Raw genomic sequence first — 72,089 nt, 5'->3', positions numbered from 1 at the left:
GCTTGGGGTTTTTTTTTAAGTCTGGATATTTCTTTAAATCATACTTTCACTATGCTCCTTCAGAGAAATCTATTCCCTTAATACAATAAAATATCTTAATTGCTTGGTTAGAATTTACTGGTTTGTGAAAAATAGAACAAGATTAATTTTGAGTACTTCATCTTTGACATGTGTTTTTCTCTGTTTGCTCTTTTTCCCCACTAACTAATTGGCCTGCAGCATCTTTTATCACAGCCTGTTCCTCTTTCCCTTGCACCTCCATGTCCCTTCTTGCGGATAGCCAGGCCTAAGCTCTGCCTTCTCGGGACTCTTCATAGAAAAAGGGAGAAAAAGAAACCTTCAGAAATGGAGAATCAGGTTGGATGTACATGCTGATAACACCTGTCTGCTCTTAGGAAAACCTTCATGAGACTGTAGGACTTCTTTGTCAGCAGCACTTGGGTGCAGGTGGACAAGTCTGAAGGGAGTTAGATATAAGAAAGAAATTCTTTACTATAAGGGTGGTGAGACACTGGCACAGGTTGCCCAGAGAAGTTGTGGATTCCCATCCCTGGAAGTCTTCAAGGCCAGGTCAGATGGGGCTCTGAGCAACCTGGTCTGGTGGAAGGTGTCGCTGCCCATGACAGGGAGGGTGGAACTAGATGAGCTTTAATGTCCCTTCCAACCCTTCCCATTCTATGATTCTGTGAGTTTGTGCCCTCTTATGCATTTGCTAATTTTAGTGCTGTTAGGTCTGTCTTGGGTAGATTTTGGCAGTGTTCAACCAAACCCGTCTCTGTGTGTTACCTGGGTTCCCCAGGTTGAGGGGAACGGCATCCTTGGAGCTCCCACCAAGGAACCAGAGGAGTCTCATGCTGCCTCATCTGTGTCCAAGCCTACCCTGCAGCTCTGCAGAGCTGGAACTTCCCAGAAATACCCATGCTTTTTGCCATTGAGGACACATCCTTACATGAACAGTGCATGAAACTGGCTCATTTAGATACATATGGCCAGGCATTGGAACAGGCTGCCCAGAGAAGTGGTTGAGTCACCATCCCTGGAGGTGTTCAAACAACATGTAGATGTGGCCCTTCGGGACATGGTTTAGTAGCATGGTAGTGTTGGTGTGACAGTTGGACTTGAAAATCTTAGAGGTCTTTTCCAACATATGATTCTGTGATTCTATGATTCTACATGTAGAAACTCAGAGGAGAACTACTTCTGATGAATCCTTTCTATTGCTACCTGGCATTCCGGAGTTGTTCTGTGGGATGGCTATCAGCTGCCACTGTTCAGAGAAGAACATCAAATTTCTTTTCCTGATGCTTTTCTAGCTCTTGCAGCTGTCAAGAAGAGCTAGGAAACATGATCTATGATAATCAAGTAATTCAGTTCTAGTTTTCCTTGTCTAAATCAGTTATGAGCTACTAAGATCACCAGCAAGCTAATGTGCAATAACAAACTAACATGCAAGAGACTATCAAACATCTGCTGCTGTGGTTTTCCTTCCTGTGAAGAATTTGGTTATTATCAAAAGCAAGATCATAAACACTTGGTTATGGGTTATGGAACAGTCACTCTATGACTCTAAAGGGTCAAAAAAACAGGAAGAATGTTTTAAAAGCCTCAAAATCATTGTTTTAGCCAATGAATATTCTCAGGATGAACTGATTTTTGGAAGGACTGTCTGCGTTAGCTTATAGTCCTCGGGGATGGTAAAGCTAAGTACGGATAGGCACCCACATGCACTGTAATTCACAGTGAAAGCAGGTAAACAGAGTTTGCCCGTATAAGAGCAGCCCATGTCTTACAGATACCTTCTGAGTGTACCTACCCGTTTTTAAAACTGACCTAGCAAGAGCAGGGCCGTGCTCGAATCGAACCCCCTCCGACTCGCCTTGCTCGATGCCATCTACTGGCTGCTGGGCCAGGAGCTCTTGGAGAAGAGCACAGGATTTGTAGAACAACCCATTTTGGGGAAGTGACCACTGCAAGTAATAATTACTCTTGCAGTCAGAAAGTTAAAAATCAGATGAGCCCACTCCTAATCATCTGCTGGCATTAATCAAGCCACCGAATCCATGGCGGAGCCCAGAGCAAACATGGCTCAGCAGAGTTTGGCCAGCTGTAGGCTAGAAAAGCCCAGCAGGAAACAATTTGTGAAAGTGAATTCTGTGCAGAAAAACACAGAAAAGGAGCATCCTTAAAAAAACAGATGCTGATGTGAAGCTCTGGGTATCCAGCATGGATATGGAGCTGACAGCCAGGCAGTAGTGTCAAACATGGTTACAGATTTCAAGTGAGTCTTCCCCGCTTTCTTCCAAATCCTTCTGCAGTAGGTCTAAGTGATTTAACAACTGGAGCCAAACATATCTCCTCTACCAACAGTGTCCCAGCAGATGACACTGATTTGCAGAAAATCTGAATTAAGACTAAGTTTGTAGGTGCAACGGTAGGTGCTGTAATCCCTGAATGAAAAATATGCTTTGAAACAGACAACAAAGCAACTCATATAATCTAGTCTTTCTTATTTTATTCGTGAATTGGTTGAGATAGACTTTGATTTTTACTGAGTCTAGGGAGTGGTTGAGAGAATGGCTCTCAGGCTGCCTGGAATATCCCTGTTAATCTTTGCACAAAACTTGGGACTATTTCTGGGTGTAAGTTTTCCATTAAAATTCACTTATGGCCTCTAAAACAAGATTTTTTTGGTTTAGTGAACATTAGTATTCCAAGTGCCTTTTTTAATGTTCTTGTCTGAGTATTTGAGAAAATATTAATATTTACTGAACAAAATCTCTAGATTGAGTATAAGATGCCATAAAATTGCTAATTTATAAATAAAACCTGAAGAAAGTATTTTTCCATCACATAATCATAACCCTATTTTCTGACCACAAGAATTTGTATGAGAATTTCCAAATGAAAGTTTGATTCCTTTGATTTCTGTGATACTAAGAAATCTAACTACATTTGCTACTTTAGAGACAATTTTGCTACAGATAATCCAAGAAAGCAAAGACAGACTAGCACTTTCAAAATCTAAAATAGTAGTATTTATTCTTATGTTCAAAGGAAAAGAGCTTGTTTCTATACAGTGTTTTCAAAGAGCTTGCTTTCCATACAGCTCAGCTACTGCAGCTATCTAGTGTCTGCTCTAATCCTCTCTTCCCTTGCTGTTGCTTAAACAAAGATCATTGTTATTATTTTTCCAACTAAGAGCTCTTTTAATACTCACTTACACAGATCATAGATCACAAAATCTATGGCCCCATAGATCACAGAATATGAGCTCATGTTCTGATGAATTGTCAATTGTTTCCAAAGGGTTTGTAGGCAACATAGGTTTGGAAAGGAATGTAGAGCGACTATTTTTGCTTCCATTATTCATCCATTCCTTTTTCCCCCAAATAGCCTCTTTTCAGTTCCAAGGCATGTGCGGACTAGAAATAGCATCAGCCCTGGAGGATTTTCCTTTACAATTCACTCGGACATTCATTCCACAACTTAGGGTATCTGTTCTCAACTTTTCAGAGTAGCATCTCCTTCCCTTGCTCCATCCCGCATGCCTCACAGACAGAGCGGTGACCAGGCTGCCTCAGGAGAGGGATATTCTCAATTAGGCCAGACAAAGTCAGAACAACCCCACTGCTTGTCTGCCAGACAGCAGATGCAGCAGGACCTGATTTGTATTAATTGGAATAGATGGTGCAAAATTCCCTGGTTTATGCTTAACAGTCACTAGAGGGCAAAGCAGGTCTCCGTAAGGCAATGCTGCAGCCCAAAGGGAGGTTACCTGGCTCTTGCCTTTGGCACATGAGGTTCTGGTGTGGGGTCCTGTCTGCAGGGACAGAGCTAGACAGTCCCGGCCTGACTGCTGAACTTAGCTTGGCTCAGGGAACGACTGGGTTGCCCTAGGTTTACCTGGTGTGGGACGTAAAGTTCACCCAGAGACAGCAGTTCATGTGTATTTCTGGTTTGGGAACAGAGTTTTGTAATCCTTGTTCTTGTTTTGCTCATGTGAGAGCATCCTATAAGGTCAGGGCACAGTTCCTGCTAGCCCAGCGACCATTCAGCCATGCACCTCACAAATGGGAGATCCCAGGGGGAAAAATACATTGAGCTGTTTTCCAGCTGTGGCCTGCAGCTCAGATAATTCAAGAGGCAGAGCTGGGACTTTGATGTAGTTTTTTCTTGAGTTTCTCTGATTCCTATTTGCATCCCGGTAGGCCCTAGGCATCTACAGTGCTCTTGCACCAAAGGCCCAGAATTTCCCTGGGCACTGTGTAAAAAAACACCTGCTTTTGTCTCTCTTGAACATGCTGCCTGGTTGCTTTGTGCCATGTCCCCCTGTGTTGATATTAGAGGCAGCAAGCTGAAGCCCCCTTCTCAACCTCAGCAAGCCCTTTGTGAATTAAAGTAGTTCTGCAATGTTGTCACCTATTTGTTTCTCTTCTGGGAGGAAAATCCCTAATGTATGCAGTGGTTTGGACTTTCATGAAGTCATTCATCCTGCATGGCAGATCAGGAACCACCCCTTGAAGTCAGTGTGAAGCTAGCCAGGGAAAAGTCGACTGAGAAAGCAGAGGAGGATGCTGGGAGAGTGAAACGTGGAGATGACAACTCCAGGGCAACAGAATATTTTTCTCGGCATGGCTGTGTCCTCAAATTCTTGAGAACCCACCTCAGCGAAGGTTAATAAAAGGTACTAATTAAACCTTAAGTATCACACATGTAGGAATGTATTCTGTTGATACTGCCCTAAAAGTAAGATATTCTCATGTCAATGTGCACTAAAACGCCTTTGGAGGGTGCTTAGTCAGCAAGAAGCCCTGACTCTCTAAACCTGAGAGCTGTGGTAAACTTGCTGCTTCTCAGCATCTTGGTGAATATTAAGACTCCCAAAACTAAGAGCAGAAATGTTTCAGTGCTTCCAAAATAAATGGTGAACTTCAAGATCAGCTGACCAAAAGACACGTCAATTTAAAGTGTTTAAAGTTGGGTGCAACACTTAAAAAGAGTCCACTGTCCTTCACAGACCTGAAAACCCATTTTTCAACCAACTGTGCTAGAAATTTTTGAGTACCGAGATTTAGATCCATGTCTGCAGTCAGTCTCCATCACTAAGCCTGCTCACGTGGGGAGTGGGGGTCACTGTGGGTCCTCTAACACAGCAGAAACTGTTTGGCTCTTGGCAGGTGTACCTGGTGCCACGGAGGTGGACTGAGCTCCAGATGGAAAAGTCCTGCACTGGGCTGACAAGGGATTTCAACTGAGTGGCAGGGTTTCCCCTTCCAGAGTGCCAGTATCTTTTTTCCAGCATGGGAAAAAGTCCGTAGGGCTTTACCCTGAGATGGCGAGTCCGCTCATAAATAGCACCTCAGGCGAGTCCGTATACCCAACCCTGAGCCAAAATCAACAAAGCCTATGCTCAGGCCTTGCTGCTGAGAAATGATACTTGCTTTTTGAGTTGTGTGAATGTCCCACTTACAGCCGTTTAGCTGAGATCTTTTATTACCCTGAAATCCCTGAATGACCAGAGTGCGCGTAGTGGCCAGGGAGGTCTATGGCAACCCAGAGGAGCTTGGAAAGGCCAGGACCTTCCAGACAATGGGATCATGGATTTGCACGAGCGGGCACCCAGCTCAAATTTGCACTCTCAGCAGAGACTGACAGATTATCTGTCAGCAGCCTACATGATGCAGAGCAGGGCCAGAGCATACAGCAGTTGCAGAGCCACTAGCTGGAGGTGCTCTGCTTTTAGGAAAGACTAACGTTTGACTTTACTGCAGGAAGGGCAAGGATCTAAGGCTACATTTTTTTACTTTCACCGATTTGAAATGAAGCATCTGAATGACTAGTCTGGACTTTTTGATTGCTAAGCAGCCACAGCTCACACTGAGCGCAGGGATAATTGTAAGTTCTCATCACTTCTGGAAAATGGGCCATTAAATAGGTCATTAAGTATAGCATTAGCTGCTTCATTTCAGCCACCTAGTCTGAAGAAATTTGGCTGTTGAAAGGCAAACAGAGGCACAGATTAGTGCTGGGCGCAGACTGGCTGGCTGTGCTGTTGTTTCCTGCTGCACTGCAATGGCACAGGCAACCTGGGAGCCTTCAAACACAGGCCATGAAGTCCACGCTGGCATTTAATAATCCACCATCTCAGAGGGACTCAAACCTTTCTTGACACCATGTTTCCAGAACACGGAGAAGTTCCACAGCCCTGCAGGAGCTCTGAAAGTGGCAATCGGAGTTTCACATTTTTAGATCATTGACTCATGCCTGGTTCATTCTGGAAGGTCATTCAAACAGTGGCTCTTGGTATCCTGCTGTGAAGAGAGCTGACTGTTCCTTTGGGAGCCTGTCTGTCCACAGGAGAAGGGCCCTGGTTCCCCACGTAAGTGGTCTCCTGTGAACATGAGAATGGCCGTACCGCCTCAGTCCAAATGGCCATCGGTCCCGATCTCCTGTCTCAGGAAAGCATGTAAATCTTGGCAAGGACATATGACTCTCCCAAATCCAACTATTTGCTACTCAGGAACTGCCAGAGCCAGAAGGAGTTTGTCTGTCTTTAGTAACTCAATACATTTCTCTTTCAGTAAGTTTCTCTGTCTTACTTGGTCTTATGTCTACTTGTAGTATCCACAGCATGCTTAGATGGCAATAGGCTGAATGAAACTGAGTATTGAACTAGAGAGAATGGATATGAGGAACAGTTGGAAGTAGCTTGAGAAAGCAAGGCAGCTCTCTTCTGGCTCAATTTCTCCTTGATGTGGCTGTAACGAGGCCTTTTCCCAACATGCGGAGTCTTTGCCACAGCTTTGGATTTGCTGAACCTGTTTGTGAAGAATCAGGAACGTATGGAAAAAATATATTAGAGAGGTATTTAGCATCAATGTGAGCAAAATAAGCCAACTGTGGGACCATGGGATGACCCAACCCAAACCCACATATGTTCTGTAGGTCCCGGAAACAAAACCGAGGGCTCAAATAGCATCATTGTGCTACAGTGAGCTCTTTTTTGAAACATTTAATGATAAATGTTTGAACAGCTGCCCTCATAGGATTTGGGGAAGGAGAGCAGTAAGGCATTGTCTCGTATTAAAGCCACAACTGGACCTTGGCCAGAGTTGAAGAATTTGTAGGTGACCTGAGTACATTTTTCAGGCGTTTCACTGAATCCCCTGCATGGTGTAACTTTCTCTGTGGGAGATTTAGCCAAACAGTCTGAAGAAAAGAAAGAAATGTGGACAAACCAGCTTCTGTGATTTATTGCCTTAAAGCCATTCAGTAGAGATTGTCCCAGCTGGTCATAAACTACATATTTCCTACTTCGGTGGAGGGGAAGAAGGGTGCTGGATGCACATTTTGCCCAGATAGAGATCTCTATTCTTTAATTTATCTCACACACTTAGGACAAATGATTAGTAGTGTTGATCTTATCCCATGCTTAATTTCTTTCTTATTTGTCTTTTCTTAGTCCTCCCCCCCCCCGTTTTCTTCCACTCCCTCCAAGGTCAGGGGAGATTTACAGAAAGAGAAATAGGCCTATCCCTTATTCAACAAGATGGGAGGATTCTTACATTAGCTTTATATGTAGCTGGAGGGTTGTTAAAACTCATACATCAACAGCCTTGGAGATCAAGGCAGAGCAAACCTTATTCTTCTCATATCCTTAGTAACCTTAATACCTCATCTGGTGCGATCCTAGGGAATACAAATAGTTGAGCAATATTGACTTGCACTGCAAATTGTGATTTTTTTTCCTAAATTACAGATTCATTAATTGAAACCATTGTGAAGACCTAAGTGTGTGTCTGCATTAGTGTTTCAGTTCAGATCCGCAGCTCACTTTGGAAGCAGACTGGTTTGCATTGTGGTGCCATCTTAAGGATGCTTGAACTAGTGTCCCTGTGGAGGAAACTTACCGGAATTTGTGCTCCCCTGATCCATTCCAGTCACTACTGGGAAATCAAATCCCTAGGACCAGACTGGGGATGGTATGAATTAAAAAGAGAAAAAAACCCAAAACAGCAAACCAAAATTATCCAACCATGAAATACATTTACTGTAGATGTCCAGTCCTCAGCAAAAATTTTCCTGGTCCATGGCTCTGCTTCTCTTAGTCCATCCCACTTGTTAATGCAGACATAGTCTTAGAAGATCTGCAGATGATCCTCACTGAATTTGAAGGCTTCAAGGCTAAGGAATTCCAGCATAAACCATAAAATAACAGTAAGATATTAAATGAGTCAGAAGCCAGGTGTGTTGTGTGTCTCCTGTCTGCCTGCAAGACATGAAAAGCAACTTTTTCTGTTGTGACAGATAGGAATTGTTTAAAATATGAGTGGTCTTTTTTTATTTCCATGCGAAATTCTTATTTGTACAATACGCTGGATTGTTGGGTCTTGGAAACCCTGCTTGGCAAGGGAGCAAACCCGGGTTTCGTCTGATGGACCTGTATGTGCCACAGAACTTCAAGAGAAGCTTTGTATTGTACCAAATTTCATGCCAAAACATTTTCCACAGATCCAGAAAAACATTTATCATGAAGGCACTTATCCTTTGGAGTGTGATGCTGCCCACCTGCAGCACCAGCATCCCAACACTGTCAATGGTCTGTCCTTCAGCCTCGGGGCCGACAACCCACCAAGCATCACATAAGTTCAAATCCCCATGTCTCCTCACCTCCCACACCCTTCACCACCACTGCCCCTTCAGATGACGGTAATTATATCCTTCATTCATCAGAGCTGCCTAAGGTAAGGTAAGTGTTACGGGGCAGAGGGGTGCAGCGTGAGGGAGGCTGCGCTATTGAGAGTGGGATTAAGTGTTCCTCACCGTCACACCTGGATGTCTGTGCACCAGCCTTGCAGTCTCACCTGGGTGTACACACTTTGCTTTTTTCTGGTGACAAAGAAATCAAGTCAAATCAACTGAGACTCATTCTTCCAAGAAGGAGAGAAGAGAAAGAGAGTGAGACTAGCTGACACACATCTGATCTTCACAAAGCTGCTGTGCAAGCTGGTGGACTGGTAGCGACTGTCAAGCAGTGTGTCCTGCTCTGAGCTGAGTCAGAGAATGTGGAGGTAAAAAAGCAGACACTACCTCTGCCACCTCACTACCCGCAGCAATTAAATACCCTCCAGAAGTGACCTAAGGAATCATTTTTGTTCAAGTGTTGGAAAGATCACTGAGTTTACAGTGGCAGATTGTGAAGGATTTCTTGGTTTATTCCTTGGGATTCTCCATAAAGCTACAAAATGCAAACTTCTTTTTCTTTCTCTCTCTCTCGACACATGCACACAGGTGCTAACACCCCACCTGAAGTCAGCCATCTTTTCAGTAATGAGAGAATCACTTTATCCTCAATTTTTTACCCATAAGCAGCTCAGTCACCATGAATAATTAGGAGGTTCATGATGGTGCTGAAAATCAGGACAAAATTTGATGTCTAGCTCCCATATATGTTTTTTTTGTTAAAATATTTTATAATTTAAAAAAAGAAGTAAATTCTGGAAAAGGTCAATAGTTCTGATCTTCTGCCAAAAAGCACTTTGGCTGAAAGTTTGCTTTCAATTAAGATATGTTACTCTTCAATAACCTGAGGTTTTAATCTTTCTTTTTGCAGGACTTTTAAGGAAATTATGGGCAATTAAAATGTAAAGCATTGTTAACAACTCTGACAAAATAATATCCTACTGGATGTACTTTGTTCTACTGCATTTTTAAATCTGTGAGGCCTGACACGTTGAAGTGCTGTGCCATCAGCACACAAGAAACGTGGTCTGCCCACTCTGGTGTAATCTGCAGTTGTCCATGTGTGTAACTGCTGATGCTTTTTGGCAGATGTCTGACTTTGGGGATCTATCCTCTTCCACACAGTCTTGGTAGAAGTCTTGCCCTCTTCTTGCCCAGCCTTTACCCAGGCCTTTGTGGACACAGATTTCATGGAAGGAAAACTGATGCAGAGAAAATTAATCAGCCAGCCTTCCTTACAGACATGAGATCTGCATGTGGAAATTCCTTACAAACACAGACCTTGGAACTCGATGTACAGCCTTGGGATTTAAGGGCATATTTGGACTTAACAAAAATAAGCGACTCAGTGAATATGAATAGTCACGGCCTCTGTTTTGCAGCTTACGTACCACTTATGCAAACACAGTGGTTTATAAATGACTGAAAGGAGAAATACGTCTTGCAACACCCGCCACCTTCTGCTGCCTGGGTAGTTTCCAAATGGGGTTTCCCACCTGACCGCCTTGCTGATCTGTCTTTATCCTGTGGAGAGGTTACAGCACCATGCTGGCCATGATTTCCTTTGTCTAACAGGGGCTGGTGATACTTTACTTTGTAAATGAAGCATTTCATGAACTATTATGAGAATAAAGAACTACTACAGCTGAGGAGGGAGGGGTGAAATGAAAACATAGGGAGGGAGAGCAAAGAATGACTTTGCAGACAGATCCTCCACACTATTGAATCTTTGCTGGCACAGAAAAAAAACAAACATCAGAAAAGTCATGCTTCAATTCTCTACCATTGCATTATCTTTTTCCTTTTCATTTGCTGGTTCAAAATGGCTACAAGTATGCTGCCCTCCTTCAAACAGTGTCCTTGAAAATTAAGTGTGAGTTTCAAAGACTGTGTACAATATAACTCTTTGTGTTTGGCTTGGAGAAATGTTTGTTGGGTGGAAAGGAAAAAGGAATTTAAGTAGCTGGTAGTAAGCAAAAGTTTCACCACTGCCTGGTCAAAACACATCAAAAGTAAGGACAGGTCTTTACCATCCTGGACAGGAGTTGGATCTTGTGTCCTTAGAAGAGAGCTGGAGGTCTTGACAGAGCATTGCAAAACCAAACAGCCCCATGACCTGTCAGACACACATCGAGATATGAGCAAGTTCACACTTGTGAGTGTGACAATGCCACGGCGAGGACAGTGAGGACTGGTTGCCTCAGCATCTGTCCCTGGTGCCGGGCAGGGTCCTGAGCTCCCTGTGGCACAGCTGTACCTCTGGCACGGCCGTTACTGGCTGGTTTGAAGTGTGCTGTATCTACACATGGAGAAGCAGCGAAAATATCTTATCTGATAACATCCCCTGCTTTGGCCCTCTCAAAACCTCTGTGAGTCAGAAAAATGCTAGGATCCCATGTGTACCGATGGGGACCCAAGGTCCAGAGAGAGAGTTGGAGACTGCTCAAATATTCCTGCCAGTTTGTGTTACAAGTTGCTCCACACCACCTACAGAAGTTACCACTACTGAAAAAATGAAAGGGGTTTTTTCATTCCAAAACTGGCAAACTGATATTAAGAAATGTTTTTTTTCTTGGTTCCCTACTTGAGCCCTGTGCTTCCAAAATAGGACTTCTGGTGAGCTGGCAGGAGAAATAATGATGAACTTACCCCCCCAGGTGACACGCTCCACCTGCTCTACACTCCCCAGGTGAATCAGGGAGGACAGCCGATTTGGATCGCCTTTTGTGCGCTGAGTAGTGTACAGATGAGACGATTAGCTCAAATAAGTGGGTAGGACTGAACTTTCTTAGTATATATTTGTTCTGTCCTCATTTCATTTGGTCTCAGCTGCCAAAGCATGTTACCATGATGATGAATATACAAAAGTCTTGGAAAATTAGAATTAAATATATGTAGTGTTTGTAAGCTGAGACATCATATAAAAGGGAACTCTAAGTCTAGTAAATAGCTATCAACCTACTTCTGTTTGGTTTTCAGTCCAGTTGTCTAAGTGCGCTATGTCTCGTGTTTTAAAATAACACTTCAGCTGAGCTGATGCCAGGCTGCATCTCTCTTCTCTCAAGATACCCAAGCAGCAAGTACTCAGCTACGGAGAACAGGATGGGCACTTAAGGCTGGTGTTGTCCAAAGCTTTGATGCGCCCCTCGCCCAGCACTCTGCCACTTCCAGGCTGGGCCAGGGGTGAAGCACACCTGGATTTAACATCTTGCTTGGGCATTAAACAGATCAACAGTAAAGCTTTGCCATGTTTGGTTTTTGTTTTGTTTTTGTTTTCTTTAATTTCCAGACTGCCATAATTCTCTGCGAGTTAGCAGTTGCCTGGGCATATTTTGGAGTTATCTTTATAAATTGAGTTTTGCTTAAGCCAGGAATTAAATGGTTCCATCTACATTCAGAGAAGATGAAAGACTCCCTAAGTTTATGTGAAGCCTCAGTTTCATGCAACCCCTAGAAAAAGATCACTTCTATACATGCAGAAGAAGTACCTCAGTTACTGCTTGAAATAATTTCTAGGGAATGCTAATTTGGTAGAACGGTTGCTAAATTCTCGTGATTTGTGTGACTTTCTGCATAGAACAGTCTGAGAGTTCTTCAGTTTTTGACTAATTGTGGCCTGAAGCTGTCCCACAGCAGAACTGAACCTTTCAGGAGAAGTCATAATTTCAGCATATTTTGAATTCCAGACTGAAAACAAATGGGACTTCCCTTGAAACAACTAAAAACCACAATTATTATTTCATTTTGAAAGATCACTTGGAAATAAAAAATGTAAGTGTTCAATTTCAAAAGTGTTTTAATAGTTTAGAAAATCATCTTATTATTTTTGGCTTTACTACAGTGCTTTTTCATTTAGATGAAAACAATATTTTGGTTGACAAGCAGTTCAGTTAAAACCTCCCTTCCAGCTGTGTTTGTGCTCCTCTCCTGTACAAGACATTCTCAGCAGAAGTTACAGGAACAAGATCAAAACCACCATCTTGATTTGGTCAGGCAGACCTTGCATCCTGGGTCCATACTCTGAAAGATGTGCAGCTTCTGGCATCAAATTGCTCTTTTCTTTGGCACCTATTACCAAGACCTGCCAGCTGACACAAGGATAGCAGGTTTTTTGCCCAGAGACCTCTCAGTTAAGGTATGCATTGCTTCTTCTGTGGGGAATAAATAGAGGAAGAGATGGCTAATGAAATTAAAAATGCCAAGTTCAAAGCCAATTAAAACTATGTTTTCCATTCCAGGTACAATCAGCTGGGAATTCAGTGTTATTTGACATCATTGTGGTCAAGAATATCGCAAGACGCATAAAAAGTCTTGGACTTGAGATGAATGTATACCTATCTCTGCATGTACATACACACATATCTCCAGAGTTATCATAACTCATTCAACTATGTTTGCATGTAATATTAAACCTTCTGCCACTGTGTTTATGCCACAAAAATATTTAGCCCTAATCTGTCCTTAGGATCCAAGTTCCCATTGAAATGCAGGATCCTAAATATGTTGTCCTTCTGTTGTCCTGCTATGGTATGTGCATTATTCCAGCTCAGTTAATCTGACCTGAGTGCTGCAGCTCCAAACAGTGGTCTGCCGAGCCAGTCTCGGTGCTCTTGGAGATGAAAGTGTCTAAGCAAAAAGCTGGCCCACTTGGTGGCTCATATTTGGGTGGAGGAGGGCCAGGCTGCCCACGATGGCCTCATGCCCATAAGTCAGCAGATTCCAGTGGAGTCAGGTACCTGAGACCTGCCAAGGATTGTATGAACATGTCCAAGCTGCAAGTTTCGAAGCCACTGCAAAGCAGTGAGTTAGTGCAAGGAGCAGAAAAGGATCTGATAAATTCTTTGCTAAAGGCTTGTTCCAGTTCTAATTAATCACATTCAATAACAATTCAATTAGTGCCATGAGTTAAAAATTACCAAGTTAGCTGCATATATTGAGATGGACACATTTAGGGCGGAGACAAAAATATGCTGGCAGAAATGAGAGGCATTGAATAAGGCAGTGATCTGCTGGGACATTTCTGGAAATTGTTCATGGCTATTTTCCACGTCCTCGTTCTCCAAATGCTTCTAGTATCGCTTTTTTTCTCTGACCTAGGCCCTCCATGGCATTCCTCCCACACATTTTCTCTTGTTAATGAGCAAGAGCAGAGACTGCTGGTATGAGCATAGTGATGTGGTTCGTCAAGCAGTCTGGAGCCTTTCTGAGAAACTCAGTCCCACTCTGTTAAGAGCACTCTGTACACAGAACAATAAGACACACACTAGAGAATGCCTGGGAAGACGGATATAGACAAAACAACAAGCAAAAGGAATATAATTATATAGGATCAGTCTCTCTGAGAGCCAATGGTTCCAGCAGTTCAGCTGTCAGCCCTCAGGCTGCTCGATACCACACTGATGTTTCCCAATAGCAAATACACTGTACAGCATCTTCCCTCTGATTTCTCCTATAAGCCTTTTCTTTATGTAGTTCACCTCTTTCAGCTTTCACAGCTCTGGGAGTGTGTTCGCTGTTTTTATTGCATCAAATACAACACGGTCCTGACTTGGCTTTTTGCCTTGTAAAATAGGAGGTCAAGTGGAAGTCACCATCCCAGGCTTTAGAGCATTAAAAAAATTATTGATAAAATTATACTGAAGGAGCAGAGAAACTCTTTGCCAAGGGGAAACACGAAACACCAGACTAAAAATTCTCAGTGATTCTTTTAATAAGAAAATTAAAAATAAATAATGAAAATCATCTTCTGCAATCCAGGTCCTTATTCTGCCCTGTATCTTTGAGGTGAAATGCTTTTGGTTGCTTTTCCAGGCATTTCTTCCTCCTTTTTCCATCTTTTAAGTTCTTTTGGGATATGTCAGAGAGATGTTTCACCAGAGGAAAAGGGAGCACAGTCAGAATATCATGGAAAACTGAATTGTTCTGTACACACACACACGCACAGAGATATCTGTGCCAGCGCACCAGCAATGTGTCTTTGCTGTCTCTATATGTATCAAGCTGGCAGAGGTACAGATCTGGTCCTACTTGAAAGCTGACCTGTGGAGTAGATTCCCCAAAAGCTGAGGGTGTTCCTGAACATTTCTTGTTGGCTCAAAGAGTCAGTTTTTCTTTGCTCTGGCAGTGCCATCGTGAAGATTCTTCCCTCAGGTTCCAACATTTCTTTTAATTTCCAGAATCAAGAGCACTGTTTTGTTTAAAAACAGACTTGTCTTACCTTCACCTGAACTCAAATTTCACTCCTCAAACAATATCTAACTGGAGTGTAGACAGAGTGACGTTTGTACCCAGTGCATCTCCATGTGGCCCCTCATCAACAAGTCAGAGTATTGACCTCTAATCTCATTTTGCATCGAAAAGTATGAACAAATTCCAGTTGAAATCAACCAGAATGATATATACCATTTTGGGTAAATGATTTGGAAATAAAATTAATCAGAGCTGTTTTCTCTTATGCCACCGAGAGATAGCTGGAGCAGTGCTAGTGATGGGGCTAATGGGCAACATGGGTGTAACCACGGAAAAGCAGTGGCAAAATAAACCCAGCAGCCAGATGAGGGGTGGGAATGATTTGTTCAGCACAGTGTCCCTGTGGTTCCCAGCACAATAGGTGCTGATGAGCTGTTGCATGATGGTTCAAAGTCCATTCAAATCATGGGAAAGGAGTTTCTGTCAACTTCTTCAAGATTTCTACCTGTTTTACAGAGGCAACTTCTTACTTGTTCAAGCCACAGCTGCATAAGCCTCTCTCTAGGATGGATTAATATGCTAAGGGATGGGCAATGAGCAAGCAGGAGGCTGCAGAAACTCTAAAAGATCCCAGAGTAATTTCATCACTTTCTTCTAGTGGCTAATGACACTGCTGACAAATGTGCAGTCACAGCATTTAAGATGGCGCTTCTAAACATGGGTTTTGGCCCTGACAGCACTAATAGCTCTTAATTGGCCTGATCAGCCTCACCTGGGACTTCCACCCACAGCCCTTGCTCATTGCCCCTGGGATCCTATTTAAGCTCAGTCTGGGTTGCTCAGCCTTGGTTTGAGCTATGCTCTGGGAGGGGGTTGGTCTGCAGGTTGGCTATGTGCTTGTCTGATAATGAACCATGTTGATCCAGATCTCAATGCGTAGACCAACTTCCAGGCCCAACCCTGGTTATGCGTTGCTGCTGTGGTCCTGCCTGGCCATCGCTAGATGTGACCTGTGGATTGGCTTCCTGGTTTGACTTCAGACCTGCCTCATCACCATGGATTTCTCTAGTGATCTGGATTCTCAGCTGAACCTGGCTTCTTTCAGTGGCCTGCCTTGCTTGGGTGTTGTGGATGGTGTCCTGGCTGGTGAGGTCTCTGCTGCCAGCCAGTCCTTGCAAATATGCTTCATATGTTGGATGCAGAAGATTTCTATGAAGTAGCTTACATATGCAGTTCTTTCATCTATTGTTTTAGCCGTGGGATTGTCCAGGCAGTCTTCACAGTGAGTAAGTGTATTAAAGACATGACTTTAATTTCAAGGTTTTGACACTATTGAGACAAAAGTGGGTTAAGGCATATACTACACTTGCACCTCATGCAGACCTTGCTTTAAGAAGTTATAGTTGCAGCAGCCCACTCTCAGCGTGTGCTCCTTAGCTGGGCATAGTGCAGGAATCCAGCCCTTGACAGGACTCTGCATTCACCAAAGCCAGCCTTGGCAGAGGGATGATCACGTCTGTGACCCTTGAGTATGTTAGTGGTACATGAATAGGCTTAACCAAGACCCCAGAGTACGCCAAGATTTTAAACTCTTTTTGGCAAGGACTGTGTGTTTAGTGTGTATGAAGTACCTGCCTTTGTGTGGTCTTGGTCACGTTTCCAGGTGTTGCTCTAATGCAAATACTCATTAGAGTAATATCCAAACTCCAGATGCCTTTGTCTTGCTTTTCATGAGCTCACATACCAGAGAGGGCTGGAATTCAGGAGTTACCAGTAATAGACCCTATTCTACAGGCGATGCTGTTGTCACTGGCAGTAGGTTAAGGTGGGTGAGGTATGTTGGCAGATAGCAGACACGGTTGCTCTTGGGAATAAATAGCTAGAATTGCTTCTGTGAATGCCTTGAGAGTTGTTTAACCCACAGTATGTGTCCTGCTTGTTGAAAAATACTTAGAACTATTCATTACCTCAGGAGGCACTTGCTGTTTTCACTGTTATATTAATATATTTCAAGCTTAACCCTTGTGCAGCTAGGTTGAGCTAAGTAATGTTGGTGACAGGTTAAACTGCTCAGTGGATTTTGGGAATCTGTTTTGATGATTAATGCTACGAGGGTGAAGGGAGCTGGTGAATTTGAAGCAAACCACACACCCCCCCCCCCCAACATTTCAGGACTATCAAATTCAGTGAATTAATACTGGGCAAGGCTGGCAGTAGGGACTGTGGTAGCTACCATCCTTGATGAAAAGTTTGTAGAGCACCCGGGATAGCAGGAGCATGATCTTGCCTGATCTGACTTAGGCCTGACCACAGACATTGCTAGCACAGCATCTCAGGAGCTGCCTGTAACCAGTGCCAAAATGTCAGCACTTGTGTGGTGCAAACTGGCACTTAGCAGCAAGCTCTGAGATCAGAAGATATGTGCTCCCCAGACGACTGTATTTCTTTGCAGCTTCTACTTTTTATCTCAGACTTGGAAACTTATCTGGTTTTGGAGAGAAAACAGTATCTTTTGCTTTCTACTGTTCTAGTACAATTTCTCCGCAGCTCTTCAACATGGTAGACAGGCTGCTGAGGCTGTTCAGCATCAGTAATGTATCACTGGTTCAGCTGGAAATGGACAGCTCTGGCATTTGGGCTTTGAAGGGGAAATCTTCCTTGACTATTCCTCCTCCTGAGGGAAGGCCTCAGAGCAGTTTGATTTGCAAGCAGATAAAGTAATAGGTTTTTTTGTAGTGGCAGAAGTACCTGTGCTGTTTAAATAGTGCTCAATAAGTTATCGTGCAGAAGGGATTTCTAGCTTTGTGTATGTACATACTGTCAAATATCCTTTTCACTTAATAAAGATGATCTACAAAACTAGAATACATACATAGATCTGACCCTGCAATTGTGCTTACTCCTGGTTATAGTGTTTTCGTATTGATGTAAATAACACTGTTAAAATGAAAAAGCATTTGCAAGATCAAATACTATATGTGTATATGTATACAAAAGTACATGTATGTATAAGTTTTTGCTATCAGTCTCAATCAGAAATCAGGGACCAAGGACTTCCTCTGATTAGAGCAACTCCCATGGTGAAGAGAAGTGAAGCTGTCATGGTGTTGATCACAGCCTCCCAGTATTAGGAATTTCTCTTGAGTAATGAATGCTACAAGGAATTTTGATGCTAAAACCTACCTATTGGCACTTCCAAACTAGCCCAAGCAAGAATCCCTCCAGAAACCCCAGTGAAGTGGTCTTCATGTCTTGTTTGAAGATATTTTTAGCACTTGCATTAATTCCAATAGGAAAAAGGCAGTGGTTGGGTAGGAACAGAACCCAGTGACTGCAGGACATGCTGGCAAATTTTCTAGTTATTCTTGGAAGAGCTGTGATGTTTGAAAAACTATTTTTTTGTTTTAAAATTTATTTTTTATATGATTTAGATGGGTTATTTCAAGGGAGAATTCCTTCAAATCAACCTATTGTGTTTTGATACAAAACCAGAGCCTTTGCTGTGAAAACAATAGAGACTGCAGTGCCAGCATCTCCCTTGTCTCAGCTGCAATAGTCCATGCACGTTTTATGCTGCTTGACTGGAATCTGAAGCCTCATGTCTGAGTGTTCAAAATAAGCTGGGTAAAGCACTCCAAGACAAGAGAATAAGGCAAGGACTGCAGCCCTGAAGGGAGAGCGATGAATGCTGGGTTTCAGTGTGGCCTGTTTGCTTTGGTAACAGTTCACATGTGGGGATCATAGCTCTGTTCAATGTGCTCCTTCAGGCAGTGCTTGCACAGACATCCCAGGGGATCTCGGTCTTTGATTCAGCATCAAACAGACTAATGGCTAAATCTGTAGTGTCTGACCAAGTTGCTTCGTAAGGGAAGCCACTTTCTTTTATGAACTGCTGCCTTACCTCTCTCTTTCCCGATTTCTCTGTTTTCTCTTCCTCTGACTTCTAGGCTTTCTTCCACCCCCCACCTAATCCTTATTTTTTAACTTGAAATTTTTTACTGTGAAAGTGTGTGAAAGTTGAAATTGTGCACCATATGGGTACTTAATGCAGGCCACTTGCACACCTTCAGTGGCCTCTGCACAGTCCATGAATTGTATGCGTGGCAACCTCAGTGTAAAATGCTCTGCAATCACAAAATGCAAATGAGGGTTAGACTGTTCCTAAGACATGGTGAAAACCCAGAATTGTTGTGCGATTCCTTTCATTCCTGTAGATGTTGTTTATTTGCATAAATTCAGAGGAGCCTTCTAGACTTCCTCAAAGCTGCAGCTGCTCCACTGGATTAATCCCAACCACCTTGAATGGCTCTGTTCCATGCTGCAATTTTGCCAGCACCTGGTGCTGTCTCTAGGGCACAGGTCTTTGATTCCATATGCTGTTCTTGACCTAGCACATGCAGTAGCACCCAATGGTGCAAAATGTTACTAGTGGAACATATCCAAAAATTTTAGACCTATTAAGTGCTTGGAATTTGGTCTTACAGCAGCTTGTACACAGCTTATGCAGTGGTGCCTAAACCTGCAAATACAACAATGGAAGTAGCAGACAGTCGTAGTTATAGTGCCATTAAGTGGTGTTTCATAAGCAGTCTCCTGGAAAGATGTCCTCCTGTGTATGCTGTTATGCAAGCCATTTCGCCTTTATTAATTGTTGCTAATTATATTTTCATTGTGAATGATCCATTAACTAGTTTACCATGGCAGAGCTGAGCAAGAAAATATTTCACTTGTTTGGGGAACAAGTAGAAAAAAGCCAGAATAACTCTTGGCTGGGTCTCACTCTCACTGCTACTTTGTCTCTTAAGACGTGGTTCTTAGCACTGTTTATTGGCTTTCAGGCTTAGTGGGCTGTAGTGCTTGTAAAAGCAACATGCAGGTGGTATGAACTGTTCCTTTTCTCTAGTATAACTGATTCAAGGTCCACGTTTTCTTATTTGGCAAAATCTAGTTGGTTGTTTTTTGATGTAAAAGCATGTTAAGATGTGGTAGCATTGGCTCTGAGACTTGAACAGTGGCATCAATCATAATATATCAGGTCCATTTGGAAGGTGGATTTGTTTCCAGTCAAACCTGGATGCAGCCTTTTCCTGAGATTCTCATGAAGGAACTGTTGCATATTTCCACCCTCCAAATAAGTGAGTTCAAAGTATGAATCTCATCATAAGCATTTGTTTTATGGAACTTGGATACTAATGCTTATCCAGAAAAGCAGGGTCACTAGTGGGTAAAAAAGAAGTGTATCTGAAGAGTGATGTATGTATAAATATATACAGAGGCAGGTCTAATCTGATTGTGGGTGCAACCTGGCTTCAGCAGTCTAATGGTATTCTAAAATGATTATTCACTAAAATAAATTCTGTAAACAAATATACATGTATATTTGGATAATCAACCTCATCGTCCACTAAACAGCTTAAAAAATTAAGGGAAAATCCAAAGTGAGTAGGGATTTATCAAGTTGCTTGCCTATAAAGCAGGAATATAGAACTGGTTACTATTCAATTCCAAGGCTCAGTCTTTGAAAATATGTCATGGTAAGAGACCTTGTAATCCTGGTTTTAACCAAGTTACAAGCTGAAGCAATTACAAACAAGAGATGAAGAGGAACAGTCTGCAGTTCTGATTACCAAAAGAATTGGGAAAAGAGCAGCCAGCCTGAGGCTATCAAAGATTATCAGCACTGTCACAGTAACATGTGATGAATAACCAGGTGTTGGAGAAGACCCGAGCTTTCACTTGTTTCAGCAGCAATGTACTCTGTTTGCTGGGGAAAAAAAAAGTCCAGAAGCAGGGGATTAAAGAAGGATGGCTTGGTCTGCATGAGCAGCCCCCTTACTGCCTGCATGTGGTGGTCCTTCAGAGGAAGGACTGTCTCGAACCATCATATTCAGAGAGCACAGGGGAAATGGGGCAGTGTGAAGAAAACTTGTCTGGGAAAGCATGAGCAGCATGCCTGTGTGCTGCTCTGGGGAGGACTTACAGACCATCCCAGTGCACCTGGAGCAGCTCTCTGGCACTGTCCCACTCCTTGACTCAGGTGTATTTCTGCAAAAGGAGCAGGGAACTTGGCAACTGCAAATACCTACTGCTACGATGTTTGTGGTTTTCCTCCTTTATCTGACTATATTTTTTTCTCTCTGGTTAAACTTACTTATGTTCACTGCTCTTTTCTCATTCTTCTGTTTTAAATTCAGTCAAACCCTTCAGCTTGTTTAACTAAAGGCTAAAGGGAGCAGAGCTTGGGGATTGGCCAAAAATTGTCCAAATTATTATAGATTCAAGAGGTGCGATGTGTAAATATTCAACCGCTTCCCTGTTGTGGTGTGACTCACAGCCGCAGGGCAGGTGCTCCCCAACAAAGGTGTAGGCAAGCAGAGAGCCATCCAGACTTCTCTGTCCTCTGGTCTGCAGGGAGAGCTGGGCAAAAGTTCTGTAAACTGACTCCTTTTCTGGAAATCATTTTTTTGTGTAAGTTTAAATGAGCTTCAGGTGAAGTTGCTTGGGGTGCTGTATCCAAGGAGGGAAAATACTGGGAAAGCTGAATTTGAGAAATGATCTTCTACAGTGATGTGAAGAAAAGGGTGTCCTCGGCTTAGACAAAGGAGCCTTACTTTATGTAGATGTCTCCAAAAGCAGAAAAGACCAAGGAGATAGATGGAGAGTCACTTCCCACCCATGTGTCAGGGTCAGATTGAAACTGAACACAACTTGTCCCATCTGTTTGGTGCATAAACTTGAATTTCCAGGTTGATCATGGCTGCAACTCTGAATTTTGGGGCCACAGGCACACAATCAGATCACAGCGAACTGCAGTGCATATATGCCAGCCCTATCTTGCATCCAGGTGTATATGGTTTGTTAATGTAGGTATTGTTCATCAAATGTAGATTTTCAGCATGTAATTAGCCTGGCCCCAAAGATTAAAGTTTGCTTGAGAATATTGGTCTGGAAGAGATCAGACTAACTATAGAGTAGTTTTTAAAGGCTGTTTTTCTTCATCAAGCATGAGAGATTGAAAACTGTTTTAATGTAACTAAAGTATGGAAAAGAACTTGCAGCAAATGCCACTTAAGAAAAAGTTTTGTGAGGTTTGCTGTCTAACACCTTCAAACTACAAGCACAATTTTCCCACAACCACTTTTGAGCAGGTGTCACAGGTGGGTGGTGAACCCAGGGCAGCTGCTTTCATACCCTTGCTGCACACTAGCATATCACTGCAGCCAGACTGGAGCTGTTCTTGCGACCTGTCTTGCATCTCTGCCCTGTATTGCAGCTTGTTTTAGCAAGAACATACACTACACCATTCTGACCAGAAGATGGCAATGAGAAATGAGGTTTTAAACTTTATACTTCATTTCTTTATTAAGCATTGTGCATCATGCTTCAAGCTTCTCACAATTTATATGCCAAAGGCTTCTAAACAGATTTTTTTTTTTAATAATTAAAAAAAAAAGCTCAGCTTCACATCTACAGAGATGAGCTATCAATCACCGGCCTGTGTCTCAGGACATCCAGCAGCAGGGAATGCAGGAAGTGGTTTAAGATCAATTTTCCTGTAATGGGTTTTTCATAGCTGGTTTCTGTGGACTGTACAGTGGTTGAAGCCCCCAGAAATGCTCAGCAGTTGAGCTTGAAGGATGTCAGCAAGCACTGACAGGTGAAGCTTCACATGAGCACTGGGGTTGCGGTGTAACTACCCTCTCAGGGCTTTAGCTGGCTGGTTTCCCAAGAGTTTACTGAGACTTTTTAAGAGTGCAAGGGGGAGTTGTTAGAAATTTTTGATTTCTCAAATTTCTCACATTCAGTAGGAATGTAGCAGTTTAAACACAAGGTTCATTGTCAGAGGTTCCTCAGCACAACTGTAAACAAAGATGTGTGATTGCCCTTCAGGAGCTGTGTGTATGGGAGATGTATTTCTTGCCTGCCCCAGGGACATGAGTGTTGCTCCCTGTGTGGTCTGAACCTGGTGTGGTAGGTCTGACTCCATCACCAGATGTAACCCCAAGATCACTTTGTGCTGCATTGCTTTATTTTCACCCTCACTTCTCGAAAGCTCTTGATTCTTGGCACAGGATGGGAAACTTCTGGGCATCTTAAATGGTTTCCTTCTAAGCTCTTGCTATTTTTTTGTCACATTGACTCCTGATATGCATTAGGAGTAGCACAGTGGAGTTGGCAGAGGAATAATTACACACAGTGATAGACAAGGAAATATCTCTCCTCCTTTGGTATTTCTATGCTTGACTGCAAACACAATGTGCATCCTATTCATAGCTATGCTGTATGGGTTTTACTAGTGAGGAGTAACATAAAACTGAGCAGTTCCTCTGACCTGAGTGAATTACTAGTTCTTTCAAACAGCCCTTCAAACAGGAAACAAAAATGATAAAAGGAAGTGTTTGGAATCTTTGCAATGTCACCTTTGCCAACACCCAGAAAGCGAGATCTGTTTCCAGCAGAACAGACAGCAGGAGATAGCCTCAACACTGAAGAGATCAGACAGTGGAAGAGATGTAATGCCTCCAAGGGGAGCGGGTCAGAAGTTACTGTCAGAGCCAGGCTGAGAGCTTGCCTTATTGCCTAACTGATGCTGATTTCTTCAGGTGATGTCTCTTGAGATAAGGAGCTCATACTCCACCATTTCATAGTCCTGCTGAGGCTGTTCTTTGGCTCTTCCTTACCTATGCAAGCTGACTGTAGCTCCTGGACCTGTTATTCTGCATCTCCTTTTGTGAGAAGTGTTTGAGGCTCTCCCTGAGGGTAAGGGTGCAAGTCCATGGTGTATGTTGTGCATAGTGATGGCAGTTTGTATGCCAATGATTTAATCTAGCTTCCTTGCACTCATTCCAGCTGTTATAATGAGGAACCTGCAGTATCCTCTGCTGTTCTTTAACAACTCAACCAGACCTAGTGTCAATGAGGAAGCAGCTAATCAAAGGCTGCTGGCATAAATGATCAGATCCAAGATAACACAATTAATGCTTGTGCCTCTGCAAGTGCCCCTTGCCCACTCTCTTTCCTTGGTTTTGCATTAACCTGGCACAGACATCTGCCTTTTCTGTGGACTGATCACAACTCTGTCATTTTGTGGGACTGCGTACATGCAAGTAGCTGGGTGCATAATTTTCTCTATCTGCTCTTGTCATTTGCCAGAGCTGTGAATCAGATTTCTTAAGGGACAGTCTGAAGAGGCTATAACTTTGGTTAAATAGACCAAGCTGGTTTGTCTCTTCCATGGCACACATTCTGATATTCTAATTCATGCTCAGGTGGGTTTGAATGCAGTGGCATATAGCAGGATGCAGCATGAACAGGTTCATTCTCCTCTGTCACTCTAGGTCAAATCCTGATGTCTTAAATTATTCTGTCACTCTGCTTGATGTGTGCTAGGATTACAGGAGCAGGACTGTGGAGCCAATGCACAATCACTGATTCTGGTGAGGGCTCAGCCAGAAGGGTGATGCATGTGGGGCAGAGGCTGAACATTTGCTGCAATAGGTGGGCCCTCTGTGTCAGAGGCAAGGACGACCACCATCGCTGCCTGCCCTCAGGCCCCACAGGGCTCGCCAGTGGGAGTGGGGCTAACAGTGGGATGAGAATGTAAAAGCAGAGGCATGTGTGTTCAAGATCCTTGTCCTGCACAGAAAAGGATTGTCCCTGATCTTTGGACTTGTTGGCACATTTTAGCTGTAGGCTGTGTGCCAGTGAGCTGTTACTTTCCTAGTGTATTTGAGGGTATAGTGAGGAGGCAAACCTCATCAGGAATTTTTTCACTACAGAAAAATGATCAAAACCAGAGACAAGGGCAGAATGCAGTACCCAAAGGTTCTTTGATAGGAAAATACCATAGAAAAGTAAAATAATACAGGTTCTGTCTTCTTATTTTTTACTATTTCTGTCTTTTAATCTAGTTTCTGCTTGTATTCTTCATTCTAGCCTTTCACATGCAAAATGTGTTCTGGCAGTAGGTATAGAGGCTTCAATTTGACATTAGTCTCAGTCTAGCCAGGCACTTGCTGGGACTGCTGGGCTGCTTAAAGTCAGATCTGCAAAAGTGAGTGTCTGAATTCAGCTGTACAAGACATGCACAGAGAAGCATCATGGGTGGATGGTCTCCAGGTTTTTTTTGACAGAAGAGAGGTACCAAGCAATCAAAACCTTTTTACACCATGGCAAGTAATAAATCAAGGCTCTGATATTGTCAGCAGTAGGTTGTACAACTTTCATAAAGGAAGAATAGAAATTATGCCAACCATGCTGGTTATTCATCATCTTCTCCATCAGTTTAGCCAGTCTCAGGTATTCAAGTTGTTCTTTCCCTCCTTTTAGTTCTTAGCAAGCATTACTTTATTTTCTAGGGAGCACAGAAATAAGAATAGGGAATGAACATAATGATGACAAATGGTTGCTTTGGCCTTCTCTGGGAAGACTGTGATAACCTAGGTCTGGTCTTTTTGTGTTCCTCCTGCCTCGCAGTTCACTGAGGTGGCCCTGGATTGGCAGACCTCCAAATTGGCGTGTCTGACATTGTTCAGCAGGAACACTCTGTGCAGACCCAGGCACGCTCCTCTCCTTGGCATCAGAGGAAAGAAAACAAAACATCTTGGTCCCAAGCTTGTTTGCTTTATCAGCACACGTTATGGTTGCCTCCTCCATCTTCAAAAAGCTGTTGCAACCCCAAGACCGAATTGCTGGTACTATTTGGCGAATCCCTCTTCATCTGCCAGTGAGACAGGTGTCTTGCTTGGAGCTGATGAGTAATGCTTCCCTGCTACAAGCTGGTTATCAGCATAGAGGAATAGCTGACTCAGTAAATCACTAATTATTGTCACTCTCTACCTCCTTGTTCAGCTTAAGCATAGTTTTGGTGCAGAACAGATTCTTCTGGGGCCTCTGTCTGTAGGCAGCTTGATCTCCCACATGAGAGAGTTTGTAATTGGTGGCTCCATTTTACCTGTTCCATATTGGCCTTCAAAGCTGAGGAAAGCTTTCTAAAAAGATTTCAGCAGAACTGCCTTCCATCAGAAAATGCAGTTCTCAAAAATGAAAATACTTCAAGAAATACTACTGATTTGGAGATTTCCACCTCAAGGAGTAAATGCATCCTAAATATGTTCTACTTCAAAGTCTTTGACATAAAACTTCTTAATTTTCCATGTCCAGTTTTTTAAAATGAAAACAAAGGCTATAATGTTAGTGCTCAACAAAATGGAATTACCACTTTTCAGCTTAGCTTTAGGGAGAATCAGTCAAACTGCACTTGTAAAGATTTTTATTGTCAGACTTCTCAGGCTGATACAGGGGATGAATTACAGTAGAATTGCACAGCAGTCTTGCAGTTGGTTTAATCAGATTTCAAGTTAGGATGTGAAGCTGCTTTTAGCCTGAATACAACTCTTCACTTCTGAGTAAAGAGCTGGAGCTGGTCTCCCAGCTCTTGCTCTGGTTGTGAAACTGAGGGAGTGTGAGGGTGACTAATGGGGATATTGTCAGAATAGTTATTTGACAATATTAACAGCTTGATTCTACTGAGTGTAATGAATGAAAGGTGGTGTCAGAAATGCTGGTTGTGACCTGTCTCCCTTTCACTTCATCCTTTGCTAAGGAAAACTTACCACCCATGCTGCAGCAGCAAGCTGAGCACTGTCTCCTCAAGTCCATAGCTTGGGGAAGGATGGGTGCCTGTGACCATGCAGATGAGCCCCAGTGCCAAGCTGTTTCTCTCCCTAGGTTTTCGCTTGGAATTCTTCCTCTGAAATGCAATGGTGTAAGCTTACTTTGCAGCAGGCAACCATGGGCACAATATCCTGAAGGGGCTTCTGCTCCAGAGCAAAAACCCAACAGGTGATCTGGGCCAGGTGACATCCCACCTTGCTGTGAAAGTTGGTGCAATACAGAGTTGTTACACAAACTTCTTACACATGTATGACTGCTGCCCAGAAGAGAGCAAACTTCTGCCCTGGGACTCTGACCCATGATGCAACCTTGAGGGGCTTGCATCCATGCTTAGCTAGTGACCTATTAGAAACAGTGTAAGAGGAGAAGCTTCTATGTGCACAGGCTTTTTCCAGTGTTGGACCTGTTGGTTGGGTGACCAACTGGGAAGTATTAAGTGGAATCCAAGCAGCTGGTGCCTCTGATCTGTGTTAATGGGGGACAGCAAGAGACAAACAATTATTCCACTCATATTAAACATTAAACATGAAAGAATTGCATTAAAATGCCCTAGGAGAAAGGAATTAATTGAGTGTTTTTGATCTGTGGGTATTTCTTCTAGAAGATATGACCCTGACATGTATCTGAATTGGTGCACCCAGTTATATTTTAAGCAACAACAGGGGCTGAATTATCCTTTTCAAAGGGAATGAACCTTCAGCTGGGCTTCGTACAGAAATGGCCACAAATGGCTGCCCTTTGAGATGCCTAGGGGAAGGGTTAGAGTGGATAGCTGCAGTTTCTGAATTCTGCTCCCAGATGCATTTGGACAAAAAGAAGAAAATGTGAGATAAGGAAAAATACAAAACCCTATATTATACGGAGGGAAAGAAAGTGATGGATCATGCTCTAGGTAATGGTGGCTAGTCCAAGGCAGGTAAGAGCTGACTGATTTTACCTGTGGGTAGATAGTACATGGAGAGATGGCTGATCAAGTGTGGATACGGAACCACTGAAATACTGAAAATCTGAGGCAGAGAGACCTACAGAGTTTTTCTGGTCCAACTTCCAGCTTAAAGCAGGGGTAAATTCAAAGTTTAATTGGGTTGCTCAGGACCCTGTCAAGCCACCTTCTGACTATCTGCGAACATAGACAACACCTGCCTGAGTCCTTTCTGCAGTGTTTGATATTATTGAGGAATGTTGTGCTTATCTAGAACTAGATGTAGCCTTAGTTGTCTCTGCTGAACTTAAATATAATGGAAAGACAAAGGTCAACATAAATATCTGAGTTCCTAAAAGGGGCTGGAAACCACTCAGGAGAGGAAAGAAGACTGAGTGAATGCTGGTGCTCAGAAGACAGGCTTTAGCTTCAGGGGCAAATAAGAACTGAAGGGAAAGATGTTCCTGCCTTGTAGCTAGAACGAAAAGAACTTAAACCAAGAAATCCAAAGTAAAATAATCATCAAATGCTCCTCACCATTCATTGCCCTTTTTCCTCCATGAGCTTTACTTACCTCCTTGCTTCCCTGTCTCTTGGTTTTCTGTTGCTTTAGAGTCAGAGGAGAGATCTTGGGTAAGCACTGCAATTCCCTTCTCCCCTTCAGGGCCTGCCAGGGAAGGCAACGGGCTTCCAGCTGCCTTGGGCAAACATGGTTTGCTGATCCGACGGGCTAGTGGCCAGTACATTTGCTTTGTTCATTGTAGCCTCCGTTGAGATGCAAAGAGAGTGCCAGTCACGGATTTCATTAATTCCACCATCAGTAGGTCTGAATTCATTGCCACTAATACAATGCCTTTTTCTAGGTACTGTGCCAGGGGTATTTTTTTTTGACACCATGTGTGACCTCCTGTTATTTCTCAACAAATGTTGGCAGGCACAACACAGCTGGCAGAACAAAACAGCACAGTGTCACAAACTGCTGAGTGCATCCATGCTGAAATTAACAGCCAATTCCAGAGTGGGCTGAAAATTAAATCAATAAGAAATACATACAAATGTTGCTCCCTTTTACTCCAGCTTTGACTGCTGCTTCTCTTAGCACAACTATCTCTCCTGACTTGGGCTCAGGCAACAGCCAGAACAAGGTTATATTTTTTATTTCTGTTCTGTTGTTCTAAAACTTCCCCAAACTGCTGTAAAACAGGTGTTTCTGAACTGTTCCCAAGCAACTCACCAATTAATTCCTTCGAGTTGCTGTTCATCCTCTGCTTTTGCTTTTTACAGGAGGGTTTGACCTGTTCCAATAATATATTACAAATAATGATTGATAATTGTTGTTTCTGTCACTGGATAACCCACTTCTCACCCTCCTTTCCCTTTAGGGTTCTGTGCATCTCCTCCTTGTTGTTCTGTGTGTGCACGTTCCTGTGGAAGAAGAGAGCAGGATGAAGTGCTGCAGTTAGTCGTAGGCAGCCTGAGCTTTTCTAGTGACAGAAGTAGTTGTGAAGGTTTTGACTGCTGGGCAGAGGACTGTGTAGTGTTGCAGAGCATGACTGGGTATACTGGGCTTCCTTCTTTGTTAATAAAATTACCTGCATTTTGTGCTAAGGAGCAGCTGTGCCATCCTGGGAACTCCCACTGCCAATTCCAGCTCATCTGTTCATCTCTACCCTCTGCTCAAACCACATGAGGCTCTGGCTCCTGACACTCACACTTGACCCAAAATGTCTCCAGCTCAGGGTAGCTGATGAGTTCAGTTCTGTCCCTCAGGGTGGCTAACACGCAGCATATTTGGGCTCCTGTCTTCTGACAGGGTTTTATTTAGCAGCTGTCAGATATGGTGCAATCAATTTGACCTGTCTTAGGATGACTATGGTAGAAGGCAAGTGCCCATGAAGCAGATTCATGCAGGGACACCCTCTGTGCTCTCAGAGCTGTGCATATTTTTTTGTGTGCGGTACGGTGTGCTGGACTTGGGAGTCTGCAGACATGTTTGCCTGCCAACATGCCTTTCAAGAAGGCAAGGCAAAAAGAAATGGCTTCAATACAACCATCCTGCAAGCCTGGTTCTTCAGAGAATTGTCATTTTTTTGGCACAAAGGAGAGCATTTTAAGCTGATGAGAAAATGCAATAGGCTGATTTACTTGGATGCTTCAGTGTTTCTTTGACTTTAGCCAGGGGAGGCCATAAGGGGGGTAGACAAAACCAAAACCTAATGCTGCACAAGGCTTGTTTGTATGCACTGGGGCTTGCAGGCACTTGCTAAACTTGTACCTGCATGTGAGCCAAGGGGAAAAGGAGGGCAGGCAAAGGGAATTTTATTTTTAATCAGCCCTTGCAGAGGCAGATTAACTTCCACTGTTAGCAGCCCCATGCGAGGCCGTGCAGCTTGGAAAACACTTTGAGAAAAGTGCGGGGAGGGGTTATGCCTGCCTGCTCTGTAGTCATGCTCTCTTGCAGGAGATTTTTGCCTGTTCCAGGCTTTCTGGCTGCACCCTCCTCCTCCTCCCCACTGGTATCGGCCTGTAGAGCTGGGGCCCACCAGGTGGCACTGGAGACATGAAGTATCCTGTAAGCAGGAAGGATAAACCCCAAACCATAAAAGGATGGAAATAAACCCATTTCTCATTTATTGTGAGCAAGTCTGTCTTTCCTCTCTGCTAAAGTACCCATTCCAGAGCCTCGGGGTAATGATACGTTGCTGGTAGGGTTGGACATCCTTTTCTGGTAGGAGTATCCTGCTCTTACTGTATTTTTCTGAAGATGGCTGGTCTGTTGCCTCCTTGATGTCCCTTTCAAGATTGCAGCAGGACTCTATAAGCTACTGGTGTGACACTAATTGCTCCTGGCTGAAGTGTTCTGATGGCAGACTATGGCACAGGCAGAAATGAGAATGTGAGAATAAACAAGTCCCAACAGAGGATACTAGCCAGCACTAGTATTAGCTGTCTCTTAGAAACAGGGAAGTGTGACCCATCATGTTGGCACCAAGAGCTGTACATCAAAAAGCCAAAGAGTGTATTGCAGGGGCAGTTCACTAGAGAACGGGGACAGTGACTCAGTCCCTGGTGGCTGTTGCTGAAGCTGAGCATGAGCCCATGCATTTGCGGTTGTTATTCTTGTAGAAAAAGAGGTGTCCTTGGAGACTTTGACTTTCAATCTGCAGTGCATTTAGAGAACGAGATGCAACTAAACCCATGTCCCTGTTGTGACAGGGAGTACAGTATTACTTCTCTGGAGTAGCAGCATGCAGAATGGCAGCTCCTGGACCTTTGTTACAGCACAGAAATCTGGATCACAAGGGCTGATTGGTCTTGTGTTCCACTGTGCTGCTGCCTCTCTGACCTATCAACTGCCTGTTCCAGAAGATGAATGAGACAAGAATTTACTGGCCACTCCTTTTGTCTGCTGCTTGTGTCATTAGTATCCAGGGGCTCAAACTCAATAGCACCTTCTGTCCTAGCTTTTTCATGTGCTCTGGCTGCATCTTCTAGAGAAGTAGTCCAAAAGTTGGGTAGTGGTAGCTTCTCCCTTCCTGGCTGATATGGTAAAAATATCTGGAAGTGGTCCTGGCTTCTGGAGCTGCAGTATACTGCTGGTTTCCCCTCTGAATTAAATTAGGACTTGATTTACAGGGAATTTTAGATAATGTCTGCCCGTGTTCACAGCTCAGTCAGTTCTTTGGGTGTAGCCAAGTAGTCTGAATAGCCTGTGATTTACTGCCACCAGTGGAATGAAACTGAATCACTTTCTTTGATTTATATCCTCTATTGTAGTTAAATATTTACACAGTATCAAGATCTTAGTAATTGAATGGCTAACAGATAGGTAGCAAATGTTTATATACCTCTGAAATGGCCACAGGGCCATTAAGTTAATAATATTTCATTCTGATAAAAGGTCTTTTAGTAAGAAGAAATTTAAAGCTCTTTCACCTCCATTTTGTTCTCAGGGGTAGTACTAAGTCATGCTGATTTTAGTGGGTTAGTTCACTTTCTACGGATTTCCAAAATGACCTATTTCAGAAAAATGCTTTTGTTGAAATGAAGCAATTGTGGAGGAACACAGTATCTCTCACACAGTAGTATTGTTGATTGCTTCAGGTAAGAAGACAAGAAAAAACACCAGACTAATATCAGCCTTTGAAGAACAATGAAGCTGGCAGGTTTAAACAATACCTGTCAGTACTAAATCAAGACTTCTCCATTCATTTGAGAAAGGTATCATTAAATATTTCATGACCCCTAGGTAATCAAAATTAGCCCTGTTTCCTAAAGCAAGACGGGATCCTGTCATTCCTACTTATTCTGTTTAATTCTATGTACAAGTGAGGTGGCTGGAAATCAAAGTAGGTACAACAGATATAACTAAGTGTGAATACTGCTGAGCTGAATTCTTATTTATTTTACAGTAATTCTCAGAGCTTGTAACTGAGCTGTCCTGGGTTACACTATTGTCAAGTTAGGATTTTGTCTAAGAGCTGGCCAGGAGTGTTTATTTCCTAGAAAGAGGAGATGCTTGTGGCTTGGAACTGTGTGGTTTTATAAACAAAACAGATGTCAACTTTCTGTAAAACCCAGATCTGCGTAGAAGTCATCTACTTACATAGTATTTTATTTTTTTTTCCTTTTTTTACCATTGTTTGAAATTGTCAGATGATTGTGTTGCTGGTTTTCAAATGGGACTAGATGTGTAAAGAATAGAAGACCAACAGCAAGGAAGTTCTTATTTCCTGTTTCTTTATTACTGAACACCATTTTAGCAGCTGTCTGTCATGTAATTCCAGAGTGAATGTTGAGAAAAGACCAGAGAAATGCTATATATTTCAGGTCCTACTTATATTAGTGTAACTTAGAAAAAACTTTTAGAAAAGAGGGAGGCTATTTGGGATCCTAGTCAGTGGAAATGAGAACAAAATTCATTACAGAGCAGCTGAGATTTTGAACAGTTTCCAGTATAACAGAGCCCATATACCTGTCTGAATAGCGTGCATAATCCTACAATGTAAAGAGTAATAATTTTGATTCTCTAGTAAGAAATGTTTCTGTAGTATCAAGCTTTCATACCTGGAGCTTGATACTCAATAAAACATGCAATGCTTCAGAGATTACACGGGATGCTACTTCTCAAAGATCGCAGGGATTTCTTGGTTTCACTCTCCTAGCTGGGAGGCAGTTGATAATCTCTCCCTTCTGTATCTGGAATAAACTGCCGTTGATAACATGGGTAAGGGGATCTTTCCAGCTGACACTTTTTCTGTGCGCGGTGATGTGTAGTAGGATGCTTGGCCATGCATGCAGACTCCGCAATGAGCCTGCCTGTTATCCAGCTAGGTCGCAACCTGGGCAGAGAAGCCCAGCAACGTTTGTACCCGTAAACAGTGCCAGCAGCTTACCAAGACGCAGTCCTGCGCACACGGCATTTTCCCCTGGTTCCTTAACCCCGGCCATGTCATCAGGCAGAGATTACCTCGAGATTAAAGAAAGGTTGCCCTTCTAACCAAGGGCTATCGTGTGTGACGGGGTCATTTCAGCACTGGTGCTGCTGGTAGCTGGACGGGGCTGTTCCTCCCACCTCAGTTCGCGGGGATCGCACAGCGTCTCGGTCCGAAATTGCGGGATCTATCTCGGATGGGGGACGCCCGCTTGCTGCTCTCGCACCCCCGCACAGCGGCGGCGGGAGCGGGGCGGCCGTTTCAGCACCCTGGCCAGCGCCGAGGCTGCGCGGGGCCGGGCTGGGAGCGGGCGGGCGGCGGGGACGCGGCGCGGGGTGAAACGCCCCCGGCTGAACCCGCACCTGTGACAGCTCGGGGCCTGTGACACCTGCGACACGACCGGGAATCCTCAGCCCCCAGCTGCACATCTAGGCGTGCAAGGGGCAGTGCAGAGGCCTCAGCTGCCTGGCTGCTGTTACCTGCACAGCTGGGGCTTCGGTGGCACCGCTGGGGCACTGGCTGTGCGAGCGTGCTCTCAGATGTGCTGCTAGGCCTGCGCAGCTGGAGGCTGGGGGTCCTGGCCTGCATTCGGACTCATCTTCTGGTGTATTTTGTACCCCTGGAAGTGTCGCAAAGCTCCCACACTTCCAACTCCTGACCCTGCGTTCTGTGATCATTCACAGGGAATAATGTAGTGATGGAAGATGTCATACCTGCAAACATTTAGTAAATGAATATATAGAGAGTGTTGACTAACAACAGCTCGAGACAGTTATTGGGAGTTTCAGCTAAGTGTAACAGTATTACAGCTACAGTTTGAGTGGGATTTCTGAATAAATTAGGGAAAATAGGGAGCTCAGATCCCCCAGACCTTCACGCCCCTACTGATTTTTTTTGTAGTCTGTTGATTGTGCTGCACCATTATTATACTAATTTCCTTAGGCTTCACTGTGTGTAAATATTTAGCCTTGAAATAATTCAATTATGCACAACTAATGAAGCAGAGGAATGACTGGAGAGATGGCATTTTAGGTGAATCACAGCTCATTCCACAAATTATTTATAGACTGCTCTGTCTTTACAATGGGATGTCAGCTACCTGGCAACAAGCCAGAGTGCTTGTGAATCATCTGACAGTTATTGCGGTTTCTAGAGGAGCGCAAAAGAGATTAAGGAAGGCTCACTTTATATCTTTTCATAAGCAATAAACAAACTAGCATTACAATGAAAAATAGATCACTCTGGTCCCAGCTGGTGTGTGGTTACTAATAAACCTGCCCAAGATCAGAAAGGAAAGTTAATAAGTAACACAGCTTTACTCTTGGTGTCAAGTATAGCTGCCTAAATAGAGGTTTGAATTCTTTGCTCTTGCTTTTCTCTCTCATCTTCAGTCTCTACACATGGCACTTCAGTGCCATTTTACAATTCGTTACTTCAGAGTCAAAATCAGGAGTACTCAGAGTATCATGATGAACCGGGTTGCCCTGGATCAGGATGCTCATATGCCTAAGAAAGAAGGCTCTATGAAGTGAGAGCGCCTGATGCTGCAAAAAGTAACAGAAGCACAGTACTTCCTCCTCTCCTAGTCACTTTGTAGCATGGAATCTATTTCTGAATCAAAACAATAACGGATTGCAGCAACATGCTGCGTAAGCCCAGACTGAAATGAGCATGCCTGTGGCTGTTAATATTTACCTCTGTTATGATAAAAAATTGCACCTCCTTGTGTAGACACTTGTGCTTGTAGGAAACCAAGATCCCTTTCAGTCCTCTGGAGAGGTGTGGAGGTGCTGGGTGTGGTGCTGTGCAGTGTGAGCAACAGCTGAAGTGGGCCGAAAGAATTGCATCAATTAGTGTTAAGTTTTATTAGATATAACTTAAAGACACTGGTAGAATTGACATTTACACATCATCATGGCCTTTTTCAATCACAGAAATCATGAACATCAACATATTAAGTGTTAAATTAACTTCCATTCCTAAGAGCATACATTTCTAAAAACATGGATTGTTTTAACATGTGTAGCTGCATGTTACATTCACATAATAAATTTCAAATAAAAAAATAAAACAAATATGTTAATACAAGGTGGATATTTACAGACAATGGAGTTCTCCACTGCCCAAAGAACCTCCAAGGGCCCCTGGGCCATTCAAGTCATTACTTCCCTGTCCCAGAGGTATGTGTGCCTGGTACTGATCCTTGGCAAGAGGGAACTTCTCACACAGTTTCCAGCAGCAAGAATCATGTTTTGCTGTTCAATTGCTATGAACTGGTCTACTGCTGGATTCTGTAGAAACCAAAGCACAGAAACAAAGTGTAATACCAGAGGCAATACCCAGAGCTCCTGCTCCTCTATCCCAGGTGCCTGATTTGTTTTTGAAGTTACAAGTACAGTACCAAGCTGACACTGTTCATCTCTGCTATCTCCTGGCTACCTGGTTGTGATGGCTGTGTGAAGAACGGGATTTTGTTTCCACTTTTTGCTTTCATTCCTATTGATCTCTAGCTACCTCTGTGGTATAGGAATGCATCACAGTCTTCCCTCGGCTTTACCTTACACTTTCCATGAGCAGCGGGGTGGCTTTGGCTCCGTTTCACCCACTGAGAATGGATACAAAAGGACAAACAGAGGCAGCATCAGGCAGAAACCAGCACTGAACCCCCATCTCAAAGCCCAGTCTAGGCTTTGTACAGGCAAGGCCACCTCTACCATGTCTTTGCAGGCCAAAGAACTGTAATGCAACCTGGACAGTAATTAAAAGCCAATAAACATTTCTAGAATTTTCTGATGAAGAAAAAGATGGCGTGTTAGGCTCCATTTCTATGGCTGATTTTTACAAGTTCAATGTAGGCTACATCTACTCTGGGTGTCTACATGCTGAGGAGCTAGATTCTGACTCACTAGTGTCAATTTGTTAGCAGTGTTGCTGCTACAGCCTCAGCCTGTATCTAAGGTCATGAGCCTTAGATAAAAGGCAAATAAGCTGGAAGCAGCACCACATTAATGCAGCTTTACTGCTTTCAGACCCAAGGATGTCACAGGGATGTAGCAGGTCAAATCAACATGTAGAAACCAGCCCAGTCAGTGACTGTCCTTCATATCCCACCTTTTGACAGTAATCTGACATAAAATGTATTCATTCTCTTATTCATTTTCTGCATCTATTATACCTGCATGAATGCAGGATTTTCATAGGAACCAGGTAGTTTAGGGTGAGGTATGCTGAGTAAAGGCTACCTTTTGGCTATAGGAGCAGCAATTATCTGAAGGAATGCTTGGGTCACTGAGACTTGTCCTCAGTGAGAATTGTACCAATGAACTCAGGGGGAGTATTACACAGAAACATAAAAGCAGAAGAGTCTCATTCCTCCCCTCGGGGCCAAGTTGCTTGCTGTGGGTTGGTGTTAGACACCATATAGCTTCTTTCTATTGTTCTTTGATAACTCTGTTCAAATGATGTTATCAGGGAAAAGTAAATCACCCTTAGGTATTTGCTAAAATGCTTCGGAGATTTTTGTTTCCTTTCCAGTGTGCTCCCTCCGCTACAGTGATCAGCAGCATGATTAACACAGAGACCTTTGCTCAAGCAGTAGTCTAAATCAGAATTTTAAGTTTGCATGCATGGGTCAGGAGCACCCATCAGCTGACAGGAGCAGCACCATGGGGCCCCCTGCCCAAATGAACTCCAGTAAGCCAGGCTCAGACAGAAAGCCCTGCAACAGGACTCGGCACCTTCATGCTGAGTAAAATTCAGGAACCCATAGGCAAAGAAAAGGATTCATTCAGGTAAATTGTTCATTGAGCTATTCACTTACATCTATAATTCATTTGCTATGAGACAAGGGGCTGGTCACCCCTTTACAAAAGGCTGGCAAAGGTTCAAGCATCAGTTTGTTCCTGCTGAAACCCTACTTTGAGGTCGCACCAAAGATCTGACGCTTGTTCTGGTGTTCTGCAGGAGAAGTTCTCACGTGCTGTGATATGAAAATGTGGAAAGGAAATCTCAAACAGGTGGAAAGCTTCTTCTCTATCTTCAGAGAAGAAAGTCTGATTTAGTATTTGCTGACATGACAAATGTACTTCTTATTGCTGCTGACTCCATAGCATTGAAATACACAAGTAATAGCATTCAGTAGTGCTAGAAAACAGGAAGGTCTTCCTCTGCTTGTTTTACAGCTGCTTTGAATGACATGGCATCCTCTGGCCACAATGTCTGTTCCCTACATGCTGTTCACCCCCCACACCACACATACCAGGGTCTCTCATCATATATTCATACTAAGCCCAGGCATTTTCTACACTGCCACAAGCACCAATAAAAACTCCTGTAACAGGAGTATTTTCTCCAATGCTACCTTATAGAGTAGGGCAAGAGGAGTTTAATAGAAAAGAAATGCCTTGAGAAAGAAATGAGTTGTAGGACAGAATTTTTCTCCTGCTTTCACTGAAAAGCAGAAAAGTGCTATAGAAACAGCGGTCTTGTCTGACCAGTCTTCGTCAGCTGGCCACGTTTTTACTGACTGCAACAAAGCTCCCAAACAAATACTTGTATTCATTCCATGTGTGTTTTGGGGGTTTTGTTGTTTTGTTTGTGGTGGGTTGTTTTTTAATCCAGTGCCATAATGCCTACAATCAACGCATTCAGATTGCCTATTCAGGAAGTCTGCCCTTGACTGGCTTTAAAGTAACTACCCAGAAACACAGAGTTTATTTGGAAGTCTTTTAGGAAATCATTACTGCTCCTGATGGAGAATCCCAAATATTGTAATTCTAAGGAACAAGAGGCTATTTAGGAGACATTTTTATCCTCTAAAAATAAAGGAATATCCAGTTTTCTACAGGAAAATAAGCCACTGGAAGGAGATCCTCAATTACAGTTATTTTTACTTAAGTACATGCTTAATGTCACTGGGACCAATCTGAGCAAGAATAACCAAATCACACTATTTCCAATACTTAGGCATCAAACTACTGTAAAGCAGAAAACAAAGGTAGCACAAAACATTACTGGTGAGCTAACTTCATGTCAGTTGACTTCATATCATTAGTAGTGTTACTAAAAGTCAAGTCCTGTGCAGCGCTACAGCACCTTCTCTCCAGAGATTTTTAAAGCATTCTCAAGGTAGTGATGATCATAGCTTCAGGCCACTGCTGTCTGACAGAGACATGGAGAGGCAAGAGCTGGTGTTGTAGGTTGTGGTTCCCAAAAACTCACTCTAACCACTAAGCGATACTGCATCCCCAAACTGGGAGAAACGTTTCCCATAGGAAGCATGGAGTTACGGGAGGAGGAGGAAGCAGATCTCAGATCAGGACAAAGAGGTCAAAAAGTTCTTCTCTAGAAAGAATATCTCCAGTTTCACAAGCGCAGCTCTTGATGTTGCAAAAAAAGACCCACTGGAGCCACTGAAATCGCTTATGAAGCCAGGATTGGCTCCCTTTTATGGGGGCTTCCAAAATCAGGCGGGTAAATGTGGAATAAAATCCATCAAAAGACAAGTGAGATGCTGCAGGCAAGGGGAATGTATCCTTTGCAGAAGAAAGAAGTGCTCTGAGTGTGCATTACTCACAGATGATAAAATTTCTGCCACCGATATACTGAGCCAGGGCCTTGGCTGGTGATGGCAGTGTCATTACTCTACAGCATTTCTAATTCTGGTTCCTGTTCCAGGGCTCAAACTTTTTAAACTCCTTTTGTCTGACAGCTAAAATACCGTTAAAATACAGTGCAGTAAACACCTTAGTCTCTTAATCACACCTTAAGAAAATCCCCTGAACTCACTGAATCACTTGTAATTAAGTAACCCCCAGGCAACAGAAGAAAATCCTGTCTATTTTGAGGCATCGTTGAAGAATATGACAGCACCATGTGACTGCAGGTAGGTCAGCCTAGTGTAGCACATTAACAAATCCACATGGTTGCCTTAATCTAAGGCGATTTGTGTAGCCAAGAGAGACACAAATCACTTGGAAACTGCTGACTCTCAGCTTCCAACTTATGCCTCCCTTGTCATCTGTGGATATCTGAGAGAGAGGTGCTATCTCCAAACTGTATTCCCAAAATGCTTTCCAGCTTGGTGCACGTGGGAGTGATCATCAAAGCTGAAAGCACTCCAGCCTGGAAACTACCAGTTAACAAGGAACAGCTAATTCTAGAAAAACTGTGGAGAGAGTAAAAGAAGGTATCTCAACACAGGCACAAGAGAAGTGGATCCAATTTGTACATCTGGCCTAGGGCAGATAATTGTCAAAGTGCAATTTGGAGCTACATCTGTAAAAATCTGGGAGGGAATGAGAAGTGGGTAGGTGACAGAGTAGCATTCAACAGAACCAAGAAGGGCTGATTTTTGATGCCCGAACCTGTCTCAAGCACAAGATGAAGTGTCTGTCTCCTACAACCCTTATGGCTGACCCTTGATGCAGGTGTGTTATTCAGCCTGCTTGGGCACCCAGGTGAATCTCCATCCTCCATCATCATCCCTGCGCACGAAGGCCTGTCCTTGGTGGAAGGTGTGCGTTCTCACATTGCGGTGGGGACTTAGAGATGTTGTGAAGGCCACTTCTGTTTTGTTGGGTGACAAATCAGCAGTCAAATAAGGCAACCCATAGGCTGGGAGGGAGGAAACACTTGGCACTGATGAGGAGGTGCATGGTGCTGAAGAAAACGGAGGAAGGAAGGGAGAGTTCTCACTGCATGGATGGGTACTGCTGTTAGCTGGAGGCATGTGGCTGCAGCTATGCGCTGCCACCGCTCCTTCACTGTGGTCGTAGTCTATTGCTTCACCAGGGCTCAGGCAGTATGTGTCTTTTCCAAGGTCTGAGGACAGGGCACTGTAGTTAGCTGAAGTTTCATCAATGGTGTTGACATCTTTTAATCCTAAAGTCTGCAAGACCCAGCTGTCCACACCAGGGCTGGCTTGCTCTTCACAGGCAGTGAATTCATTAAAGAGGTTCCTTCTAGCTTTGGAAGCATGAAGACTTTCTTGAGGAACAAAGCAGTGGTCCTCTTTTAATCTCCTCTTGGTGCTTTTGAGAATAGCACAGGTTTTTTGGCTGTGGCAGGATAGTAGTTTCTATACATAAAAAAAAAAAGATGTAGGGAAGATTAAAATGTGATTTCTAGTTACCTGGAAGCAACATGTTTCTGGTGTCAGATTTTAGATGGGCAAGATGGTTAGTACTGTCCTTATAAAAGATACTTTTTCTTCCACCCTGTGCTTAAACACATCAATGAGACTAACTATTTCGTGTCTTTACAGTCTCTGCAACAACCCAGTCCCTGAAAGAGAAGAATTTGACAATGTCAATAAGGCCTGTGCTTTGATCACATTCTCACTCAGTATGGCGTAAAATGAGAGCTCCCGCCTGGCTGTGTGGCACTCCTCTGTGCTGTTGCTGCCAGCAGGATTTGGCAGGTGAGGTGGGTATGGGGGGGAACGTGGCAGCCTGACAAAGAGGGAGGATGCAAAGGTAAGTCAGACTTGGGCAGGTGTGATCCTGGCCAGGGAGTGTTCAGAGCAGCAGACTGAGCAGCTTTGAGCTCATTAATGCACCTCAGTCACTGTTATTCCAGGACAAAGACCCTTCAGGCATCCAGGGATGGTCAAAGAAAGGCAGGAATAACAAGGAAGCTCCCCACCATGTCATGAATCCACTGCTCAGCCCCCTCCCATGACAGTTTCACACAGGACCCTCCTCCACAGGACACAGAGGGGCAGCTGTGTCTCCCTACCGTGCCCACTGAAGGAGACCCTTCCTACTGGCAGGAGCCAGGTCTTGGCATGGCAGGGGGGACATGCCCCACCGTCAACTAGGAATAGGATGTAAAAGGAAAGTCTGCTATTTTTTACAGGCTTTTTTACCTTGTGCCTAATCCACAGAGCTGAGCAAATAATTAACAGTTCAGTGTCATTGGCAAGGCTGGAATAGTAAAAATTGTCTTCAAGCTGATGAGAAAATTATCTTGACTTTCTTTTAGATGAGAGACAGAGAATCAAAATATTTAATTAAAAAAAAACCCTTCACACTTAGTTTAAAAGAATGTTTCATCCAACCTGAAGTGTTTAATTTTGTATTTCACCTTTAAGAAAACCCACACAACTATTTAATTAATTTGAAAAAAAAAATAGATTGATGTTCTAGTGTAAATGAATAAAACATACAATTGGAAGGTGACAAAATGAAACATAAAGCAGAAAGTACCCAAAACATAAAAAAGGAAAAATTAATCCTTATCAAAAGGGATAATTGATGACAGAAAAGACACATTCAATAAATGTACGTTCAAATTTGAACTTTTCACTGAAAAAAGCTTTAGATGGAATAATTTTACCTTGCTTATGAACTTAACTTACAGCTAACTTACAAATGAAACTTTATTATGCCATGGGCTGTGCTGTCTCCATGGTCAGACCCACCATCGGCAATTTGGCAGCTCTGTGAAGTTTAATAGATCTCACACTGCAGGTTGTCTACACTCTTAGACTTTCCACATATTTTAATGGCATGTACCTATTCAACCCGTTTCTTCTGCACACATCTATACAACAGGCTTGAACACAATACCTTGGCTTTTTCTTCTAAACACTTAATCAGTGCAGAATTCAGGTATTGTCGGAGGTTATTATTTTCTTCATGTAACCTAGCAAGTTCCTCTTCCTTCTGAAGCAAAGTATCTTGAAGCTGTGGAATAGAGATATTGATGAATAGATGTTGACTCTGTAACTTAATAGTGATTGCCCTATGGTACAGGCTGCTTGGATTTGATGATCTGGGTGTTTGCTTTGTGAACTAAACCCACCCCCTACAGCCTCTTGTCTCTGCAAATCTAAGTGGCACGACTGTTTAGTTTTCACTTTTGACTTCCTTTATTCTTTAGCAAGTGTTTGAGAAGACTATGCTGAAAAAAACTATAACCATGGAATAACAACAGAAAAGAATTACAGGTAACCCTGTGAACAGCCAGAAACAGTCAAGGGCACAAGAGCAGCTGCCAGATCTCCTGAGCAGCAGTAAGCATCCCTTTGCATCCCCCTCATTCTCATTTATAGTTGGCTGATGGGGAAAAGAAGGAGCTGCAGACTAACAATTTATGGGGGTAGAGTGCAGAAGGAAGATGCAGCTGCCATTCTTTATGATACAGTAGTACTCGGTGATCTCTTCAATCATGGACCCCATTGAGCCAGTCCCAGTACATATACAGAGCTAAGTCCTGGTCCCAAGAGCTAAACAGGTATGTTTTGACTTGCAGACATCTAATACTTTTTCATGGGAAGCATGTAATTTGCAGAGAGACTCTTGCCTCCTGATCATAGCTCTGGAGACTCCTTTAGGAAGACAGAGGATTTTCTGCCAAGGAGCCCGGGCATCTGCCAACCGCAGGCTGAAAACCACTGATTTAAATGATTGAAGTAGAGCCAAAGAAAGTAGCACACTGATGTTTGGAACTAGGGTTTGATCCCAGGGACCTTGAAGTTAGTAAATGTTTCCATTGACTTCACTGTGTCAAAACATCACTCCAAGGATTTGATCAGAGCAATCGCTCTGGGATACCTTCATCTAGGACTGCTCAGAGTTTCTCCTGCCCCTTGATGGGATTTACAAAAAAAAAAAAAAAAAAGGAAAGAAGAGATAAAGTAACAAGGAAATGCTTGTTGGTCAAAATGGTTGATCCTCCATATAAGTAGGTAATTCTGGTGCAATAATTTCTCATGAAGTCAATCCTGGTCTACTCGGGAGGACACGCGCTATCAACAGCATGAGGCTCTGCATCATCGGAGCTCGAGGGACTCCCTGGCCATGCCCCTGGTCTTCTCTAGCGCCGAGGCAGCCTGCGCCATGGGCTGTAAGGGACCGGGCAACCCCGCAACAGCTCTTCCAGCTTCAGGGGACAACACGGGGGAGACAAATACTTCGAACAAGGAAGAAAAAAAAACCCCTAAACCAAGCGGGTTGCCGCCGTTCCCGGTGCGAGGGCGATGAGCCGTAAACCCGCCCGGGGACGTGCGATACAGGGGGGGAAGCGGGGGTGCCGGGGGGCGCGGAGCCGTTACCTGCTTGTTGCGGTAGAGCTGGGAGCAGAGCTGGTCTCCCCGCCACGCCGCGTCCCGGGCGCCGAGCTGCGGGCTGCACGGCGGCCCTGGGGGAGCAGACCCGAGGGATGGTGGGGGTTAGCTCGCTCCCGCGGCCATGCCCCCCCCCCCCCAATCCCCGGCGGCGGGAGCGCGCTTACCGGGCGGCGGCGGCGGGTCCGCGGTGCAGAGGGCGGCCCACGTCTCCTTGGAGACCCCGGCGGGGCCGGGCCAGGGGCAGGCGCAGCCCGGGGCCCCGGCGAAGTCCGGCTCCGGGCACGGCCGGCCGGTGCTCTGCGGAGGGAAGCGGCCGCGGCGATGGGGCGAACCCCGGGGGGTGGGAGGTGACGTCGGCCCCGCCGCATCCCAGCGCTGCGGGCCGGTCCCTGCTCCTGTCCCGCCCGGGGCTTGCTGGGGTGCCTGCCGCAGGGAAGCCCCGCAGCCCCTGTCCCCCCCGGCGAGCTCCCAGCCCTGACCCGGGTGCCCGCTTCTCCCCCCGCCCGGGCCACCGCACCGCAGCCCCCCGCAGCAGAGGGATGCCAGGCGGGCGGCCGAGCTTCCCGCAAACCCTCGGGAAACGCTCAGGGGGTCCAGAGCGGGTTTAAGGTGGCGGGAGGACGCGGGCTGTCCTCGGCCGGTCCGTTCCTCCCGCCTCGGGGGCTCGGTTCAACTTTAAAGCAGCGCAAAGCCGGCGGAGTCACCTCCAGGCTGCCCGTACTCTCCTCTGCCCCGGCAGCTCTGCAGGAGTCCCAGACCGCACAGCAGCAAAGCTTGGGGTCGTCTCTGGATTCACCCCTTTTCCCTCCTCCAAACAAGCCCCATCTGCAGCAGCTCTGAATCTCTGCAAGGCAACGGCAGAGCCTGGAGCTTCGAGCAAGGAATCCGCTCACCCATGGGAAGGCACAGCAGCAGAGACTGCTCTCGCAGGTGGAGGAGAGCCCTCTTCCTTCCCCATCTTAAAGAGGGCACGAAACCTGCTGCAAGCCCCCAGGGCACAGAGACCAGCTTCTCCTTTTCTGTCTCCAGGTCCAGAGAAATGCAAGAGCACTTACCATATTAGTGGCAGAAAGAAATGCAGGTCTTGGGAGCACGTTTCTGTTAAAGCCCCAGCGAGGTTTAAATGGCTCTGAAGGAGGGAGAGAGGGGGGAGACCGGGGAGGTTTAATCTAAAGGAGCTCCCAGTGACGCCTCAGAGCTCTCCTGAAACCCAGCAATCTGATTTGGTGTAAAGCTGTCAAACTTGTGACGTGAATAAACAGCAAACTTGCTGAAATCAAAGTCATTCTGGCCCCACAAATCAACACAAGGAAGGAGGGAAAAGAAAAGAAGGAGAGAGAGTAAAAAAAAAAGCCTCGACGCACTTCAGGACAGCACTGAACTGGTGTGTCTGAGTTTCATTCCAATAAAAGAGCAGGGATCCAGTGCAGCATCCCACATGTTCAGAGCAGGGCTGCTGGTGTTGCTGGTGAGTGTTTTGTTCTGTTTTGTTTTGAAGCTGTGTTTGCAGTTGTAAAATCCAGCAGGAAGAAGCAAGTTTGTCCAACGTGCCTGGCTGAGGGAGTGGGTTTTCCATGGCTTCCCAGGAGTGTGTAGAAGCTAATATGATACAGGGCACTTCTGTAGAAGAGAGTACAGATTTCAGAACAACCCAGTCTGCAGTGAAAAGCTCCTGCAAATGTCGCACTTCATTGGGAATTAGTTTCCTGTCAAGCCTCAGGCTTCTAGGAGAAGATCTCAGGATATAAATGCTGTGACAGTGGTATAAGATTTACTACCATAGAGGGTAATGTTACAAAAGCCATATGCAGGTGCGTGAAAGATGGAGATTGTCTGCATATAGTCACCGCTAATTCACATCGGATTTCCACAGCAATTAAAATCCATGGATAGACTTTGACTTTTTCCCAGGAAAAAAAAAGTCAAAACAACCCTTCACTGTGGGTCTGTCCTTGAACAGCGTAGGGGATGGTGGGAATTAAGCTAATCGCAGAGCAGTTGTTCAGCCTGGATCCTGCCTCCTGCCATGGCAAGGGCTGCCCAGGGAGGTAACCCGACCTGCCCGCAGACACGATCTGCGGCCAGCCGCGGGCGAGGCTGGGCCAAAGGCAGGCCGGGCTGGCATATGGGATGGTCTTTCCTTTCTCCCCAGGAGGACGCTCAGTGCTGTTACCCCATTAGCGGGGCTCAGAGACAATACAAACCTAAGAGGGCCATTTGCCTTCCATTCTTTTGTTACTGGCATACTTTCTTAAGTTGCTGCCCAGGTAAACTGGTAGCTATGCCAAATTAAATCACTGCCATCTCCCGCCTTGATTATGTTTTTTTCCAACCAAGGTATTTCAAAAAGGGCTCATGCTCCAAATCCACACCGCACCCAGCCTTGGGTCACCCTTTAGCTTTCCTAAATCCCTGCTCTGCACAGTAAGCTTCATTAACAGCAATCACGGGTAACCCACACTTCCCAGGCGCCAACCCCTCTCCTGCACGGCCGCGTGGAGCATGTGGATGCAGGGGGGAGGTTCTCTGCTGGCTAACACGGCGCACAGGCTCTGCGAAACGCTCCCGGCAAGCGCCAAGGCCCAGCGCAGCCCTCCTTGGTTTGGGTGGGTCCCTTCACCCTTTACTGGGCTGCCTCAGGGTGCTCCCGCGGTGCTGCGGCGGCTGTGGCCCCCTCACCCCAGGCACGCACCCAGGCGAGGACTGCTGCCCTGGGGGCTGGAGGGTCAGCAAGGTGCCCGGGGGAGGCGGGTAAAGCCGGGCCAGGCCACAGCCCCGAGGCCGCCGGCGCCTGGCAGCAGAGGCTCTGGGCCGGGCGGGCAGCCGCCGCAGGGTCGGGCGGTGAGGCAGGTAACCCCAGCGCGGGCTGGAGGAGCCCTCAGGGCCCGGAGTGACCCCGAGGGAGGTGCAGGAGCCCCAGGGAGCCCGCCCAGCCCCGGCTGCCCCTCCGGAAGCAGCAGCCTCGGCCTGCCGCGACGCGAGGCGGCGGCCATCTTGGGGCTGCCTGCGAGGCGCGGGAGCGCCGGGCCCGGCCATTGGGGGAGGTGAGCGGCCCCTGTGACGTCATCACCCCGCGACCGCCCCCGCCGTCGGGGGGAAATGGTGGTTGCGTCTGGGGGGGTGGGGTGCCTTCATCCTTGATTGCTGCTTGGGTCGAGGCCGCCCTGCGCTTTCTTTTCCGGGCTCATGGCCGCTCTCTTGGCTTCTCCAGGCAGCCTGGGGAGGTGCCGGCCTGGCCCTGGGTGGGGTGGAGGCAGGTGCGGAAGGGCCTGCAGTGGGGAGGCCTGATGGGGGGAGCGGAGGGGTCCCCAGTGCTGCCCCTGGGCCCCCTCACAGCTCACTCCTCAGGGGACTGAGGGCAGCCGCAGGGAGAGGAGAGTTGAGTGCCTGAGAGCACGTCTAGGGAGGAACAATGAGTGGGCGAAGATTCTTTCCCACTTCGCGTGGATGAGGGTGTGGGGAGAAGCGTTGCTGGCTTGCGGCGGCTCCTAGACAGGGCCCTTCGCCTGGCACAGCGCTGGTGGCTCTGCCTCTGCTTCCTCTTGGCAGAGCTTTGTATGCTCAGGCATGCTGTTTGCCTCTGAGAAGTGGTGGGAGGAGTACGGGCACACTCCTGGAGTGAAAAGCAGGTATGAAGGAAGCCCGTGGTCACTCCATTGTTGCTTCTGTACAGCTGGTATCAAGTTGGTTTGGGTTTTGACAGTGCTTTGCTTTGCTTTCTGAGCTGAAGGAATTCACGTCAACTCATGGTACGATGGTTTCTGTGCTGGGGAGTGAAAGATGGTACGTGGGTGAAAGCACCAAATCAGAGCCTCATAGGTGTGGGGAGAGAACTTCTGGCTGACTTTCTGTCAAAGACAAACGCTGTTGGTGTAAGAGAGAAAGAGCCAATTTTGCAAAATAGTGCACGTGTGTGACACATGATGACAGAAGAGCTTCAAGTCATGGTAGCAGCTACACATCAATGTATACTGTAAAACAAATCCAAGTAACAATCATATGCTAATTCTTTTCCTGTTCATCTGAGGCAGCCCCTCTCGAGATCTCTTTCTGCTTCTTTTAGTCAATGATGCACTTCTTTAATTGGAAATAAAGTTCAGGCATGAAATGTTTATCAAGACTGCAGCATTGCTTCAGTGGAGATAGGCTTTCACGTTGGATGTCATGGCATCTCTTTTCTGAAGCTTTGAGAACACACTAACAAATATTGCAGTGCGCTAATTGCCATGGATTCTTTGTGCCTGTAATTTCTTCTGTAACTTCAGTGATTTTTCTGGTTTAAAGGACAGTGATGAAGATAATTCTTCAGATTAAAAAAAATAAACAAACAATAAACAAGTTGGACTTTCCTGGTTTAATTCGTTTTTGTGTAGAAATGGCCCTAAAATTGCATTTGGACCATTGTGAACTGGCTCTCAGATGGTGATCAGAGAAAAAATAATAATGTTTACAAATAGTTTAATTCGACTTTTATGCCAGACTTACTTCAGTGTGTGTTACTTTTCATGCTAATACCTGCACAAGTGTCCAGACCCACCCCAAATCTTCTTTACTTGTTCTGCTGTATTGCTGCTGCGGTGCTTCTTATCCCTCTTAGGAATGGCTGCTGTATCCGTGGTGGAATAGAGGCTCACTCAGTAACTCAAGATATTAACCTGTGGTTAGGTACACATAGGTATTTAGCACTCGGATGAATCTCTGATGATGTTTGTGAACTAAAGGTGTGATTAGTTAAACTTGATGAGGCTACTTTGCAAGAATGCATCTGGATGGAAATTTATGCAGGTACAGGTTCTGGTTGTTCTCTAGTCAGTCTTCCTCCTTCAATGCAGGACTAAAAGGCACTTCCCAAATCCAGTCCCCTGCTGTTGAGACATTCTTAAACTTTTCAGTCTCCCTCTTAAAACTAATTAGGTTATACTCCTTACGTTATTCCCACTGTGAGGCTACACCATACTCTGAGCTCTGATGGCTGGACACTTTCTAGTTTCCAGTCTGAATGTATTCATAGCAGGTATAATCCCTTTTGTCCTCATGCCAAACTCTTGCTTTAGTGTAGACACTTCTCCCTCTGTAGTGTTTAGCCTTGATGTCTTTGCAGAGCGCTGTCACATATTGTCTTTTCCTTTGCTTTTTAGGTCAGATGAGGCAGGTTCTTTTACAGTCTTCCCCTAACATAAAAGCCACAGGGAATCCATCTCAGACAATATTCCAGCTGACGTTAACCTGTATTTCAGATGACCAAAATTACTCAGTCTGCTGTGTAATGTACCCATGTTTTAGAGAAAAGCATTGTCAAATCTTTATCTCTTTTATCTCTTCCTGGTACATTTTAGCGTAATGTTTACCTTTTCCATCACTCTCTCACACCAGTTACTAGTTTTGAATCATTGTCAGGTGGCAGTAAATACACCTGTGGACTTCATTTGCTGTAAAATGCAGTTGGTCAAACTGAGTCTTCAGTGCTGTTGGGCTCTAGCTCTCCTGTGCTGATACTTTCTAGTACTGTGGAGTTTTACAATTACTTAGGAACAAACAAATTAAAAAGGTGACTTGAGGATGAAAAAAGAGTAATAGACCTTTCTGGGTTTACCTGCAGTTTCTCCCAGCAAGAGTGGTGAGTCAGTGGATAGAGGCTATCCTACCCGGGCACGGTTCTCATAGTGGCTTCAGCACTTTCTTCTGGTTTGAAATGAGGGCATGCAGTGTGTTGAGGTATATGTGATTTTGTTTCTGTATTTTCTGGTATGCACCGAGTGAGGTTTATCCCTGATAGATCCCTAGGAGGGAGTTTGATATTACTAGGGCTTAATTGTCAGTGTTCAGAAAAGGGTTGTTTTTTTCAAGGAAATAAGTTGTATTTTAGCAGTAGTATGGAAAAGGATAACATTTTATAGTGATCTACAAACTGAATCTGAGTAATGGATATTATCTGATGGGTTTGTATGTGTGTGGTAGTATGTAGGCTCAAATTAAATAGTGACGATCCAAATGAATATCTGTCACATTCAATTAATCTTGAATTGCTTTGAAAGTGTTTGCAGACTTCTAGAAAGTGTCTTAAGGTGCCGAGAAGTTATATTTCTCCAGGTTTGCGGTAATCTTCCACATTTATCCTTTGGGTAGCAACTGTGCAAAGAACTCATTATCTGCCTATGCAGACATTAAGATTTTGAAGGCATATTCTTTATTAGACATGATTAATTCTGAACCGGAAAATCACGTTACAATCACATCTTTTTTTCTTGTGAAAATGAAGTTACATAGCTTTGCAGCCATGCTTTGGGTTTATCTAGAAGGAAGTTTTTATGCATAGGCAGTGACTCTTTTATGTGTAGAATATCCTTGCAGATGAAATATGTAAGGAGTATGTTTGAATAACATGCGTGCCATGTGTTGTGCACACAAGTGCTCACCCATCTGTCATCACCTCTGTTCTGTTAACAGCTAATCTTGGTTCTCTTCTGTCACAAGGGACAGAAGATCTCTGCTTCGAAGAGGGATAAAGCACAGATAACTGCTCATGAAGACCTAGGACTAGAAGGGCCTTCTGAGTCATTTTGTCCTATCCACTGCTTTAATTAGGCAGCGGGTTCATAAAACTTCAATGCCAGCCCTCCAGGGTGCTCTCTTGTGACACTGGTACTGTTTCTTACTCCTTGGCTGTTCAAAATGTTACTCTCATTTCAGATCTAAACTTACATGTGGAGATCTGTGGCTTTTGTGGCATATTTGGACTTTAGCTTTATCTTTTTCATCCTATGTGCTTGCCATTTTGATGTGCTTATATACAACAATCTGTGCGGGTTTTGTCTGATTTTGTGTGGTTGTTTTTCTATTTTCCTGATCATCTGAGAAGGACTTAACACGCCTCTAGCAGATAGACCTCATCTTTCATCAGTGTGGGTGACCATTTATTTTTTTGCAGCCCTCTAGATTGCAGTTCATTACACCTCCAGGTACAGGAATGAGGAATTATCTCCTGAAATGGAAAGACAAATGGAAAAAGTGCTGGTTTTATGGAGCATGCAGTATGTTTATAGAATTTACGACTACAGAATGTCATTGAAAGTGAGAGCATTGTGGTATTAAAATAAATAGAATAACACTTTTTATCATCCTGGAGTTTTCTTTTGAATATTTTACTTAATTCTGCTGGGTATATTGATCATCTGTCTGAAGAGGGCACTAATTGCACTGGTTTAGCATCCTATAGGCACGTTATCTCAGAGCACATCCCAGTCCCTATATATTGTATGTGACTTGCCCTCTCCTTCTGAGCAGCTGGAATTGTATCATAAAAAATGAGGTCCTAAAGAGATGCAGATCTCAGGTCTGGCTTTTGATAAGGTGATGGGTTCTCCTGAAAAATACAGGTGGGAATCTGTTACTGTTGTCAATCTGATTGGTGTATGGAAAAGAAATATGTTCTGCTCCTGGGTCTGATGTTATACAGTATTATAGCAGCACTCGTTCTGAGGTTCCAGACCTCATGTTTGCCACCCATTTATGGTATAGACCCAAGTCAGTCTCTGCGTCTTTGTGTTTCAGTTCCTCATCTATCAATCGGGAGTGGTGTGTGTTTGCTTAGATTTTACGTTTGTGTAATCAAAAATGTACTCTCGTAGCCCCTGGCCAAATAAGTCCCTTTGTTCTTGGCTGTGACTACTGGGTTCCACAAGAGCAATATTAATTGTGAACAGAGAAATTTTTGTGAGTTTTGGGGGCTAATTGGATGGAAGTTTCAACATAAACTTTGATGTGGTTTTAGAACCGAAGCTTATCCTTGGTCTGGCATCAGCAGCACGCTACTTCTGTGTTGATGGTCCTCCATCCAGAGATTACCACTGAACTGAGCTGCCATTCTGCAGCTAAGTAACCTTTTCATCTCGGAAGAGTGATTCAGTGGTGTAAACAAGTGCACTGAGGTAGTCCCATGTTTAAATGGCAGGTGATAGAAACAGTTTCTCTTGACTATGTTACGAGTGTTGGCCATCGTGTTTTGGGGGAAATTGCTGAGTATGAGAGAGAGTGGTGTGCTGAAAAGCCGTGTTTTTCTCCATGGTGTTTTCTATTGAAGTCAAAGTATTTTGCAGGGAGACCTGCCAGCTAGCTCACGGGTTTCATCCAAATTAGGATGAATTTTCATGGGACCAGATGCAGAGCTGAATGGGGCCCCGTGCCTAATCAGCCACTGATGTATGCATCTGCCTGCTTCATAACCTGGCCTGTGAGCTCCTCCAGTGTGCAGCATGCTGCCAGTACCTATGTACCGGGCTTCACCTATTTAATAGTGCTTTTCCTCTTGGCTGGTGCTCAGGAGCTGGCAGTCTGGCTCCCCTCCATCTCTCCTTGGGTGTAGAGCTGGGCACTTTCCATTCTTGGCTGGCAGTTGGGAAGTTTGGCAGAGATCTCCGATCTGAGTAAATATATGTGAGGGCATCTCTTCATTGCAGAGCTGTATGGCATTGCCTTCCCTAATCAATAATGAAAGAAAGATCCTAGGATGTGTGGAAATGTGTCGGGGGTCAGAAGGTGAAGGATGTTGTTGTCACGAGCTGAGAAAGATGTCAGGGTTTTTGTGCACACTATTCAAAGGCTGAGTTAAAACAGTAAGTCACTAGGGAGGTATTCTACTAAACCGGCTCTGTCTGTATACATAAAATTTCCAGCTCCTAGTCCATGCAGGTAGTGTTCGATGAACTGGTGATGAAAAGGAATTAGTTGGCTGGTAATTCATCTAAAAGATTGGCAGAGGATTTTACAGGCTTACACCAGCACTGGCTGGAGACAATAATCTCTTTTCTTGAAGAATGCTGAGGTCCTGACGCCCAGCTCGTTGGAATGAAACCTGAATGCTTTTTAATTCTCTGTGAGAGGTTTTTTTTTTTTCCCCTCTTTGGTTTTTGTTTTTAGGAAGGAACAAAATGTTTCATTGTGATTTTGTCAATGATTTTGATATAATGGATTAAAAGAGTAAATGTCTTCCAAATCCCAAAGCCTTTTAAAAGAAGAATTCCATTCAAAGCACATCAGAGCTGTTTTCTCCCCTGAATTTTTGCTGAAATTTAATTTCAAGCAAAAGTTTACACACTTCAATGGGAGCGTGGGTTCCCTTGCAGCAATGATGTGCAACGATAACTGCGAACAGGATATTTTTTTTTTTGTCCAGTTATACTTTATGCTATCCTGGAGGTGAAAGGGGGAGGGAGAGGGGAGGTTTGCATCCACTTTGCAGCCTTGTACTGTGCCAAAGCAGTGTAAAAAGGCCTCAGAGTGAATAAGAAACAAGAGAAATCATTGGGGTTTAACTGCCCCTTTATGAGAGAACAGGATTCGTTGATGCCTTACTGTAATTTTACACTTCCATTAGAAACTGTAGTAGTACAGCAGGGAAAGGTGGAAGAGATTAGTACAGTGCAACAGAGCAGGCTTCAGAGAGGAGACTTTTTCTCTTGACCCAAGGTTCTTGTGTCCTAGTCTCCTGATGTGACTGGAAGGAACAGAGACTTAATGGCAGCTGTTGAGCTGCCCAGAAGCTACTGTGGATTCTGTTCCATCTTTCTTTTCTCTCTTCCTGTTCAGACAGAAATGAGACCTCTTGCCATCCACAGAACCCCCAGTGACTGGTCTGTCATCCATGGCTGGCACTGAAGCTCAGCAGCCTCCTGACGTGCATGCTGGGGCCCTTGTTTGTTCGGGTCAGCGTTCACTGACTTCCCTCTTAGAAGGCAGAAAGCTGTACTGTTTGAAAAGCAGCAGGTTCACCTGATGTTCTTTTGTGATTCCGCATATTTCAAGGGAGTTTGTGTTCAGTGGTAGGGCTTAGACCTGTCATCTCCAGCGCCCAGGAGATACAAGTCTCCAAGGAAGAGTCTGGGCACAGCTGGTGCTTCGGGGCAGAAAGGAGCCGTGGCCACGCGGACAAAATACTTCACTGGGAAACTGAAAGGCTCTGCAGTGCTCGTTTCTGGGTTGGCTGCTGGCCTGCAAAGTGACCTTGAATAATTCACTTTTACCTCTGTTTACCCCAAATGTGTGATGAGGAAGATACTACGTTAGATGCTCTTACTGAGGAATAGCCCTCTGTAATTGTTGGCGTTTTTATTCTGAAGAGTAACACTAATTATAGACTTTATTATAATTTCAAAGATGTGGTTTGGTACCATGAATTTGGAGGGATAGCTTATTGCTGAAAATGTTTTGGCTTTCAGGTGTTCCTGGATGTCAGTGTGTTTTATGGAAGGGTGCAGTAAGTGGGCACCAGAGGGCTTGCTAGTGTCCCTCCTTCAGGTCCCACCCGTGCACATCAGGAGGGTGGTTCAGCAGAGTAAATCACGCATGTTCTTATAATGGGATTTAAGTTTTGAGGGGTGGAACTGAGCAATATAGAGGCATTAGGCTGTGTTCACCCTCCATCTCAGGTGGCTCCAAGTAAGAAAATTCTAGTATTCCAAATACTAAAGCTGGTAGAAAGGCTAGTTTGTTTTTGGGACATCCTGAGAGCAGCAAGTGATTATCTTCCACCTCTTCACTGAGCTTAGTTATTCACCAGATTAATTCCCTTAATAAGTCCAGGTCTGTAGTTTTCTTTCTCTTTTTTTTTTTTTCCCTCTCCCCACAGCTTATATTCTTTCACCAGCATTTTCCAAATCCGAAAGAATGGGTTAATTTTGTCCAGTGACATAAATCTGTGTATTTGCCCACACTGGAGCAATGTTATTGTCAGCCTATTTATTTATCAAAATGAAAAAAGCTTTTTTTGATACCAAAATCAGCATTGTCCATGTAAAGAGTTAAAAATAGCATAAATCGTGCTCACTGAGTCTTGAGACAAACTATAGAATAATTATTTTTTGCTTCTTATTGCTAGATTTACCAAAGTTCCAATTTAAAGGGTTGGGGGTTTTTTAGCATCTATGAGACCTTTTAAGGTGACATTCTTAGGTAATTGTGTAAATATAGCCAGAAACTTGAGCCTTAAGACAACTCTTTAATATTCTGGAATATCTCTGCTATAGAAAAAACAACATAGCATGGAGGTAGCACAGAGCTGTATACTCAGATTTTGCAGACTTTTTTTCTAAAATTAGGTTCCGAAGTGCATATTTTGATAATGATTAAAGGTTTAGAAGCTTCCTCTCAGTCACGTTCTGGGAAAAAAAAATTAATGAAAGTGTGTTTCTGCCTTTTACTGAACAGTCTTCCTAAGCTACTAGCAGTTAGTATTAAAGCCTTCATCTAACAGTTCGTTTATAAATGCCAGTGAAAAAATAAAGGACTGGTGATAGAGTTTGATTTTTGCAGTTTTATATCAGGATCTCGGCTTCCATTTAAACATTGTTTTCTTAGGGTCTGCAGTTAGTGATTGCTCACTCTTTGCGAGTGTGGGTTAATATTGCCCATGTAGAACTGCTGCGTTAATCTAGTGGTCTGGCCGTGTTACCCCTGATGCACCTGCTGAGCTGTTGTTCGCATTGAGCAGGATGGAGACGCCAAGCCGTCCCGTCCTGAAGGGAGCTGGTCGGTGGTCAGGTGCTCATGAGATACTTGCTTCTGTATCTCCACATGCTTTCCAAACTCTGCGGGCTAGATGAATTTCATTTTGCTCTGAGGAAGAATAAGGTTGTGTTTATCACTGACAAGCAACCAGATATTGTGCCACAAGACTGGAAAGCAGTATGTTTGCATTTGAAATGTGCATGTGTGTAAGCTGAATGCAGTTTCTTGAGCATGGGAGTTTGCTTGTGATAATCAGGTTTAATATCCTTCTTGGCTGTTGGTTTTGTTTGGGGTTTTGGTGGTTTGTTTTGGTTTTGTTTTTGTTTTTTTTTTTCCTTTCTTCCCCTAAAGGGGTTAGAGGCCCATGACAAAACTACTATAATGTGAAACAACAAGATCAAGGAACTCTGTTGAAATAAATGGTGTCTCTTCATCTTTTTGTGTTTTTTAGAAGTCTGACTTTTTAAAATTATGTCAGAGTTTTTAAAACTCAACTTCCTTCAGAATCATGTTGTTCTGTTTGTTTTGAATTCAGGTGTGTCAGTGGCAGAAGAGGTTGTGTTAGAGAGAGAATCGGTGTTGATGAGGTTGCAATGGGAAGCAGTGAGGGGGGAAAAAAATCTAAAATCATTGGTTTCCCCTTACCTGGGCTGAACCAGAAATTTCAGTTAATAGACAGATGACCTAAAATTTAGAAGTGTTCTGCTAAAATTATATAGGACACATCCATAGGTTTGGGGTGTGTTCTGGCTTTTTTAATGCATCAAAATGAAGTAGAAGAGCCTCCTAGTGAAGAACGAATACTAAAACAAGACCAGGGCTCCAACCTATCAGTTAAAGCACCTGTCTGGGAGAGAGGGACTGGCCTCTCATTCCTGCACTAGTAGCAGTTCATGGGCTTTAGCCAGTAAATATTTACTGTAAAATCTAAAACAGTGCTGGAAGCAGGACACAAGGGTTTTTTGGTTTTTGTGGTTTGTTTTTTTTTTTTGGTGGGGGGGGTTGTGTCCTAACCACTGGACTATGAAGTTATTCTTGCTTTCGTTTTACTGTAAAGTGTTGAATTCCTTTCTCCGCATCCTCTGTAAGAGACTTGAGGCAAGCCTGTGGCTTTGTGGCTAGCAGCACTCCCAAATCCATCGGTGTAGAAGGGATGAGCCTAGCTAACCAACCAGGCAGCTTCTATAGCGGAATAAATCAGGAAGATCAGGAGGTAGCAGTGCTGTAACCATTTCTCATCTGCCTTTTCAGCAGACCAGAGGCAGTCCTGCGGCAGTCTTTCAAAGTAAGGTGTTAGGAGTAGGACTGGGGATTCAGTCAGTGCTCCCCACATGTAATCAAAGGGAAGAAGACACCAGAGTTACATGTCAGTGAGGAGACCGGTCCAGCTGGTGGGTGTGTCAGGTTTGCTCTGAGTTTACCTGAGAGACAGTGGATCTGCATAGGGAGAAGCGCTTGGCTGTGGAGTGGGGAGGTGTTTCTGGTGCAGAGGCACCTGGGGAACTTCCAGGGACTTTCTTTAGAAAGAAAGAAAAAGCGGGGGGAAGAAGTGGTTGTGGAGTTGAGGCTTTCCAGGATTAGTCAGCAGCTTCGAAAACTTTTCAGAACTACAGGCTGGATATGTCATCCTGTCCTGCACACAGTCTTCTCTGGGGTTTGCCTGAGCCTCAGTTGCCCCTCAGGGATGTTTTGATTTCATAGGATTCATGTGTGTACATACACAGTAGAGAAGTGGACTGACAAATCTGAGCAGCTCTGTTGTAGAGGAGGAGGAGGAGGCGGCAAAGTGCCTCCCTCGGTGATGGAGAGTAGGCAGAGCAGCCAGTTTCTCCTGCACAGGAGACTTAGAGGGGCCAGGAGGCAGCAAGAAAGCAGGTGGGATAAGCATAGCAGCGAAGCAGTCCTGGAAGACTGTGGGAGGGCCAGGGCTCTCCGAGATGAGGGGCTGGTGCGAAAAGAGCAGAAACAGGGGAAAGGAATCTTTTCATGGCTGCATTTTCACAAGGCTCCATCTTCATCTTACAGCAACAAGCTCTTCAAGTACATCTCTAATCAAAGGAGGGTTGCCAATGGGAGCACCGCAAGCACAGACTTTATTTCCATTAAACCTCCAGGCAGGCAGAATGACTGTGCTAGTAGTTACCTAGAAGCATTTGAGTATTTAGTAGTGAGTGATATTCAGGTTGCGGGCATAACTCTGTAGTCTGTAGAGGTGCTACCTAGGTCCTTACGATAGGCAGGCTCCAGATTAGAGTGTTGTGGATCACTTTCTAGAAGTCTTCAGCACTCTCCATTGCCTCTAGGGAGACTGGCTTACCACCACGCAGCGTGACTATTGCCATGGACTTTCCCAAATTGGGTGGAGTATCTGATCTCAGTCTGGTATGAACAAACTGAAAACATGAGAACTTTTTTAGTGTGACAGACCTGGGTCTGTACCATCACTGAACCTATTCTAACTTGCTCTTTTTATTAATGTTTCAAAACAAAGCAACGCACCACACACTGGGGGAAAAAAAAAAAAGACAAAAACAATCCCAAATGGCTTTTTAGTTTTGGTGGGGGGGTTGTTTTTTTGTTTTGTTTTTTTTCAATAACCGCATCTCCCGAGGTTCAGAGTGGAGCAGTGAGCACAGATGACCGCCATGTACTGTGGTGGAGATTGAGTTGTTTGCAGGATATACCTTAGTCAGGCCACTGTTTGCTCAGGTACGCAGTTGAAGGCAGTGCTGTGTGCAGCACGCTCGCCTCGATGATGTTTCCAGACAGACGGTCTCACCCTGCCGCTGTTGGCTCTTGCTCCACTTTACCCACTGTCTAGGCTTGTACTTAACAATATGTTTGACTCGTTTAAAAAAGAATTATATCACTGAGTCCCCTTTTAGTGTGTAACAAGAAACCTTCAACCACAGTGCTGGGGAATAAGAGGCAGAATGGCTTTGAAAGTTAATGTGCTGCAAACAACGAGCCTTGCAGCAATGGGTTAAGCAGGGCCATCCCTGTAGACTGTCACTCACCAGACTTTTTCTGAGTTGACCTGCTAGGATTTTTCCCTCTCCTCCCACCCTTTCCTCTTCTTTCTTTCTTTCCCTTTATTCTTTTTCTCAAGTCTCTTTTGATTTCATGCTGGCTTTTTAAATTGAGGATAAAGTTAATTCACCGCACAATGCTGCAGCTGGAATGAAATACGGCCCGTGCTCCAGTCGCCCGTGTGGAGGGGAGGGCTCCGTGCTGGCTGGGGGTAGCTCGTTGCATCTCCTAAGGCCACTACGGGCTGTCGCTGATTTATTGATAGTGCCTCTAGCGACAAAGCAAGAAGTTAACTAATTATGAACATATGGTTCAGCTCCTGCTTGACTCAGCAGCCACCTTGTTAGCCTGGAGCTGGCTAGGTGTTTGGAAGCAGGAGAAGAGGAAAGTTTTGGGTAGAAGGTGTGGTCCAAAGTCCCACTGACAAGCCAGAGGGGAACTTGATTGATCCTAATCTATTCTTTTTGTTAGGAGGCAGCATGCTGCTGTCGGGAACAGCTTGGTAATAACAGATTTGTGGCCTCTAAGTCCTTGTGGTTATAGCCAGCACGCGACACTCGGTCAGCTCCTTGCATGCTCTGTACTTAATTGGTCTCAATGGTGAGGTCTGAAATGAGACGGCAGTTCAAGGTGCAACACATGCTATACCTGAAATTGCAGCCTGTGAGCTGCCGCACAGATGTCAGCTTTTTACCAGTGGGCTTACCACTGGGGACCCGGAGGGCCTATACAGAAAGGGACAAGGGATGTCTGAGAGGACCCTGCAGATTCTCAGTGCTTAATATGGAATTAATTAGAGGAAAATTCAGAGTGAAAGTGTGACTGGTAGAGAAACAAGGACAGAGACGCACAGAATTTGTTAGGAAGTTCATCAATGTGGATTGCAGTTCTGTCTGCATTGAGTGGTCAGCATGCATAGTCTGGACACAGGAGAGTATTTAATGGGAATTGATACCAGCTAAGGGGGGGAGGAGAGTGTCCTTTTCTGTCCATCTGTTGGTCTTTCACAAGTGATTTGGGCTGTGCCACAGGATTCAAAACAGTGTAGTTAGAGGCTATTTTCTTTTCCTGGGCATACATGGTCTCCAGGAAGAGTGGGCTTATTGCTGTCCAGACTTCTAAAGCAAATTTAGGGTCCTTATAGTTTGATTAACTGGAAATGTTGAGCATAGAAAGATAGCAATTTTAATAATAGGCAGCAGAATAAACTCTAGGACTTGAATGATTTGACATGGCCAACAAACAGGTTATTATATGACTATCTAGACAAAGGAAAAGTGGGCAGAGAAGGCTATCTGTATGCTGGGATGGAATTGCAAGGCCACAGTCAGCAGGTTGAGGAAGATGGTTAGTGACTTCTACGAGGCAGTGGTGAAGCTGCGTTTGAAGTACTGCATCTAGTTTTGGTCTTCAGAGTGCAGGAAAGATGTTGATAAATTGCAGAATTTAGCAAGAGGGCCACTAAGCTGGTCAAGAGGCTGGAGCACACCATTGTGTGGGAGCTGGGTTTGCTCAGCTTGGGGAAGAGGGCTAAGGGAGTCTGATGGCAGTCTTCCACTGCCCTGGGGGAGTACAGAGAAGACAGGCCAACTGTTCTCAGATATGCACAGTGAAAGGACAAGGAGCGGTCGAAAGCTGGGACAAGTTGTATTCCATCTACATATGAGGGGAGGGAAAAAAAACAAACCAAACATAAGCTAGAGAGGCTGTGGAATTGCCATTCCTGGAGGTTTTCATAACTTTCCTGGGCAACGTGAATGAAATTGGAAAAGGACCCTTAATTTTCCTGTGACCAGGCTGCAGCTGGAGCACAGCCCAGGGCCTGGGACAGGGACATGGCCCACACTCTGTCGTGCACGGCTGTGCTGGCTGGCTCTTGGCTCCACTGTCATACCATGATGCACATGGCAATTATCATTGCCACTCCTATAATGTAATGAGATAGAACAGTTAATTAGTGGGTACAGTCAATCTGTACATGACAGTTTGGAATATAATTCACCCAGATACAGCAATAGCTTTTCTTAGCAGAGGCTGTACTTTAAGCTGTGGTTAGATGGTGAGAGCAGAAATGACTTTTGGGTCTCAATAAGTACCTGTCATTCTGCTGTTTCTTATCTCCTGTGAGAGGATGCTGCAGCTCATTTGGGGACTAGAATGTGAAAGGCCGCTGTGAGACCTCGCACTGCTGCTGAAGGTGGTTTGAGCTCACCTGGCTGACTGCACTGCTTCAGGGTGGAAGCACTGATGTAATTTGTACTACAGATTCAGGATACTGAGGTGTTAATCTATAGTTAGCAATCATCTGGAGGAGGTGAAGGGATGAACTCTCGGGCTACTAAAGCTGCTCTTACAGTGGATTTCTGACCAAAACCTTGCTCTGCGTTTGCCTTCTCTGGCTGAAAGCTTTGCCCGCTATTGTAACCAAATGGGAATAGTTATTTCTTATTGAAATCCCTGTGTCAGTATCTCTGTTGTGATATATATATTAGACAAAGAACCAAGATTAACTGCTCAGGCTTAAATTCTCAATAAATTCTCATTTGTGTCACTCTAATAGTGTGAGGGAGAGCTCTGAAGGAAGCAGCACTTAAGCCCAGCATAAAACCTCACTAACCTGTGTGCATGGTGCAAAGCAACTTTGGAGGCAAAAAGAACCAGGATTTGGTGCTTGCTTGATTCTCTCAGGATCCATCTCCACTCTGTTCTTTACCCAACAAAGCAGCAAGGGACAGTGGAAACCTTCTCAAGGTAGTGTCAACATTCCCCACTGCAAAAACCAGTCACTGCTTTGGTTTGGAGCAAGTGCAGGTTATTTCAAAAGATGAGACCATGTCCATGAAAATTCAAAGGAACTGGGCTCAGGTTTGAAAGCGTCTGGATCAGTCAGTCGTTTTGTACCTGTACTGGTTTTGCGTGGCAAGGTTTTGGTAGTGAGGGTCTACAGGGGTGGCTTCTATGAGAAGCTGCTAGAAGCTTCCCCTGTAGCCCCCCCAGTACCAAAACCTTGCCACACAAGCCCAGTACAGTACCTCACTCGGAAAGGGAGCTGGAGGTGATGATTAGGATTTAGATCACGATCCAAAAATCCTGTAAATACTCAGGAATGTGTGAATTTGAAGTCCAGTTTCAAACTTGCTGCCAGGGAGATGTCCCAGCTGCCAAGTTAGGAGGACCTTTTCTGACTTTAGTTTGAAGTTGCTCCAGGGCAGACCTTTATCTGAGAAGGAACAGTTATTTGGTTTAGCTAGTGCCAAATGGAAATCGAGTAGCAGTGATTAGTTTTCTGGACACCTTATTTTCTCTGGAGTTGGTCAAAAGGAAAAAAATCTAACCAGAACTCCTAATGCAAATAAAACCAGCACTGACAGATCAAAGGCAGAGACACTCTGCAGTGAGTCTCTTCAAAGTGAAAACCTGTGTTCCTGTGTTCTCTGCAAGTAACACCGTGTTCCTGCTCGGGCGTGTGGGGGACTTTGAGCTTCTTTACTGTGGGAGTTAATAAAATGCTATCTCCTGGTGCAGATGGTGCACAAACTTTGCTACACCTGTAATTTTATACTCAAAAGCCTATTTCTTTTTCTGAGAATGCTTTACATCACTATGGACAAACTCTTTAGGTGCGCTCCCATACAGAATTCAACGATATTTCCCCATATGCTGATTTCCTTTGGCTTCCCGGCTGAAACCCCGATCTGTGTCATGACGCTCCTGTTTCGATACCAATTGCTGTTCCCTTTCCCGCCAAACGCAGATGTAGCCATTAGGATGCCTTGCATCCTGCTGCAAGCAATATGTCCCATCTTTACCCAACAAAGGTATTGTTTAAAGGGCTCTGAAGATTTTGAACAAACTGGCCTGGCAGGGGGACTTTCAACTTCCCCTCCCTTATGGGCGCGACAGCCTGTGTTTGTAAACAGAGCCTTAAAGGAGTAGTGGGAGCCACTGGAGGATTGTCAGCCAGTTAATTGGATGTCAGCTCCCTGCCGGGGATGGAGGCTAATGAGTCATCCTGCATAAGGAGACTGGCCCTGAGAGAAAGGCGAAGAATTGGACAGCAATAATCACATCTATAGAGAAGCCCAGAGCCCGCCTGTTGGGATTAAGGCAGAGCAGCATTTGGGGACAGAGGGCTTCCTTGTTTGGATTTTGTTAAATGAAGATTAAGCAGGTTCTGAATCGGTAAAATTGAGATATTATTGCTGGTGCACGTGTTTAAATGTGTGCTCATATGCAGAGGCAATGGTCTAGTGTATACAATATAAACATTTTTAGTCCATATATTTTGGTTGCCTTTGTTTTCTGAAAAATACATAACCATCTTTTAAAAGTAATCAGAGTGATAGGTTAATGAAGAGTTTAATGCAGGAAATGGTAAAAAGGAATAATAAAAGGAACATTGCAATTATTGCTTCAAGTAAAGAAGTTACGTTTTTGTTGTCAGAAGATAAGTCAAAGATTAAGTCCATTTTGCTGAAAACGGTCTTCTAACATGACAAGGCTTTCACTGAGAACCTAACTTAAAAAAAAAAGTTTTTTGGAAGTTGGCATTTTGTGCATAAATTAATTTTATTTAAAAGAACATATTGGTTGAAAATATTTATCAGTTACATGAATAAATAGAGGGTTTTTTATTTACATTTTTTTCAGAGAAAACATGAATGAGAGAGAAAGAAGATTGGGTATTGGTGTTAAGTTGTATAGTGAGAGCATGTGTTAACATTTAAAACCATTTTGCCAAAGGAAAGGGTAATAATGGAGAAACAGCCATACACACAAAAAAAAGCTAATATAAAGGTTGAAGAATCATACAAAAGATGGCTGTAAGAAATCCTGGGAAGTCATTAGGCCTATCTGCATGCCGTAAAATGAGCTGCTTTTTAACGAAGCTGTGCCTGACGTGTTTGCCTAACCAGTTGGTTTTTTTTGTTTTTTTTTTTAAAGAAGATCCCTTGCCAGCCTGTGGAGATTTTTCTTGATGTTTAACTTAAACCATTCATGTAGCAATTTAAGTCCATTGCTTCATGTCCTGCGCTCCTTGGACATAAAATTGCTTTCCCCTTTCATCAATCTTTTCCATATTTGATACCTTCCTTGCGTCATCTTCAGCGTGAGATTATTTTCTTCCTCTTACATCATATCCAGATCACTCATCTTTCTAGTGTCTCCCCACAGGACTTTCTCTAGTTGCTATTTATTGTTTCCTGAGCAACCAGGGGAAGTAGGGGAAGGTAAATCAGGACCTGCTGCCAAGTTAATTTGCTAGCCAGGAGAACATGGTAGGCAGGAGCTACCTGCTAGTTGGGGTGTCAGGGAAGTGGAGATGGTGCTGGATACAGCCAAGCCATAATGTCATCCTAAAGCTTCAATGCTTTTCAGTCCTCTGTGGCCCACCTGCAGCTTGTGCTCTATAGCACATAAGCAATGTGCACCCTGATGCTGTTATAACTCATGGCAAGAGCACCAGGAAGATCTGTATGCCTCGGTGCTCTTAAGTCATTCAAAAATGGCAATTCGTACAGGCTGACAGCCAACTGAGTAAATGAGGTATTGGCTTCTCTCCAGATTCATGCAACGTGCTGGATTTTATCAGTGCCTCTCTGAGTTTTCCAGTAGAGGTAGAAAAGCAAATAGGCAAAGTGGTGTTTCCCTTGATCTATGAACATCTATAGATACAATCCAAAACTTTTCTGAAACGGTTGAGGAAATGCTTCGTCTAGTTTCTAGAATTGCTGAAATACTGCGCCGTGGCCTGGAACTGTGGGACTCCATGGACAGGGAAACTGTGTTTTGAAGGCTGCAGATCCCTTGGCAGCCATGGCAATCATAGGAACTCCTGTTTGCCCTGGGCTCCTCTTTTTGCCTTCTAACAGGGTGGCTGTTCTGGAGATAAAGGTTTCTAATGAACCAGTATGTGCAAGAAAAAAGACAGCTTGCAGGAAGCTGGAGGGATGGTGTAGCTCCAGGTACCCAAGGGAGGATGAAGCACCACGTTGCCTCCTTCCAGAGCAAAAGCAAGCCGCATTTGCTGGATAGCACCATGTATTTACCTGGCTGCCACTCATGCTAGGTCTGATCTGTGGAGCAAAATCAAAAGGCTGTCAATCCTTCACCAAATTAAAACAGAATCATGAGAATTAACGTGCTTTATAAATGCGGGTTAAGCACACTATAAGCACACTGTAATTACAGTCAGCCGCCTGGCTAGTGCGATCCGGTAGCGCTGAGCTTAGGAATTAAGTTGAATATACAATTAATAGGAGCTTATATTAAAGGCATTAGTAGAGTTACAAAAGCTTTGTAACAACAGTGTGACCCAGCCTTGGACATAGACAATGGGGTTTTGTGTGCTATAATTAGCACACACAAAACCTCCCCATTAACTTGATGGTTTTCCATTTGTTCTTTAAAGAATTGAGCAGTGCAAAGCACTCTCCTCCTGTCAGAGGTGGGAGCTGTGCAGTCAGTATGGAAGTGTCCAGGATCTCAGCCTTATCTCCCTTTGGGCAGCTTGGGCAGTGCCAGCTGGTTGGCTGAGATACCTGACAAAAATCATTTACCTACAAAGTCAAACTCTGCCTCCACACAGCCTGTGCATGCCTGAGTGATACCAGGACTGGCACACAGAGCTGCAACCTGCCCTCTGAAAAGCTGCGTCTCCTTTTTCTCCTCCTTACTCACCTGAAACAAGTGGGTCTCAGTGCAGAGAAGTGTTTGACCTGTTGCAGGAATGGAGAATTAAGGGAGAGGAGCAAATGCAGGAGGAGGGAAGGAATTTTCTCATACGTGAGCTAAAGTATTGTAAGAAATCTTGCGTTTAATTTAGGGCCAATATGGCAGTATTTGTGAGCTATGAGAGCTAGCATCAATAAGATCACTGTGCAGGTCTAGGACAGAGCTGGAGAGAGACTGTACAAATTAACAAAGTAAGGTAACTAGCTGCAGAGGCAATGTGAAGGAATAGATCTATATAGGACATCTGAACCTGAAGAAGGGGAGAAAAGCAGAACTTGAGGACTAATGAGAACCCTTTGAAGGGAAAGACTGTTCACAGAAGTTTATTAACTTTGAATCCCACATGAAGCTTAAAATTCAGATTGGACTTATCACGTAGTCTTTTTGGGGGGGACATTATCTGTGTGACCAAGGAAGAGTCTGACAGTTAAGGATGAGGAAAAAGATTTATTTTCACCTCCAGCCCAGACAGCGTGTAGCTGTGTTAATAGCTACTCGAGTACTCCGCTCGTGAGACTTGCATCACTAGTGTAGCTGATCTTTGGGACAAGACTGGCAGTGGGGACAGACCTGTGGCAGTGAAGGACATGCCAACGCCCTATAGTTGCTAGGGTTTAAGGTACGCAGACCTCCAATCTACTCCCTTCATCCACTAAAGACTGGTTTCTCCTGTTGCATTTCACTAGGATACCTGTGATAAGATTCTTTCCCACTAGGAAGAACTTCCCCTCTTAAAAGAGGAGAGATGGCTGAGATGCAGTGAAATGCCTCACAGGGACTTTCTGTGCTGGGAAAAGCACCTCTGAAACTTCGTAGCCAGGTACAGAGATCATCCAGAGAGTAGCATACACTCCTTCTGCCTAACCAGTCTTTTTCTTCCTCCTAGTTGCTGGAAGTCAAATACAGTTAATTCCTAACTGCAGGTCTCTCATGGGAGAACCTCTTTTGAGTTTATTTCACGCTTACGTTGACCTGTTTTTCCCTTTAGGTCTGGCTTATGCCTCATGCCCCTTCCAAGCCCATCTGTATTCTTGAGGGAAGCTCTTCTCTGTCCCTTTTTGTTGTCATCCTGCAATTTATGGCCAGGCTTTAATCACAAGGAATATTATTTCTGTAAATACTTCCCTGCTGCATGACTTTGTGTTTGGACCTGAACAGCATTCTAGTGCTCACCTGAGACAGAAGCATCTGTTTCCGGGGGTAAGGTACCTCGTGGATGAGGTGACGCTACTTTTCCTATTTAAAAGAGCAGCGTTCTTTTGCACCCAAGTTTCAAAACTTTGCCACTTGCAGGAAAAATATCTGTATTTCCAAGTGGCTGCACAGAAGATCAGAATCGTTGGATGAAAATAATTCCTTATTGCTTCCTTTCTGTTTATTAACTCTGCAGTCTGTGCTGGAGGTTTTTATAAAGCACACGTTACTAGAGGCTGTGGCTTTCCTGTAGTGCACTAATGTGTAATACAAACGACATCTATCATGTTTGATTTGTTCTGGTGCTTAAGTTTGGGGAAGAATAGCTGTCACTTGTGATGGGAAGGTATCTCTCTCTGTGTTGAACTGTCTTGCAATTTGTTATGGTCGGTAAAGAGGGCTGGTCTTTGCTGAGGCTAAAATAGACGTCCTACAAATGCACTAATTGCTAGTACAAAATACAAAGGCAACGCTTCTAGAAGTTCCTGAACCGCAAGTTCCTTGTGACCAGGAAAGTACATGGCTGAAGTATCTCACTCTTGCGTTCTTTTCTGGGTGTCCTCTACTGGACATAGAAGACGACAGGTGGTGGTGCTAAATGGTCCCTTGGTACCATTGTATCTACATATGCACAAAGATGAATTGATTAACTTTCACCCCTTCTCCTCAAAAGAAGGACTGATTATCCATCTCTGTGGTGCCGTTTTGCTTAATTTGTCCAATGTTTGCCACTTCTCATCCTAAAGACGGTGATAGCTGGAGGGTTAATGTTATCTGGGGTTTTGCCAGTGATGACTAAGAAAGGATGACTAAAATAAAATGTTCCAGCCTAGGCAGTTGTTTGCTGTCTTATCTTTGTTTTGAATTGTAAGAACAAACTCAAAACACCAAAATTCTGAGTGACATTTTCAAAATTAAATTAGAAAATGTAGTTACATTTGCTTCTTATTTTGGTCTACCCTACAAATCTGGTCCAGGTTGTCTTGGGTTGTGTCCCTCTGTGCCAGCTGGTTCTTGGCTATCTGTCGCGTATTGCTCCCTGCCCAGTGTCACAGTCTGTACTGGGGGTGCAAAGGCTTTCTCCTGTGCTGTTCTTGTGACCTGTGGCTCATTTCCTCATTATTTTTTCCCTTTTAAAAAATTTCTCTTGTCTGAATCTCTCTGTTTCTGCTGCTCTGCCTTTTGTTCTTTAGTGTTGACATAATTAATAATTGTATAAAGCTATTTGGCAGATGGTTTGCATGAAGCATAAGCAAATAAATTATTCTTGTTTCACTTAGAACTGTGGGGCAAGGCAATGTTTGTCTGGATATACTCTGATGCGTATGTACTTTTTGTTTGAACAGTGTATGTTTTATATATATATACATGGACACACATGTATAGACCCAGTCTGCTTTATCAGACACTTGTGTTCACTCCCGTTGTGTGCCCTGAGTCCAGATAGATTTCATACACACGGTCTGACTGTCTGATTGTTGCTATTATGCTTCAGAGTATGTTTTCAAAAATAATTTCCTGCCACATTCCTGACTGTATTTGTAGGCCGAGTTTATCCTCTTCCCTGCTGTTCCATGATCTGCCCCTAGGTTACTAACAACCCCAACAGACAGCCTGGCTCATGCTACCTGCTGCTTATACGCAGATTAACTCACTACCAGCCATATGGACTACCGACTTCACAAATTCCTCTCCTTTTGCTTTCTGCTCTCAAAAACTTAATGGACAGTTTGCTGGTAAAGAAAATGTCAAACAAAACCCCAAACCTGGTGACATAATCACCTGGGTTTAACACAACTGGCCCCTCCATCTGCCTTTACACTGCGATTTGCGCACATAAAGCAGAATATGGTGCTGTGCACGATGTGGGTTCACATCAGTGACTTTCCCGTATGGCATGTGTACTTGTTTACAATACAGTGGAATTAGACATAGGTATTATGCGTATATTGCACACATATAACCATATATAGCCTTATATTCTTAAAAAATTCCCCCAAGGCTTTAGTCAGTAGCGACTCTTGTGTTGTCTTTGGTTGCTTTCTCTTCTGGCCTGGGCCCTGGTGCTTGAAAGCTACATCGCCTTAACTGTTATTAGACTGGCAGGCCATGTTTCAAGGTGGCTTTCACAGTGAGTTTACAAGATATATATATATATATATATATATGGGGAGGGGTGGGTGTGAGGCCAGAAAACCAGAAATTTTCAGGAGGTTAAGATGCTGTTACATAAATAAGGAGATGGCTAGAAGAAAGTCTGTGTTATGTTGCTAGTGTTGCATCTTGAGATTTTATCAGAAAACTGAACTCTTTAAAGACTTTATGGTGCCCTTTCTAAATATTATTTACTGTCTGTGTTTTAGAGATGGGCAGCCAGCATCCTCAGGAATCATTGGCTGAGTCTCAGAAGTGCTCAGGGCCAGTATTAGCAAGTGTTGGTGGTGTGCTCTGCCCCTGTGGTGCCTAGGGATCCTGGTCAGACTGAGTGCACACCAGGACTGAGTCCTGACTGAGTCTGCTTGGGTGTCTGGGGTGGGCGAGGGCATCCACAAGAGATGGTAGTGTTAGTCTGTGCTCTCAGAAACGTGGTGCACTCTGAGACACAAGTGCAACATGCCTTAAGCCACCTCAGGCAATCACTAGTCACAGAATACCCGTCTGTCGCTGAGGCTCTCTTGTATTTAAGACTTAGATTACAGGTTTGCTGCATCCAGTCACTTGTGAATTACTGTTTATTTCTGCAGTTTGCAACATGTTTATCTGCTGCAGTATGTGTGCTCGCATATGGGTAAAGTGATAAGTATTTTTATGCAAATAATCATATTTATAGCTATTGCTTGGATATTTGTTTTTGCTAAAAGACAGATCCTTAATGTAAGCCAAGAGCTAAGATTTGCTGTGCATCCTAGCTTGCAAACATTAGCTGATATAGTCTTTGTGTTTCTTTTTTAAAGAACTAAATGGTTATGAAAACAAAGAGACCTTAAATTAGCCTGCTGGTGTACAATGATATAATTGGCGTAACTGCTGTGACAGTTCCAGGAATGCTGGGTTTACAAGTGTATACCTTTCTAAGTGCTTCTGGAGTGGTTTATTCTTTGAATGTTTTGACAAATAAGAAATTTAAAGCTTTAGGAAGAATCAAGTGAAAAATACAATACAATTTAAACTTTTAAAAGTTGCAATAGATTTTTTTTTTTCAATATTCTCTGACTTCTAAATAGGAATTATAAATATTTTCACAGTCTCTTTGACTTTCTCATGTGTAATGCACCATAAAAATTCAAAGCTATCTTACTGGACCTGATCAGCCCTTTGCAGGTTACTACTTTTCCTCGTCCTTCCCAAAAATTAACAGTTGTGCTAACATTTTTGAGTTCTCCAAATTTTTCAGTCGTGGGGGGTGGGGAAGAAGTCCTTAAAATAAAGAGCAGGGAAGTATGGCCTCTCTAATGACAGAATGCAAACTGGGTTAGAGTAAAAGAAAAGGAAGGGACTAAAGTACAGATAATTTGTATTTTCCAAATGACTGAGGGTTTTGTTTCAAAAGATTTCTAGTGTTTCTTTTTAGGAAAAAAAAAATATTTTCAAATATCACAACTGAGGATTACTTTTGAGCTCTCTTAATGAACATCTGTAGAAGAGGCAACCATCATGTGTGAGAAATACCAGGAAAAAAAATGCTGGAGTTTCACATCAGATAGTAACATAAAAGCATGGATTCTGTCTTCAGTTTTAATCGAAGAGGATTTATAAGTGATTTTTGAGAAGTGCCAATTGTTCTGAAAGAGTATATGCATTTTTATGTGCTACATTTTGTAATGGAAGTGCCTTTAAGTTACCTGTACAGTCAGAGACAAGTCTTTCTCCTGGTTTCATGCAAGCTGGTAACAGAGAAATGAGATTAAAAGAATGACCTGGTTCCCAGGTAGATTCACTGAATGATTCTGCTGGAAGTATCGATGCTTAGTCCTACCTGAATAGAGATGGGTAGAGCTGTCCCACATTCCTGAGGTGCTGGGGAGTTAAATATCTGGGAACATCCCGCTGTGTGACCACAGGATGTCCTTCTCCGGAACTGGATGGATTGACTTGTGCAAGCAAAGAGAAGGATCCTGATTTTTCTACCTCTGAGCTTAATGATGAAAATGCCTTGCTTTCATCTGAAAACTAGATTAAATATTGTGGTGTTATTTAAAATGGGTGGGACTGTCCTTTGACTTCCCTGTCTTGAGCCAAATGGATCTGACCCCCTTGGGTCTGCACGGTTGCTCCGGCTGTCTGAGGAAGCAGGGCAGTGGCAGGTGTGAGGGCAAGATAGGTTGGGAAAGAGGGAACACAATTGTCTGTCTTTAGTCTTTGGGATGTGGGGATTTTTATGGAGATCTAACATTTGAAATGCCCCTTCAGCAAGGAAGGAAACCCAGACAGCAGGCCCAAGGTGCAAACCCCTGGTGTGGCTCTTGCAGCTGGTGCAGTAGCACCCAGAGCTGGTCGAGAGCAGCGATTCATCTGGTTGCTCCACGAGAGGAGTGCATGAGGAGAAGGGGCTCCTTGCTCTTTGCTGTGCTCTGTGTGGCTTACATGCACTCATAGCTGGGTGATGGCATGGTCAGAGGAGTGGACATGATGTACAGTTATAAGGTCTTTGCCTCTCTGATAATACACGTTCAGCTTGAGTGCTCTGTCCTATCCTTGTGTAATGAAAATTTCTCAGCAGGATGGTGACTTGTGCTGTGGCCTCAGGTCCTTGAAAGGGAGGCAAGGGGGGAGGAAGAGATTTCTGTATCAGCAAATACCTTGGGAGTGGATGCAGGATATTTAGTGAGCACGTGCAAGTCACCATGAGAGCAACAGGGAACCCAAGTCTTAATGAAACCCTTTGACAGGAGGGTAAGGCTGGCTGGCGTGGTCACTGGGTCTTAGCTCTGGTGCGGACGCCAGCCAGGCCCTGCTGAAATAATCCTCTTAGGGAAAGAAAGAGTAGAAAGCGTTTCCATCTGCTGTATGTTCTCTTACGATGCAGCATTTGCTGTGTCTGAGTCTTCTACGTCTCTCCCTGTCTTCTCTCTCTGCGGCATAGCAGGAGATCTTGGGAAGGGAGGAGTGCTGAAAGGTGTAACCTTCCTTGCTTGAGCCTGGATGTAAGCATGGATATGGGAAGAAGAGCAATAGGAACTGATCTACCTCCCATGAATCACGTTGAGTATGGGCTGGCAGTCCTTACAGCCTGCTTCTCTGCCTCTGTACATCTGTGTCTTATTCCTCCTGTCTGTCTTCTCCAATGCTGGATCACACTGCTTTTCTCTTGCTATGGTTGCCTCCTTAAAGATCTTCTGTAGAGTCACTCTGCTTTCCACAAGCTGCCTTCTAAAGTTCTGGTGGTGGTTGGTACCTCTTGGGACCACACAGATGCTGAGATCAATATTCCAGGGTACCACAGGTCTGGTACCAAAATCCCAAATCCAGCCATCTGTGTTTTAATGGAGGGATGGAAGCTCTGATCTAGGTCTGAATTTTGCTAATAATACTCTGAAACAAATATTCTTCACTTTTTTAAATAAGGAATTACAAAATCTGTTTGCTCACCAAATTTAAAGAGCCTGAGCAGAGCTTCTCTCTGGCCACTATGAAGCACAGGCCTGGGGTGACATTTGGTGCCTCAGGACTCTCTCAAAGGAATGTGTAATACCCAAAACCCACGGGTGAGGGTTTGCCATCTTCAGTCTAAAAGGATAGGTCTCTGCATGTTCAGAGAAAGAATCAAACCTTCACACTCTGTTTTTGCTTCCACTCCTGATTTTTATTTGCTGTTTTTTATGTTTTCAGCAATCTTTGACACTTACTTGGTGGCATTAAATTAAAAGGTCTTTAGACTAATGGCATACAACATCCTTGGTGCACTGTGTGCTTGCCATTCTAGGAGAAGCTGGTCTTAGTCATGTGGGTTTTTGTCTTTGTGCTGGCCAGGTCAGGTAGAGGAGCAGCATGTTTATTTCAATATTAAGCTGTCAGCAGATTATAGCAATATATTATAAGGAAAAAGAGGTTCCTGAACATTATTAAGTCTTTAGTTTGGGATTAGGAGGTTTTAAGACAGATTTAATTAAACAGAGCAGGGACACCTTTATGAACCTGAAGTTGGGGTTAATTCACTCCCCTAATGTGCTCCATTTCTTGATTGCACAAAGATGAAACAAATTCCGTGTCCGAACTGGGGAGCCCTGGACGGGCATGTGAAGTTTCATCTGCAGACAGTTCAGCGCCCTGTCAGTGAGGCCATGATTAATAATCATGTCAGGGGTCTCTGGGTGATGGAATGGAATGAAATAGAGCCGTGTGTGACAGTGAGCCAGTGCCACACAGGGTGCTTTCATGGAGATGGTGGTCCTGGATGAATGGACCTGATAAGAGGCCCTTCAGAGTTGCAACAAGGTGGGGGAAGAGGAGAGTGGGATCCAAAAATAGTGAAGAGCTCATGATTAATGGAACCAAAGATGGGTGCTTATTTAAATTTGCCTTTGTGCTTTGCTTTGGACTGTGATGAGCCCCTTTTCAGTGAAGTGGTCAAATGGGTCAGATGCAACTAGAG

The 72,089-nt window shown here is 44.2% G+C and overlaps 1 protein-coding gene across 1 annotated transcript; it reads right to left on the bottom strand.

The window, feature by feature from the left end:
* Nucleotides 1-36,021: 36,021 nt before the first annotated feature.
* GMNC (geminin coiled-coil domain containing) lies at nucleotides 36,022-43,108 on the bottom strand (the record flags this gene model as incomplete). Its single annotated transcript, XM_075417344.1, has 3 exons — nucleotides 36,022-40,042; nucleotides 41,535-41,651; nucleotides 43,022-43,108. Coding segments are annotated over 3 exons (849 nt in total), but the record flags the coding sequence as incomplete, so codon positions are not given.
* Nucleotides 43,109-72,089: the final 28,981 nt, after the last annotated feature.

This window comes from Opisthocomus hoazin, chromosome 4 (assembly GCF_030867145.1).
Source record: "Opisthocomus hoazin isolate bOpiHoa1 chromosome 4, bOpiHoa1.hap1, whole genome shotgun sequence".
Taxonomy (NCBI): Eukaryota; Metazoa; Chordata; class Aves; order Opisthocomiformes; family Opisthocomidae; genus Opisthocomus; species Opisthocomus hoazin.
Note: the sequence above shows the minus strand (reverse complement) of the source record. Positions and strands in the feature narration are given on the sequence as shown.